At 35.2% G+C, this 72,089-nt stretch overlaps 1 protein-coding gene and 1 long non-coding RNA gene across 7 annotated transcripts; one reads left to right on the top strand and one right to left on the bottom strand.

Moving 5' to 3' along the window:
* The first annotated feature begins 23,522 nt into the window (after window positions 1–23,522).
* LOC130047120 (uncharacterized) lies at window positions 23,523–25,949 on the top strand. Its single transcript, XR_008796167.1, has 2 exons — window positions 23,523–23,749; window positions 25,637–25,949. It is a non-coding gene; the product is annotated as an uncharacterized LOC130047120 (long non-coding RNA).
* A 7,783-nt stretch (window positions 25,950–33,732) lies between these two features.
* On the bottom strand, window positions 33,733–57,020 carry LOC125645792 (muscle LIM protein 1-like). Of its 6 annotated transcripts, XM_056141491.1 has the most exons (7): window positions 56,803–57,020; window positions 37,719–37,785; window positions 36,061–36,215; window positions 35,269–35,443; window positions 35,052–35,160; window positions 34,439–34,532; window positions 33,733–34,260 (listed from the first exon to the last, which is right to left on the bottom strand). In XM_056141491.1, exons 3-7 carry the CDS (start codon window positions 36,173–36,175, stop codon window positions 34,202–34,204), a joined length of 552 nt encoding a protein of 183 aa, XP_055997466.1. In that variant the 5' UTR covers window positions 36,176–36,215; window positions 37,719–37,785; window positions 56,803–57,020; the 3' UTR covers window positions 33,733–34,201. The 6 variants fall into 6 exon arrangements, with proteins under 6 accessions (XP_055997466.1, XP_048727579.1, XP_048727578.1 ...); XM_048871622.2 differs by lacking the exons at window positions 37,719–37,785; window positions 56,803–57,020 and adding an exon at window positions 36,881–36,976; XM_048871621.2 differs by lacking the exons at window positions 37,719–37,785; window positions 56,803–57,020 and adding an exon at window positions 36,596–36,881.
* Between the last annotated feature and the right edge of the window lie 15,069 nt (window positions 57,021–72,089).

Below are 72,089 nucleotides of genomic sequence, written 5' to 3'. Positions count from 1 at the left end.
AAATGAAACTTTGATATATTGTTGGGTACCAGGTAAGGAAGACCCCTATTGATTTTGGAGAAAAACTGTCAAATGTCAAGGTCACAGTGACCGAAAATAGAATGAAAATTTCAGAAAAATTTGGTTTCCGGATGATAACTCAGAAAGTTTAAATCTGAATCAAATGAAACTTTGATATATTGTTGGGTACTAGGTAAGGAAGACCCCTATTGATTTTGGAGAAAAACTGTCAAATGTCAAGGTCACAGTGACCGAAAATAGAATGAAAATTTCAGAAAAATTTGGTTTCCGGATGATAACTCAGAAAGTTTAAATCTGAATCAAATGAAACTTTGATATATTGTTGGGTACTAGGTAAGGAAGACCCCTATTGATTTTGGAGAAAAAAAGGTCAAAGGTCAAGGTCACAGTGACCGAATATAGAATGAAAATTTCAGAAAAATTTGGTTTCCGGATGATAACTCAGAAAGTTTAAATCCGAATCAAATGAAACTTTGATATATTGTTGGGTACCAGGTAAGTAAGACCCCTATTGGTTTTGGAGAACAAAGGTCAAGGTGACAGTGACCGAATAAAGAATGAAAATTTCAGAAATATTTGGTTTCCGGATGATAACTCAGTAAGTTTAAATCCAAATCAAATGATACTTAAAGATATTGTTATGTACCAGGTAAGGAAGACCCCTATTGATTTTGGAAAAAATGGGTCAAAGGTCAAGGTCACAGTGACCGAAAATAGATTTAAAATTTTTTTTAAAAATTAGTTTCCGGAGAATAACTTGAAAATTTTTAATTTGAATCAAATGAAACTTGGTTATATTGTTGGATACCAGCAAAGCAAGGCCCCTATTGATTTTGGAGAACAAAGGTCAAGGTCACAGTGACCAAAAATAGCTTGAAAACTTCAGACAAATATGGTTTCTGGACAGTAACTTCAAAAGTTTAAAACTGAAATTAGTTCTTCACAATTATAAATATGCCACATCATTCCTGACTTTACAATGTATCCCATGCAACTCGGCTTATGCACCCCTGGGTGCATATATTGATTTTATGAATTTTTTGTGATTTTTCCCGGAATGATCAAAAAGGTGTTTTGTTTGCAAATAAGAGATTCTTGAGTCCAAATTTCGCTGTGATTTGGTGCATGATATGAATATCTAATAAAACATGCCTAAAAGATTCTGATATAAATGTTCTAGCTAATTTTTTAGAAAAAAATATTAATGAAAATTTAAATATATTATAAAAAGAAATTGAAACGAAATGACCACTATATTCAAACTGGAGGAAAAAAGTATACCGATCCCGATCAAAATTGATAGAAATGACTAAAATTATCATATTGTTGCTAATTATATGCACTGATCATCAAGAAATTAGTTTCCTTTATAAAGTTGTTTAATTTGTAAACCCTTTTACATCAAAGGAATGTAGTTTTCTGATTACAATGTTCTCAATGGCTACTTTTTTATAATTCCGATCGGGCTTGGTTCAAATTAGAAAATTCGTAATATTTCTGAATTTTGACCATTTCATTTCAATTTCGTTTTGAAATATATTTCTGTGATATATATTTTTTTAAATGACATGTTTTTTGAAGATTTTATTTGTAGATTTAAAAAATATTAGCAAATAACGTTTTCAATTTTCATAAATATTTTTTTTTATTTAAAACGTTAGAATATCTATTTGATTCTTTCTTGGATATTCATAATATGCATCAAATTATAGCGAAAGTTGGACTCTACAGTATCTTATTTGCAAACAAAACACCTTTTTTATCATTCCCAGATAAATCACAAAAAATTCATATAAAATACTTGAGATTGTATCACTTTTTCGATGGTGAAATCAGACTTCATAAGAGGTGTTTTAACGAGCCATTAATTAAAAATTTAGTGTGATGAGCTACGTTAAGGATCATGTTTGAATTTGGTTTCGGTCTGTTGATTTTTCACTAAGTTATGGCCATTGGACTTGGAAAAATAGCATGACTTATCAGTTTTCTGAACTTTTTGTTGTTGTTGTGCTTCCAGATATTCATTTGATATTTGGTACATTGCTTTTTTATAACATGTACAGATCAAGTGGTTCGAATTTCGTCTCGGTCTGTTGATTTTTCACAAAGTTATGGCCCTTGGACTTGAAAAAATAACATGAGTTATCAGTTTTATTTGTGCTTGCAGATATAAATTTGATATTTGGTACATTGCTTTGTTATAATGAGTTACAGATCAGGTTCGAATTTGGTTTCGGTCCATTGATTTTTCACTAAGTTATTGCCCTTCAGTACTTAGAAAAATAGCGTGAATTACACTTTCCGGACTTTTTTGTTGTGCTTGCAGATATTCATTTGATAATTGATACATTTTTAGTTTGCTTCTACAAAGTTGATAAGAACTAGTGAAGTCACATCCACACCAGCTTAAAGTTTACATCCAAATTTCTTATTTCTGTAGACAAAAGTACTACACTCATTAAAACTTCTAACATAGTAATTCAACAATATAGCTAAATTATTCATTGTCACCTACATTTCACAGTTCATTGACTTGGTTAAAGATATAAACCAAATAATGAATTTGTCTTCTTTCCTGGTCAAGTATGTACCTAAATAGTAGTTGATTTCCAACCATTCCTATCCTGGTTCCCCAATTATCCCTTTTACCATAACTTACATAATGAACTTTGAATATTGTTGAGGTACACTAATTTTTGCGACCGGTAGGCAATCTGATTAAAATTAGATCCTTGATCCACTCCTCTTTCTTCATCTTGTCGCTAGTGACAAGAGAAAAAAAAGATGAAGAAAGAGGAGCAGATCGAGGATCTGATTTTAATCAGATTGGACCGGTAGGGGACTATGTATTGCCATGCAATACTCTCAGAATTCATGTTATTTTTGTTGTTGATTAAATCGAGGTACATGTAAATAATGCCCCAGGGAAATATATGAAGTTTAGCATTCAACATGTTAGCTATTTCTTAATTGAAATATGTAGGCACAAATTATTAAAAAGTTTTACAAGCTTAGGTCACTTGATGAGTAATTGTCCATTGTGCGTGAAAATCTGAACACAATCAACTTCTCTGGACCCACATGGTCATGTTTCATCCCATTTTTTCCGGTCCTTCTAAACACGAATACCTTAGAGTACGCAGGTTAAATTTTACAATTCAAGAGAGGGGCGAGTTGTCCTGAAAGAGGGCGAATTGTCCCAAAGAAGGGGCGAGTTGTCCTGATACCCGTGGGTTTTATGGTTCATACAAATGAATAATTGTTTATGCATTGTATTTCATTTTGAATGAGACGATAAACGGTGCCTCATGTGGAGGATCACAACAATATTGGCACTCAAAGAGATCGTTTCGCTGGTTTTCTAAACAGCCTAGGCTCACTGGAGTTGTCGGGGAAACTAAACCCCTTAAAAAACCCTCTAAAACCGATCATATGTCATTTAGTTAACCGTCGTAAAATGACTTAAGTATTGCCAAAACGGCGTTCAACTTCCATCAATTATGATTTATTTATGAGATTATTTTATATAATTTGTTGACTCCTGGACCCCGAACAACAAACTGAGTACATGAAAAGGTGAAGATAACGAACAGTGATCAAATCATATCTCCTACAAGGAATACACAATTAAGAGTATGGCAAATACGGACCCCTGGATATACCAGAGGTGGGACCAGGTGCCTAGGAGGAGTAAGCATACCCTGTCGATCAGTCACACCCGCCGTGAGACCTAAATCTTGATCAGGTAAACGGAGGAACCAGTGTATAGGTAATTGGAATGAAACACGTTAGACAGCATTTTGCCCGGTGACATGTAGTGGTAAATGACATACAATTAATGAGACGAGAAGTCTTTCCGATTAAAGTTGTAAAAGTCATGGTTCCTGCCAGAGCCTCTGGTGCTAGAGTGAAGTCTTTACGGTTCTCAAATTGAAAATGCATTATTTCATTAAAAATCCTCGTGATTCCTGGACATCGTACACTAAAATTAAGTACATAACAAAGAATAAGAAAAGAAGACTTGCTGAAACTGGGAGCTTCGCACGCTCCCTTGTTAAGGGGTTCTGGTACCAATTTTGATGCACCAGATGCGCATTTCGACAAATAATGTTTCTTCAGTGATGCTCACGCCGAAATATTGGAAATCCGAAATAACAATAAATTTAGCTTGTAAGGACTGAAAAAACAACACAGTGAGTGCCAAAGACTGGAGTCAAATTCGTCTAAGGATCAGAGCTATGCACGAGGGAGATAATCCTTAATTTGAAATGAATTTCTAAATTTTATCACAGTAATTAAATATCGACACAGGGGTCGTAATGTAAAACTTATACAGTACCAGTTTTGATGCAACAGTTGCGCATTTCGACAAATATTGTCTCTTCAGTGATGCTCAAGCCGAAATATTGGAAATCTGAAATAACAATAAACTTGTAAAAACTAAATATAAAAAAACAACAGAGTGCCAAAGACTGGAGTCAAATTCGTTTAAGGATCAGAGCTACACGAGGGAGATAATCCTTAATTTTGAAATGAATTGAATTTCTGAATTTTATCACAGCAATTAAATATATATAAAGGCTCTTGCAATGCAAACGTGTTTCTTTCAAACTTTTCTTGCAATTGACTTCTTGACATCCACTAACCAAACTGAGTACAATAATAATGAAGTTTTACCAAAGTTATGAAGTTTATAATGACCTCTAACCTTGGTGTTATGGGATCTGGTGCTAGGACGGGGGATCAAATCCTTTAAAATATACGCAGTCTTTAAAAATCTTTACTTGGGGATATTTTGCAAAACGTTGTATATAGCCATGCCTGAGCCCTCTACCTGTGTAAATCATGACCCCTAAGTGTTACACGGTGGGAATGGTTCTATGCATCATATAACAAAATTGCATTCTTTAAAAATCTTCTTTACACACTGTATCTGTGGGGATCCGGGTTAGAATAGATCCTCAGTACACTTTGTTTGTTGTATGAGGCGACTAAATGGGGCGATCCTTCGGATGAGACCGCAAAAACCGAGGCTGTGTATCGCAGCAGGTGCGACACGTTCAAGATCCCTCCCTGCTCAAACGCCGTTTACAAGCGCCGAGCATAGGCCTAAATGTTTCAGTCCTTCACCGGCAATGGTGACATCTTCATATGAGTGAGGGCCGAGTGGTTAGAGCATCTCGCTCAACGGCCTCTCACCTCTGGTCGGCGTGGGTTCGAATCCCACCCGCGCCGGTGAGTGGGAAAGTTTCCCAGTTTACTTTCGGAAGGTCGGTGGTCTCTTTCCAGGTACATTGTATCTGGGTTCTCTCTTCCACCAATAAAAACTGGGCGCTATCAGATAACTGAAAAATTGTTGAGTGTGGCGGAAAACAGCAAAACAGTCTCCATATGAGTGACAAATTCTCGAGAGGGACGTTAAACAATATACAAGTACAATCAATTAATCAATCTTAATCCTTGTGCACCTCGAAGTGAAAATACTATAGGAAAAAAAACCCGGGGAATAGTGAAATTCCTGGACCACAGGTAAAAATGCCGTATGCTTGGTTGAATCTTGAAGGGTCAGGGGTTCAGGTTTTAGGAGGGGTCCAAATGGGTACATGGATATACATTGTAATTTAAAATGCATTTCATCTTTGATTTTTTTCTGAGTAATACCCGGTTTATTGTCAGTGATAAATAATTTATGTGTGGTTATGAAGAGCATGTTGTCTTCTGATAAATTTTAGAAAATCCCTACTCAGGGTTCGGGCCCCTCATTAGAAACAATGATGGTATGATTTGTATTACGTTACATGTTCATAATCTTCGGTACATTGGGACAAAATATTATATGTGGTTATGAGGAACGTGAAGACTAGGTCACTGTTATTATGGAATTCATGACCCATGGACCTAGACATTGGGGCTTCATGAAGGGGCAGTCATATAATGAAGATACCGTACATGACGTTTGAAGAAAAAAAATCACTGAATCTGGAAAACTAAGGAAAATCTTTTCGTCTTTCTGCATTTTTGTTTTTCTTCTAAAACACGATTTACTATTACTACATTCAAGCAATACAAGGGTTCTGGGTTCAATTTCTGATTAATTCATATATTTTTCTCTTTCTTTCTAAATGGGGCGGTCCTTCGGATGAGACCACAAAAACCGAGGTCCGATGTCTCATTAGGTGTGGCACGATAAAGATCCCTCCCTGCTCAATGACCATAAGCGCCGAGCAAAGGCCTAAATTTTGCAGTCCTCCACCGGCAATGGTGATGGCTCCATAAGAGTGAAAAACTCTCAAGAGGGACGTTAACAATAATCAATTGATCAATCAATCTGTATATACATATATATGTACAACATTTTGTAATACGTAAGAGTTAAGTACAGAGTTTACAAAGCACATGTAGAAATGAACAAAATATGCTTATTCTAAAACGGACCTGATAATATGCTCCAATATTTGTTGTAGAAACTAGAGAGGGTGCAAAAAAAACTATACCTGAAATAACAGGAGAAATTGATATATTACTGACAAACATCGGGTGTGACCTTAACGTCTTGTTTGACGAGTGGTAAGTTATTCCCATTAAAGAGTGGTGAGTTATTCGTATTAAAGAGTGAAAAGTTATTCCCATTAAAGAGTTGTAAGTTATTCCCATTAAAGAGTTGTAAGTTGTTCCTATTAAAGAGTAGTAAGTTATTCCCATTAAGAGTGGTAAGTTATTCCCATTAAAGAGTAGTAAGTTATTCCCATTAAAGAGTGGTAAGTTATTCCCATTAAAAAGTGGTGAGTTATTCGCAATAAAGAGTGAAAAGTTATTCCCATTAAAGAGTGAAAAGTTATTCCCATTAAAGAGTGGTGAGTTATTCCTTTTAAAGAGTGGTAAATTATTCCCATTAAAGAGTGGTAAGTTATTCCCATTAAAGAGTGGTAAGTTATTCCCATTAAAGAGTGAAAAGTTATTCCTATTAAAGAGTGGTGAGTTATTCCTTTTAAAGAGTGGTAAATTATTCCCATTAAAGAGTAGTAAGTTATTCCCATTAAATAGTAGTAAGTTATTCCCATTAAAGAGTGGTAAGTTGTTCCTATTAAAGAGTAGTAAGTTATTCCCATTAAAAGAGTGGCGAGTTATTCCCATTAAAGAGTGGTAAAGTATTCCCATTAAAGAGTAGTAATAAGTTATTCGGTTTACCATTAAGGTCCATAGGCCTCTTGTCTTTATATTAAAATTGAAAACAAAAATACAGTATTTCACATGTTTTCATCCTGAGAAAATTCCACAAGACGTGTTTAACATCGAGAGGGCCAGAAAAACTTAATAAAGCTTTTAGTGTGCCACTTTATAAATCGTGTCGCTGTTTTATTTCATTCAAGGTGTCCGTGCATACGTTTTAATTGAATACGGACTGCAATATTACAATTTTAATTTTTGCTTGCGGTTAGGTTCATGCACAAATAGTAAAAGTAAATGTGTTTCCTGGAGAAGCAACACCCAATGAACACGCAGTAATCACTTCATTAATATGCCGCAGATCCTTCGTGTGGTAATTCATCATTTGTAATGAATTAACGACATCTGAATTGGCATATGTGAGTTTGAATAGAATTCCAATATAATAATTTTACCACCTTAATTAATGCATTATTCTCTGAACAAAAACGTAATTGGGTTTGGTTTTTTTTCTCTCACGAAACAGACTCGAGATAACAGCAACACACAAATATTGAATTTTGAATTTAACTATGGGTCAACTGACCAGCTTGATTTGGTCTTGCCTGAGCCTCTTTGAGGCGTGATGATATTCTTTTAATTGATTTTAGAGATATTAAGAAATATTCTGTCGTTAGAGGGATATTAAAGGTAATTTTGTTCAAAAGAATAGAAATGACATGTGTCATTTCCGGTAAATAATAATGTTATGCATTTATACGCATTCCCAAGTTTAAAACAATTATAAACTTCAAATTATGCTACCTTTACAAAATTCAATCTGCTGTTTAAGTTGCCTCCTAATGCAATTTCGACGAACATGCATATGCAATCATTTCAAAGTTAATAAATATCATTTACCTATTATTTTAAAAAATAATATTAGAAAGGAATAAGATGATTTGGGGTGAGAAAAAAAGTCATCGAAATGAGCTATTTTATTTCTTATTATATTGATTACTCAACCCTACTATGATACTTTTATAATACGTATAGCTATTCTAAGAGTCACTGAAAGGTGGGCTCTGATTGGCCAGGCTATTGAAATATAGATTTTGAATTTTAAAATGAAATGTAATAATTATATAATTATTTTAATGATCTGAAGTGGATATAACCATCAGGATTGTGACACTTTTAAAACTGAAGTCTTTGAAATGGAAGACAATATTCTTGTAGGGATTTTATAAGTGAGCATGCATGTTCCTGAGTGTGTTCATGCAGCGGATAAACACATGTATATGTGTGGTTCTCTGTTTATGGTCAAATTAATTGTATAAATATGTTTGTATCCCCCCCCCCCCATACACTAATTAAGAATCCCTATACTTTTGGGACAATCGGAATCCTAATGCAGCAACAATTTGTGGAAATTCAACAAAAACTCGAAGAAGCCATTCTAGCTGATATTAGAAATGCATAAAACATCACCATGCCTGAGGTTGGCTAATTATTCATCACAGATTAACACGATCGTATCGATTCATTTATAGAAAAGTGAAGACGGTGTGAATATAAAATATCAGTCACTGTGTACAAAATTTTAGGAGGTTTTAGTCGACACATTGTATCTACCATCTTCCAGCCAGCAGAGCATGTGAATGACTAACTCGGGAGGGGGGGGGGGGGGGGGGGGCAGCAGAGCATGTGAATGACTAACTCTGGGAGGACAATGCAGCAAAATATTTGTTGATCCTTATTCAGATTCAGAGACCAATATTCCAAAGGTTGGTACGGCGGCGCCCATGAATGTTTGACACGAGAGACCTGCATATAGGGCACTCTGTGGTATTGTGGTGGAGTATGTTAATCACTGCATTATTCATTCACAAGTGTCAAAAGAAACTCTTTGAAGTTTTCGAGAGGGTCGGGGAAAACTCCGACTAAGTCGAATGTCTTTCCTCATGAATTTGAAGACATAGACTACATTTGTTCAGAGGACGCCTGGACAAAGTTTATAGAAGAATGCTTCAAACTAGCCCACTTCCGAAATCTGTCATTTGAACTAAAATATTTTACACAATCGTTTACATGTACATTCTGTCCACATGTGTGTTATAATATAACCACGCTGCTTAACGTATGAGAATAAAGTATACAGTCCATGCAATTAGAATAATAGTTTCATACCCAAACTTAATTTAACGATACTGGTTTTTGCTGAGAATTACCAGTGAGGAGAAAATTTGTGCCATTGGATTGGTAACATGGGACGGTTAGTGCAAAATCGGATTCAAGCTGATCACTCCAAAATGTAGTAAGGCGTGCGAGGTGTCACGTGAATTATCAAAGGGAAGTTACTTTAAATCAGTTGGATTCTACGCGTTTTCACATTTCACTCTTGATTTTCTCTCTTAAAACCCCAGCATAAAGATGCTGGAAATTCAGTCAGTGGATTCTGTTTTCAAGTTTGTAAGTTTGACACGATTCGAGAGAGGTTAACCAAGGTCTTTTATTTTGCAAGACAAATATCGTCACTAGCAGTAACTAGTTGGACTGCCATAAATGGACCTCTGGAAATGGCCAGTCGCACTAAATTACTTGACATAATTAGTCATTTAATCTTGATTAAAGTCAGCTGTTGAATCCACTAGCCTACTTGCTATAACGACGACGTATTGAGCTCACATTCTGGTGACCAAAGACACTGAATAATGATGAGATTGCCTTAGCCAATCATCGCGATTATCATTTCCGGACAACCATTATTATGATTGCAGCGTTTCTATTGCCTGCTGAAAAGGTCATTCTAAAGTGACCCCATACGGAATTTATATAGCGAGGTACGTCAGTAAGCCTATCAAAGGGACTACTTTAAATTGAATTGACCCAAGGATTGACTGATGAATTATAGTAGATTGTAATGGAGGCAAAATCTGCCTTCACTTTTATTTCATTGAAAATGCACGGTCTATTGTAGAGAAAATCCTACAAATGCGGAAGTCATTGTCTATCTCTTTCCCTCCAGATCCCATCTTGCCATTCAAGACATCTCTCTTAGGAAGAGCCACTGTCTGTTTCATAGTCCTGCAGGCCTAACGATCCTATAACGCGGGGAGAACTTACGTCATGAGCCAGTATAATATATGTTTGGTAGCGCGAGATTGAATTATGTTATAGAACCTACACTGTACATGTATATAAAAAAAAAAAAAACCATGAAGCTAGCAATGTCTCTTGAAATTTGATCACAATTTTCAACAAGTCATCAAAATGCAAAAAGTTAAGCAAATTTATGAAAGATTAACGAAAGTAAGTATTTTCTCTTTAGTTTCTCACATGAAAAAAGTCCTTAATCGTGGCGCACACTAATGTTAAGATGCCTTATGAAATATGATATGGTTAAGCATAAATATTAGTTTGGTTGTTGGGGATTAATGTGTTTTATACTGTTTGTTTGTTGGGGATTAACGTGTTTTATGCTGTTATTCAATTCAGTATGATAAGAACATATGCCTCTTCTGTTAGCTTGTCAAAACCCCGGAAAGTCCACGTTTATGACGTCACTGTTAACGTTAGATTATACTGTGCAATATCCTACGTTCTTTGTAAAATGGTACCATGTTTTCATTTTTATGAACGTTTGATAATACAGTGAAAAACAAGGCCAAAGAAGATTGAAAGTGTACCTGCTTCTTTGGTTTGCAAAGTATCTGACACTAAACCAGCGCGCTAGACCTCTCGACCATCTAGGCAAGATTATGATAATTAAGGGGTAATAAGGACCTATTCTAACTCGGATCCCCAATATATATATATATATATAAAGCACAAACAAACAATTATAACACCCAACCTTACGTTTACCCCTAGGATCTAAACGATACATGTGAAAATCAATCAATTAATATATAAAGCACTAAATAATCACAACTAGGTACTGAAAATTTTCGCCCCAGCCCGGGGTCGAACCAGCGACGTACGGCACCCACCGCCTAGCAAGATTGTCAAACCAGTGCGTAAGTCCACTCGGCCACAACGACTTCCCTTCAGTACCTAGTTGTGATTATTTAGTGCTTTATATATATAGTTTGTAAATAAAGAATTCGGTATTTGATACAGTAAATACATCCAATAATATATATATATATATATATATATATATATATCTGTGTGTGTGTGTATAATCTAACGTAGATGCAACATCTAGGCGAGCGGTCTAGCGCGCTGGTTTACATGCTGCTAGTTCAACCCCGGGTCTAGGGCGGAAGTGGGTATCCAAATAAAGTATATATATATATATATATATATATATATATATATATATATATATATATAAGTTTGGGGATCCGAGTTAGAATAGGTCCTCATTACCCCTTACTTGTCGTAAGAGGAGCTTAAATGGGCTAGTTCAACCCCGGGTCTAGGGCGGAAGTGGGTATCCAAATAAAGTATATATATATATATATATATATATATATATATATATATATATAAAAGTTTGGGGATCCGAGTTAGAATAGGTCCTCATTACCCCTTACTTGTCGTAAGAGGAGCTTAAATGGGGCGTTCCTTCGGATGAGACCGCAAAAACTGAGACCCTGTTTCAAAGCAGGTGTGGCACGATAAAGATCTCTCCCTGCTCAAAGACCGTAAGTGCCGAGCATAGGCCTAAATTTTGCAACCGGTGAAGGATAGTATATGTGTGCTTTTTCTCTTTTCATGAATCATGGGATCAACCAAATTAATTTGTCATAAATCACATATTCTTGGATGCAAATGGTCCAGGTTCCCCTCCATTGAAGTATGGAAGATTATTTACATATATAACGTAATAATAATCATTTTACTTCAAGGTATACAGGGGTAAAGATTGATGATTGTATCTTGTTTATTGTATTACGTCCCTCTCGAGAATCTTTCACTCATATGGAAACCACTGCCAGTGAAGGGCTGCAAAATTTAGGTCTATGCTCGGCGCTTACGGCCTTTGAGAAGGGAGGGATTTTTACCGTGCCACACCTGTTGTGACACGGGACCTCGGATTTTGCTGTCTCATCCAAAGGACCGCCCCCATTTAATCGCCTCTTACAACAAGCAATAACAATAATAAAATTTATATAGCGCCTTATATAAAACAAATTACTTTAAGGCGCTTTACAAGAGTAAGAAGAAGAATAAAACAATAAAACACAATTAAATAAAATTAAATGGCATTCGATCTTATATCTGCAAAAATCAAAATAAAACACAATTAAATAAAATTAAATGGCATTAGATCTTATATCTGCAAAAATCAAAATAAAACACAATGAAATAAAATTAAATGGCATTAAATCTTATATCTGCAAAATCAAAATAAAACACAATTAAATAAAATTAAATGGCATTAGATCTTATATCTGCAAAAATCAAAATAAAACACAATAATTAAGATTAATAGTTAAAGTTTTTTTTTAAGTCGAGCACTATGAAAACTATTAGAAATCAACGAAATGAAACATTAAGAAAATTTAGAAATTTGCATTAAAACGACCATTGAGGGGGAAAAAACCTGGTACTGAGTAAGCAATTTTTAAAAAGTCGGTTTTTAACAGGGTTTTTTTTTTTAAACATTAACGTTTTTGGCAACTTTAATATGTTGTGGAAGATCATTCCACTAATTGGCTGTGGAGATGGGAAATACACGTCAATGAGTTCTTGTAGATAATTGGGAACCTATCCCGTCAGCAAGGGGTGCTGAGGACCTATTCTAACCCGAATCCTCACGGGATGAATGATACTTAGAAGAAATGGTAAAAATAAACTGGGTATACAATATTCTTCTAATGAACATCTTGGACAGTAAAGATGACCAATTTTATGATACCTTTCATGTAAAGAAGATGCAGTTGTGTTCCCGCATTAACCCTGGGGTTTCGAATGGTGTGCATAACAGAACCACGAGAGTGTAATGTGTCAAATACATATACTATAGCATATTCATGTAGTATGTTTCAACATTGTAAACATCAATGATCCCTGAGATCCAAGCAGGACCTTAGGTAGAGTTTAAAGTGTAATATTTACATGTGCTTAGTTATGTATAAGAACTTTCTTGAAATAGTCAAATTTGCAAATATTTGTATCTAACAAAATTGTTCAGACACCCCATGACCCCAGGGTTTAGAGGGATCCCACAAGAAGGGGTTCAGGTTTTAAATAAGGGCATATATAACGTAATTTCAAGATCCACAGGGGTGCAGTAGCAAGTGTTGATTCAAGTTTGTCTACTCTGTGACCCTTAGGGTCATAAATGGGATTTCATTTTCGAGTCAAATCGAAAACTGAGACGAACCTAACTACCTCTATTTTCACACGCTGTCTTGAAAAATCCTTAAAGAACTATACCCTCCAAGAAGTTTTTTGTCCAATAAAAATTACATATATAATGATAATAAAGAAATAAAGATGCGACGAAACATAATTTCCATGTCGATAGCAAGCGTAAATAAGTAAAATTATTCACTTTTATTTTTATATTGCTAAAATACATGTAAACACTCATGATCAACAGAACACTCGCGAACTTATGTTTTCGCGATCTGACGTATATTCGAGTCATTTCGCGATATCAAGTATTCGCGTAAAATAAGGAATCCACAGTAATTACCGTAAACAGTGGAAATTCAGTCCCTGAACAAGTGAAGATAACGAACTGTGATCTACGTCATCAATACTATATAAGGAATACAAAATTAAGAGACATCTTGGACATATCAGAGGTGGGATCAGGTGCCTCAGAGGAGTATGCCCTGTTGTCAATAGGAACAAAAGTTTAATTTTTCCTACAATTTCATGTATAAGGGTTTAACTGTTAAAGCAGTTAAGAATTATACTTACTTGGGGAGTTATGTCCAAGACATGATGTAGATACGATATCGACAAACCAAACATGATATCGTAACGATATCGATAAGTACCACTCTAATAATCACATGTCTTTACTGACGATATTGTATCAATATCGAATATGATCGTTTTTGTGATGGGTGTATGACGACTAAAATAGGAGTGATTTCTCTTCCTGTCGATATCGAATGACGATCGTTTTTCTTAATGTAGTGTTAGAACTGAAATAGAAAGGATTTCTCTTCCTGTCGATATCGAATCATGATCGATTTTGTAATTGTTGTATGAGGACTAAAATAAGTTTGATTTCTCTTTCTGTCAATATCAACGATATCGTATCGATATCTAGTGACGATCGTTTTGCTTAACGTAGTATTTACATTATGCTATGTAGACGAGACTATTAATTCAAACACATTTATAATAGAAATTATCGATATCGATACGATATTATTGTGAGAATGTCGATATCGACATTGTAGGCAGACAATATGTTGTGTATACTAATACTATTAATTCAAACACGTTTAGAATAGAAATTGTCGATATTGATACGATATCGTTGTGTGAATGTCGATATCGACATCGTAAGCAGGCACGGCGACATCGACTCGATATCAATTTAATATTGTCGATATCGACGATATCGAAATCGGCTTAGACCTTGGACATGTATGATAAGGTTGTTTAACCTAGCTCTTGATTGTCAGCTAGATTTGGTTGATAAAGCTGTATTGCCTGTTTTACGCTATGATAATAGGATTACGAATACATTGAGACCTGCCGCTCAGAGGTCGTGATTTCGAGCCCCGCTCGTGCTACGGACGTAAGTATAGGTAACAATGGCTACTTAACCTCGGCATCTAGAAGTGAGAACCACGGGTCTTTCGGATACGACCTTAAAACGGAGGTTTCGAGTCGCGACAGACGTTGTCACGTTGAAGAACACTCACTACCACGCCCAGAGCTCGAGGTTTCGAGTCGCGACATGCGTTGTCACGTTGAAGAACACTCACTACCACGCCCAGAGCTCGAGGTTTCGAGTCGCGACATGCGTTGGCACGTTGAAGAACACTCACTACCACGCCCAGAGCTCGAGGTTTCGAGTCGCGACATGCGTTGTCACGTTGAAGAACACTCACTACCACGCCCAGAGCTCGAGGTTTCGAGTCGCGACATGCGTTGGCACGTTGAAGAACACTCACTACCACGCCCAGAGCTCGAGGTTTCGAGTCGCGACATGCGTTGGCACGTTGAAGAACACTCACTACCACGGCCCAGAGCTCTAAGCGTAGGGGTAAATGTATGGTACTATACCAATCATAGCTACTCGGCTATTTCCGTAACCTCATTAAACCTCGTTTGTAGATCGGCGTCATCAGAGACAGTTGCTATATGTACATAGATATAACTATGACGTCACAGATGTACGTTACAATACTTTGGAGATAAAACAAATGCATCTAAAATATCACACATTACATATCTAATGTATTCTACCACTATCGATTTCCACTTATAAGACGTTAATGATACCAAAACTAAATCTCTGGTGAAAATTAATCTTGCTTCTAAATAACGCATAATACAGGGATTCGGTTCTATCCTTTTAACTCCATACACATGCGCGCTTCCAGCAAATAAATGCATCGATTTGATGCAATCTTTGCGCCGATACACTCCTGAATCTTCTTTCCGGTTACGGAAAAGGACGAGCGTCCGATTGGGTACTTCACCTACAGCTGGTGAGGGCGGGAACGTAAACCAATCAAAAGGAACAAAAACAATGGGTGGCTGAACGTGTCCATTTCTGCTATATACAACATTTCTGCTATAAACAACATTTCTGCTATACACAACATTTCTGCTATAAACAACATTTCTGCTATATACAACATTTATGCTATACACAACATTTCTGCTATAAACAACATTTCTGCTATAAACAACATTTCTGCTATACACAACATTTCTGCTATAAACAACATTTCTGCTATATACAACATTTATGCTATACACAACATTTCTGCTATAAACAACATTTCTGCTATATACAACATTTCTGCTATACACAACATTTATGCTATATACAACATTTATGCTATACACATTGTACTACATTTATGCGATATACAACATTTCTGCTATAAACAACATTTCTGCTACATACAACATTTCTGCTATACACAGCATTTATGCTATATACAACATTTCTGCTATACACATTGTACTACATTTATGCTATATACAACATTTATACTATACACAACATTTATGCTATAAACAACATTTCTGCTACATACAACATTTCTGCTATATACAACATTTATGTTTTATACAACATTTCTGCTATATACAACATTTCTGCTATATACAACATTTATGCTATATACAACATTTATGCTATATGCAGCATATCCTTTATTTGAAAAGAAGTACTACACGTTTTCTGGGTTTGTGACAAACTGGGCTATTCTGTTATATGTAACAATTTTTACATCAATGACATCTTTTTGGGGCAAAACTAAGCAATGACAATAACACAAACTAATTAATAGCTTTAGAGCAAGGTGGTTTACAACATCTGTAAATCACAGATTTATTTATTTATTTATTTAAATGGTAATAAGATGGTTTAGATCGTCAAAGGGAATATCATATTCTAAGATTTTGTAGCACCTTTCACACCTTTCAGCTATATCTAACATTGCTATATAGAAAATTAAGAAACATATCTGTAAAATTTAGTACAACTAATCATCAGCGGAAGTGGACAAGCGGAGTACTCTAAATAGAAGTGAATAATATTACATGGTATGCAATTATAATCAAATTAGTGATGAATTCCATTACATCTAAGTAAAGAATATTGTTCTGACCCTAATACTAAAAAATTGTGACATGATGTCCTCCACTGATATTTTGTCATTAAGAAAACTTGGCATGTTCATTTGGAAGTAATATTGTCTGTTCTCTTCATTTATTTCCAAATTGACCCTTTAAGGTAAATATGCTCCAGTTTTGATGTTAGATGTTTCTGATAAACCGAAACATTTGATAGACAGGGTATACTGTGATATTTGTAACGGTTGACAGTCACCATAATGGAAAAAAAATCAATGTAATGGTTTAGTCCGATAAGAATTCGTGGTACGAAGTATCATTAGGATTTTTTTTACTTAATACTATGACATAAAGTACCTAATCATTAATGTGCTTTATTTACACAGTATCAGGCGAAGAGTGGACTCACATTACAATGTTTTGCCCACACAAACACTCAAGGGCTAAAATCCCTGCCTGTCCATCTTAACGCATGGAATTGGTAGAACCAGCTGTTTTCTTAAAACTCTCTCTCTCTCTCTCTCTCTCTCTCTCTCTCTCTCTCTCATCTAGTGCGACTACAACCACACCCAACATTAACTTCTAAACATTCTTTGATTTCTCCGAAATTCAGTACACTTGTCTTCCATACTGAAAATATTGTGAAACAAAGATAAAAATGTTGATTTAAATAGGCCACAGTAAATAACTATTTTTGTATGCAACGTTACAAATTTAGTGACGTTTTACATTTCCTCGAAAAATGTTCTCTTTTCAGACAATGCTTTTGAATGGAAAATATGACATGCATGCGTGTACATTAAACTTTTCATATCTGACATGGTATATTAATTAACCTAATCTTAATTTAATAGTGATTTACGCATGCATTCAGAAGTTTCTTTAGTCAAATAAGAGGTTTTTGGCTATTTGAAAGAAATGGTGGGAATTTTGCTTTTATGTTGACATTATAAGGTTGTTTATTGAGCAAAGGATCCGTACACACAGTGGCAAAACGGTCAAAGATTGAGGCTGTGTATGTCTAAAGTAGATCCGTGATTCCTTGATAAAAGGATAAATTTGTCTTCTACTAATATAACCAAAACACTCGTGTTGTTTAGGTACATTATAGATTAATATTACGGTCAGAATTGTGAGGCCAACAATTGTTGCTGTAAGTGAACCCAGTAAATTAAAAAATCACTTGCTTTATCTCAGAATGAAATGGGCAGTCACACCATTCACTGACTGGCCAGTGTAGATATACACCCCTTCTTTACGTAGAGTTGGATATTTATTTGTAGCTACATGTACAAATAGGAATAAAGAAGCCGAGACGCGATGCTTTAGAATTCCATGTGCACGTTCTGCAATAATATTTACACGGAATTAGCATACATAGATGTCGCATCTAAAATTAGAATAAGTTGTAGTTAACATGATCATTTGTAATATATTTCGTTTCTCTGTAATTTGGAATACTCAGGTGAACAACCTGGAGATAACTTTAAGAAGGGGGAGAATTACACGCTTCCTAAAACTAATAACTGTCAACACACATGCTAGCGGCCATTACTACATTGTATACTGTGTCTGGTAAGTGCAATAGTAGTACTTTTTAAGGCAATAACCCGAAAGATATCAGTTGAAATCTAGTACTCGAGACAATTTTGCAACATCGAATTCATCAATTAAAAAGTTAAGTCCTGCATTGTATCTAATTTCACAATTTATTACTTTTCCTGTATGATTATGATAATTGTAACTCGGCTATATATATATATATATATATATATATATATATATATATATATATATATATATATATATAATAATAATAATAATAATAATAATAATAATAAATTTAAGTGTACATTCTTGTTTCATACATACATCTACTTGATAATCAGTTTGTTTTAAAATGGTGCTAATACCGGATGTTAATGTAATTCAGACTTACATTGATTGGATTTTGGTTAACAAGAAAGTATGTCAGATGATGATATTATGAGACCGAGTAGGAATTATATTACTAGACAATGCTGCAGATGTTTGGTTTAACAAGACTAGTGTTCATTTTAGAATTACTATGTTTCAGTTTATTTAAGCTGACAGTATATCTAAATTAGCTAATTATTTTGTTATTGTTTTGTTGCTGGTTTTTTTATGTTGTGTAGTGTTGATAAGTATTTGTACAATATGTTTTTATTGTTATATCTGTGTATAGTTTCATGAGGACATTGAAACTCAAAAAGAGGGGTAAAATGTGGAGTCTGATGCCTCCAATATGCGTGTATATATATGTCATTGTCATGTTAATATATATATATATATATATATATATATATATATATATATATATATATATATATATGCAGATTATTCTATACCTATTTCTGGATTTTATATATATATATATATATATATATATATATATATATATATATAGGGTCAATTTTTATTCTTACACCAAGGTCCAAGAAAAGTGCAATCTGCTCGCGTGAAAGTAATTAACCTTGTAAAAAGGATGTGTCTTAACAAGGAAAGTCAAAGCCCATCATTTGATATGTGAAAATAAAACACTCTGGGAAATGATTAATTACATTTCTCAATCCTGACATTTCAGCATATGTGAAATTTTGCAATAAGGTTTCTTGTAAAGTGTTTAGAATGGAGAGACATTCTCGATATTCAAACAAGCCACGTTAACACGATTTATTCTAGTGCAAAATCAAATTCACCTTACAGTCATAAATTCGAAAACGATGAAACCACAAGTTAATCAACTTAATATTTTTCTAATTTTCTTTCATGACAGCACGAAAATCTATGTAAATTCCCCAAATTTATTCACATTTTAAAGCAAATCAAACAGGTAAATTCAAGAGTCACAAGTCACAAATCAAAATAAAAAAAACCTTTCTCCTGCCCTGGGGGGACTCGTCCGTTCACGCTTGGTTTGCTAACTTGTAAGAACGTTCCTCGATCCCATAACAAATACAGCATTGTTTTATGCTCGGATTTTACCGTAAATGCCCTTTTCTGAACACCAGTTTATTCAAAATTTGCAAATGATGAATACGCTTTAAAGACTCATACAATTCATTAATTCGGATTTTATCTAGCCAATGATATTATACATGTATTAAAAAGATCAGCTACACCCATGGAAACTTGTAGATTTCGGTTTTTAAGAAATGTCTCCATTTATACATCATTAACCGTCAAATCCTATAAAAATTGTCTGACACATGAACATAGGAACATGTACACACGTCTACCAGTACATGTCAATTTACAATTTATACAACTCGTTTCAACTAAAAAATAAAGTGGTGGAAATTAGTTATATACAAGTGTACATTTCCAAAGTTCAACGAAAGATTCTTTTATCTAATTTAGAAAGAGGCCATGACATTACTGTTCATATACTAACACGGATAGATAATAATAGTAAATGCGTCGCATTATAGATGATCTTGCGTAACAAAAACATAAATACTGGTATGCCCCAGGGTTCCGTCCTTGGACCATTTTTATTTCTGTTGTCTATCAATAATATTTCAGATATATTTGAAGGTATTATTTAATTACAGGTATAAGGATTATATGCTACAATAGACTACATATACATGTACTACAATGTACATTGTATTTGTACGGCAATTCATTTAGATATATGCGTGGTAGTCCCATTGAACGTATTTTAACACAATATAATTACAAAGGAGCCGGGGAAAATTATGTAAATGTAGATTATCCCCTCAATATTGCATAGTATTGACCTAAGTATTTCACAGGATGCATGAAACATTATGACAAATCTAAATATGAATTCGAAAAATTCAAGAAAACATTTAATATTTTAGTAATGAAATTTGGTATGTAATATATCTTGACACATTACTCCCAATCTGGGAATCTATATCGAACATTTTATTAACTTTTTCGTGGCATTTTTTCAGCTATTCACAATTTATGAAAATCAACCCATGTGGTTACATGAGGAATTATGATTTTAAAGAAATCGATGAAATACGAATTGTAACTGGTATCACAGTCACTATATGAATGGTTTCCCAGTCATCCTTCTATACTAATGTCAAGGCTGTAAACAACACGTGTCGTTATCGTTTTCATGCATGCGTTGATAAAAGGGTGCAACTGCCTAATTTCCTTAATTTTTAAACATACTGTATTAAATATGATCGTGTAAATTGCATCCTTGATCCAGTTTATTCTGCTGTTCATCAGGGCTTTCAGTATACTTCTTCTCAAAATATTTTAAGATTATCATTTAAAGCTTATTTAATTCAGCATAAATATGTGAAAAAAATCTTTAAAAACATCATGATTTAGAATTTCATGATAGACACGTTTAGTTACATGAGCATTTTCCCGTCAAAAGTAACTGCAGCAGAAGATATACATATCAAAATTCGGTCAAGTATGCCACACAGTAGTTTGTGACTGCAGAATATTCTATTTGAAATGAGAAACATATTCAAATATCCTTAAAATAAAACAAGGATAAACCTACATAGCATACATCACCCTAAAAAAAGGAAAAGCAATATATATATATATATATAGCACTATATATAAAGCACTATATAACACTCAACATCCAACGTGTCGGATCCGTTAGTAGGCATGAGGTCAAATAAATAAGAATATATAAAAAGCATTAAAAATGACCAACGACACCGACAATAATGAATTGTCAAATTTTCGGGACGATTTGTCCCCTCTTCAGGACGATAGAATATTTCGAAAGAAACAGAGAAATGAAATTAGATAAAAATTGTCAACACTAAAACTAAATTACAAAAATTTAGTCTTGACGCTCGTTCTAATCCGAGTTTTGCATTGCACCATATTACACTCGATCATTTCAGTATGTAGACGTTTTGTTGGTTATCGACTCTTGTTTTAGTGTTAGTTTGCATTTTTATTTAGTTTTCATTTCGAAGTAAATATTCTGTCGTCCTGAAGAAGGGACGGGTTGTGCCGAAAATTTGACAATTCAATATTTATTGTTTGTATCTTCAATGGTCATTTGAAGTGTTATATATATGTGTGTGTGTGTGTGTGTGTGTGTGTGTGTGTGTGTGTGTGTGTGTGTAATCTTTTACAGCATTGGCTTTGCTAGAAAGTCACATGTCAATCCTTTTGAGTTAATATCAGTGAGGTCCATATGCCTTTCTACTTAAAGGTTTTCCTTTTAAAGTGAAGTATATTATATCAAACAATTTGATATCATAAATTTGATACTTTCTGTGATTATTGGAAAGGGGAATCTCTCTCTCTCTCTCTCTCTTTCTCTCTCTCATTCTGTGTGTGTGTGTGTGGTGATTTTATAAATATAGCTTTCTTAATAATGAATGAAAACAAAACTCACATTTCCCGAATTCCATTCAATAGAGAATTGAAATGTCTATATTTGACTTTAGCAGAAAAACGGCTATATAATGAAATAGGGTAATCGTTGTTTTGTAAAATTTTCGACATCACTATAAAAGAATGTATATATAATCAACAGAAGCAGGAGTAATTGCAGAAATTATTTCCCATATTTTCATTCTTTTTCTTTTCCCATAATACAGACAAGCTAGACATCTCTTCACATGATGGTGTTTCTGTCATGCTGAACGGTCAGCCCCTCCTCATCTTTCTGTAAATGTTGGTGTGTATGAAATTACATTTTCTTTGATTTTCTATCATAATTTGATTGATAAATTTGTCTATCACAAGCACATCCTCTGTGGGTGGATTTTAAACGTTTGACATATACAACATGAAAGGGGAGAATTAGACAGCAATTTTGTCTAGAAATCAAGATATTCCCAAAGCCCACGTGGGGAGTATATGTGAAGTCTAGTCTAGTCTTATGTACAGATATACTAATTAAATACTTTCAATTCAGAGAGTCTCGTTTCCAGTGCAGAAACTACAAGCTTAAGATCAAATTTTTGTACCATCAGGATTCATTTAAATAATGATAAAATTGATATCTGAAAAATAATAATACATAATAACACTTCTACATGCAATAGATATGATAATTATGTTAATAACAGCATTGGTTGTTGAAGAATGATGCACTGGGCGCTCTGGATAAGAAAAAGAAAACCGTTCACACTTCCCACACTCTCTGTAAGGGGAAAAAACATACCACATGTGTGAAAATAAAATTTTCCTTTAACACTATTTTATTGAAGATTTTCAAGTAAATGAACACATGTGTAAAGTTTTCTTGAATGGCCGGGGAAACTATTCTAGTTTTAGTGACTTTATGGAAGGTCGTGCACTTCAGAACATTCAATGTATAAGACGGACAGAGCGGACGTTATATAGACGTTTTTTATCTGCAATAGGAGTGGTTTATTAAAGGCAATACAGTAATACATATTTAATACAAATACCGCTCATCCATCAAGGAGATGTCAGCAGAAATTTGCCGGCTTGTCAGCGACCGTGTCACGCCTCAGCATAGGTATTCTTCCACGTCAAACAAGTTCTAGTATGTTACGCGTGCTTCAAAACGATATTTTCCGTATATTATCATTCATTTCAAGAAAAAAATTCAAAACGATTGATTTCAAATTATACAGTCTTCATTTCTTCCGCGCATGATCAAATGATGTGCTACGTTAGTGTATTCTTACGCGTCTAACCTTTGGGATGTCACCATCTTTAATTTGGAGGACGTTTTATTAAGAATGGTGATTTTAATTACACTGTGATTAATCTATGTAAAATCGGGAAATAATTTCAGAAGTAAAAGTTAATAAATGTTGCCGAAATGCCATTGTCTATTTTCTGTCTGGTTTCAGGAATTTACCTTCAAGGGGAGTTTTCGTCCAAGGTATGTCCATATGGTTGCTTGACAAATTGATTTTTTTGCAAAGTTTCTTGTTCTAACTCTGATTAAGTCTACTATAATTTGTTTTTAACTATGTCTCTTTGTAAATTATGTTTGTGTAAACCTATTGTTAACGTTGTTTTGCTAAGAATGTTTTTTAAAAAGTGAATTTCGCATCATAATCAAAATAACAAAGTTATGAATCTAATTACACAGCTGTCCTTTATAAAACTAAATAATAAGTCAGAAAAAGCGTGTCGCTATATCAATATTTTAACAAGACAGTTTGATCTTTCATTCAAAAAGATTAGTGATGAATTAGGTGAATGCAGGGGTGATACTAACAACATGTTCCCCTGCGGCGCGAAAATCAACCGGACTGGTAAAACATATTTACTTGTTAGTTATCGTAACCTCCAATAAAAGTTATTATAAATGGCTATAATAAATACATGTCCATCTTTTCTTCAGGTTATAATTCGTACGGGCGATGTTGTTGACACGATACCCTGAAAACATGATGCTACATATATTGATAATCATAAATTATAGTTACAATTCCGCGCTTCACATCCGCCCACTTATCTAGATATTTTACGGTTGAATGAAAATGGACAATTGATATTGTTTAAGGGATCAATTATGTAAATAGGTTGTAAAATGGGTGGTCAGATCTTAAAATCTGATTGGTTATACATTTAAGGTGGTGAATCAATTAAAAACTTCCCCCATAAAAACAGAGTTTTGAGTTAATAAAATCATTGACCTTCCGCAACCTTGGCGCAAATGACACCACCTTTCCCTAACCACTAAGGTAATTTGGTATCTCTTTTCAAGAAATATTTTTTTATTATAAAAATCTAGGAAATATATTTTAATATAGAATATCAATGTTATTAATGGGAAAAAAATTGCAAAATTCATTGTAAATTTCTTTAACAGAAAATGATGCTATGTAAACTACGTGGATAATATATTTCAACTCTTGATATTCTTAATTAGTGCAAATTGTAAGCAGTACTCAAAGTTAATGAATCATTTTTCAAAGTAATAACCTTTTCTTGAAAGTCAACTCTAATGCAAATTTCTTGTATATGGCTCATATTGTTGGTGGACCGAATCACGTGACTAGCTATTGTTTTAGAATTCACCTTGTTTGCACGCCGTGGTCCCCGACAAACATTAATCTGTTCTATTAGACGTTGAACCGGTTTCGTGTAAGCGACAAGATCCTAGTTACTTTTTCACTTGATAAGACGCTCTCCACGAGTGAGGCCGAAATTTCCCAAAACATTACTGTCAGGGAGTTAGCATTTTGGGAGATAGACTAACGTTGTCCAGTGTTTAAAGATCTTCTAATCAGAGTGACTGTCTGCTCTATTAATATTTTTCTATACCTCTTGCTTAATAACCTATATATAGTCAGCTTCTTCTGCGGTTCTGTCCTTCTGCAAACCATTTCTACGGTTCTTCGGAGGTTCTTCCGGTAGATCGGATACCCTCTACTCTGTGGCTCGTGGGCAGTAAGTTGATGGGGTCCCAGGTTGTGAGAAATTCCCGGGACTACGTCAACTACTTGCTTAAGTGCCGCTCATCTCGTCAAAATATGCATTGACCACTTTTTATTAACATATTCTACCTATCTGTACACTGGAGAACTATAAACTTGCTTATAATGTGGCGCTTGCTAGTGTGCAAAATATATGAGAAACTCTAAGTTTCCACATACTGTAACACTATGTCAATAAAACGCTATTCAAAAGAATTGTCCTAAGTGTCTTCAAATTTGATAACTGTATTAAAAAAATAGATTTATAGGCAACCAAATATTATTTTTAAAGATGTAACATATTGTATGAAATATTCATTGCATTTCTCTCTTCTTTTCAGGTGTCCATATTACGATTAGATGACTGTGGCCACTAGATTTATTACTTTGTAATTGTGTTCGCGGGTCGTGGGGAGCGCCACTGTGTCAATCCTCGTGGATTTCCCAAGATCCGTGATCACAGTTACTGCTTCCTCGTCACGCCAGTCCCAGAACGCATGCGCTTAGCGCATGGTAGTTTTTCTTAACCTCGTCCGCCTAGTCTAGGACTTTTTGCCACACTCCTGGTGTTTTGAATAATATTGATGCAAAACTTTTAATATCAATAAAGAACAAGATAATAAAAAAAAAGACAAACAGTCGATCGGTTTGCTAGTTCTTGTTTGATTGTTTTGTTTGCAAGAACTTGTTAACAAGTTTTTCGAGTTGAAAATACGCGAATGAATTATCTGGTTATTTCTCTCTCTCTCTCTCTCTCTCTCTCTCTCTCTCTTAAGTTGATCAGCGTTCTACGAAATTACTTAATTGTAGTTAAATCGTGATAAATAATTATAAGATGCGTATTTTAGTTCATTCCGCTTGCCAACAAAACCTTCCATGTCGAGAAATTCTTAATGCCCCTGTACATAATTAATACACTGCAAGCAATTGAAAATTCAAGAAAGCACAAGAAAGTATAGTTGTATAATTATATGTAGAATGTCAAGATTTGTGAAGTTCCCATCAATTATCCCTAGGCACTGGGGCACCCCAGAGGGGGCAAGTCGGTATGGTATAGATGACGTCCTTCTCTGTATAAAATTAATTCAAAAGATATAGACTAAACATTTTCTTTAAAATAATGTGAAATTATTTCATAACGGATGTTGTATGAATTTTGTGGATTAACGATGATTATAAAGATACAAAATGCACGTCCCTTTCTCAAGCCTCATAGTTGACATAGGTATCTTGTCAGCAAGTGGATTGTTTCAATGGCATTGTTGGTTCAGAATTGCAAGGTACGACCGTAAAATCCTATCGACCGGAACGAAATATGTGAAGGAATAAATTTTCTCTTTTATATGCTAATAACGACAAAGGGAGCGCATTTCATATACAATTATTATACAGGAAATGATCTTTTCAAGTTCACTCACAATTTAGATTACATTACATTTTTATTCTAACACGGCTAATTTGCATGTCTGCTGAAAAAAGGCGTGTTACGACTGGAGGTTGGGGAGTTTAGAAACTGTTTTTGGTGAAATAAATTCTAAACCAGAATTTGATAGATATATTTCTAACTTTGCGTTTTACTTTTACTTTGGGTAAAAGATATTCAAATTCAAGCGGGCATCCTATGAAGGAGCAAATGATAAAAGAATCCGAACAGACCTGCTAAAGTCTGCTAATTGCCTGTTAATTGCTAACAATCACAGACAGTAAATAAATCACTTCTAAAATAAAAATGGAACCAGAGAACACGGTGCAGGTATATGGTGGGACTTTCGATTGAGAATGAAATGAACTTAAAATATGTACATCAGCTTGCATTTAGAAACCAATACGCAGTACTGTACTGCACAATACGACTCATATACATTGAACTTTTCCAAGAGTATATAGACTGCTCATCCTGCCAAAGATCCTCATGACCAGACCTTGACCAATGAGAATATATATGCAATAGAAATATACAAATATTGCTTAATCAAATACGAAGAGAATATAATTTGTTGCCAATTCGTGATCTGCAACGATGTATGGCTTCTAATGAAATTATTGTGCAAGTGTTCATTACGCTAGCCTCCATCAGCACCCGGCTAGAGAGACACAGCAAATTGTCGTACACGTGTAGAAACAATTTTATAAAAGAACTAGTTTGATTGATCATTCAGAGAATAAATTCCACCTTTTGCTGGAATTAAAAGTGAAACTCCACCTTTTCCGAACCCGTTTACAAATCCCTATTATTTCGTTCCTGAACACAATAACGCCAGATGGTGCACATAAAATTGTCACTATATACATGTAATGTCAAGATAAGCAACTTAGTATCAAACTCTAGAATTATGTTGCAAATTGTTTAGAATAAATGTGGATTCGTGTTATGAAAAAATAACTGCAATGTATTCTATGTGAACTTTTATTCACCCACGAAATTAAAAACCGAGTCTTTAAGGAGTGTTGCTGTCCAGAGACCTGACTTCCGCTGACGGATTCATCTATTGTATTACGGTAAAATGCATCCATTTCTAGTTACAACTCGCGCAAATTCAAATCTATATATATACATACACACATATATATAATCAATATAAGTAAAACGAAATCGTGTTCATTTGATGCACATCAGATTATCTTATTTGTAGTCATTTGGTTATGATCATTGAGACGACGCTGCAAATTCTTAATTTAAGCATTTTAAAAAGGTTCAATTTTGAATTCGGCGGTCAGTGTAAAGAAACCATGTTTGCTCAAGCTACGTTCAACAGCCAACCAAGTTACTGAAAAGAATGGCAACCTTCTCAAATTCAACCCGTGGATTTGTAGACGCGATCAAAAAGTATGGGTATAATTTTTTTTATTTTTGACCATCTCTTGTCAACTACTGTCGCATTCAGAACAGTTTTGCGGGGGATGGGGTGTACATCTTTGATATACTTTTCCTGCCCAAAAAGGAGAACTACAGTTCCCATTATGGGACAATGTAACTTTTTTTTAAAGATAAAGTATTTCAGCTGGAGGAGGTGATGGTGTGTCAAGCTTTATATTCTCCATATATTGCAATGTACAGAAAGATATATATACAGAACTTTTTGATGAGAGGAAAGATCCGGTAGATCCTTGTTCTTACACACACAGAGATAGTTTGTTGTGAATGAAATAAGAAACATTTCCAGAAATGCGTAGGTGTTTTACAAGCTCCAGCCCACAACGGGAGAATACCTGGAAATGTGAATGGTGATCGTTAATGATTAATTTGTTAAAGAAGTCATTGGTCACATGTTTTAAAGATGCACACGGAAAATATAAATACAGACATCTCCACTGTAATTTATCGTGACAATGAACTAAAACGTCAAGTTTATAAATATTTTAATTTTAGCATAATATCATAAAGAATATCTCATCAGAATCTACGACAAACTACATACACAGATTAATATAATGTATATCGCTTTGTCATCAATCAGATCAGTAGATACATGTAACTAGTATAGGGTTAAAATACTACATCAATATTTAACAATAATGAAAGTGCGAGGTATCTATAGTTACATATATAGATATACTTAATCTAGGTCTATGCATGAAACAATTTTAATTTAAACCCTCCTCCGCCTCAAGAAGCATTGTTGATGAATACGCACACAGAACAAACGCTATGGTTTAACAGGTGGCTTGTGTTGGAAATGAAAATGGACATGTTTCAGACAACAACTTCCGGTAAAGTTATTCATCTAGACCTGCTCTGTTGTTATCTTTAAAACAAATAATATTTTATATAATTCATTGCAAACCTTCAGTCCCATCATCATTTCTCATGATAATGATTAGAGTCAAACACTCACCTACATTTGAAAGTTCGTTCAAATCACCAATTAAAAAGCCCAGGAAAATATAGGTCATATCACAGGCATCTGAGGTTGATTGATTGAATATTGTTTTACGTCCCTCTCGAGAATATTTCACTCATATGGAGACGTCACCACTGCCGTTGAAGGGCTGCAAAATTTAGGCCTTTGCTCGGCGCTTATGGTCATTGAGCAGGGAGGGATCTTTATCGTGCCACACCTGCTGCGACACGGGACCTCGGTTTTTGCGGTGTCATCCGAAGGACCGCCCCATTTAGTCGCCTCTTATGACAGGCAAGGGGTACTGAGGACCTATTCTAACCCGGATCCCCACGCGATTGGCATCTGAGGTTTATAAAACCCTTAACTTGTGTAACTTAAAATAGCTGCATAAAAAGCGCAAAAATGGCACGAGGAATTCAACAATAGACATACAATCCAAACATTTTAAAGATTTATTTAATATCATTAGTTTTGTTTTTCACATTAAAAACTAGGGGTGGATCACCGGGAGTGTGGATCCAAACATTAAGTACCGGTACCCGTGGTCATATGTGTACCTCTTTACAACATGCAGATATCCACAATCAATGAAACCCACCACCCTTCTAAACGACAATGTCCTGTCATTATACTATTCCTTGGTCATGGTGGCTCAGTGGTTTGAGCATTAAACTTATTGACATGGAGGTCGTGGGTTCGAGTCTCGCTCGTACCTTGGTCCAAGAAATAAAATAGGTATAGGGACTGTTCCTTTGCTAAACGCTGACTATCTAGAAATGACAGTGGCTGGTCCCATGTCGCGGCGGTATTTGGCACGACCTCACTTTTAAGGTCCTTATGTCATGCATAGGTATAAAGGATACATCACCTACAGCTGGTGTCGTCTCATGGCGAGTGAAATATACGTACAACACTGCACAAACGAACAACCAATCGATAATTTCATTCATAGATGTTTTGCACACTTCAACGTCATGCTAGGTCAAAAGGTCATAGGGGGAAAAAATCTTACATCCGGGTCCTTTGTCAATGTGAAACAGCGAACGACGACGGTTGCTCACCAACATTTTCCTGGTGAGACATACTTTGTTTAAACATGTAAGATGATAAAAATATAACATTCGTAAAAAATACACTTTAAAGTTACCACTAAGAGTTGCAGATTAGAATGTTTCATTCACATTTGTTTAATTTGAGCTGGTGAAGTATAGGTTGTTTATGTCTGCTCGCTACTTTCACTTGCAATGTTTTCTATCGAATTACAGTCATTAGCTCTCTAAAATTAACCCAGTGAAGTAGTACAATGCATAGAGAAGTGATAACAGTTCAATAATTTTATTGACAATGTGTCTTTTTTCTTTTAAAATGACAAAGCGGTTTGATTTATCGGCATACCCCCCCTTCTTCTCTCTCTCTTCTGTGGTATGCAGTACTGAGTAGTAATTAAGTTTGAACCTATGAATTAAGTCACCCCTCACACAATTACGGATTTTGAAGTTTGGATTGAATTAAGTTTTACGAATTGTTTGGTTGTTTTTTAAAGTGTCTATCAGCATCGTTGTCGTGCCAATCATTTTCAATATTCGCACGACGGTCGCGCTTATATTAGAGCTCCTATCCGCACGATATTCTTTTCCCAATTATAAATTTCTTCTACTTGCCCATGAGACAGAGTGAGAGATATATTTCATTTGTATGATTTTAAATCTTATAAGCTTCTGACAATTTAAAAAAAAACAAACCGAGATGTCTACACAATTATTTAATTTATCTCTAACTTTGACAAATGACCAGTTCAAAGTTCACTTTTAGGTATAACATATGTAGGCCTATATATATTATAGCTAGAAACTTTATTGCAAATAATAAGGATACTAATTATAAACCAGGCAATTTAGGTTCACCACCCAATACCCAACTGTTAGTCTATCCATTTTCAGCAGTCTGATTTAAACAACCGACTTCTCTTTGCGAGTGTAAGGAAAAAGGGGTGTGTAAGACAAGTGTAAGGAAAAGGAGGGCTGGGGGGATTTGACGATTCTAAGAAAGGAGGGTTTGTATTATAAAGAGATGGAGGTATATTTGACGAGTGTAAGGAGAGAAGGGGGTTGGAAAAGCCCTGAATTATTCCTGACTTTCACTAACTACATGTATATAGACTACAAGTGATTTTCAAAATTTGTCGTCGTGCGTATAATCTCGCCCCCCCCCTTTTTTTTTGTAAAATTTCCTTTTTAAAAATATTATCTGTATAGATCGTAGTAGTTGTCAATATTTATATTTTGTACCCCCCCCCCCCCCCTCCCCTTGATAAGGGACGCTATGATGTGCCTGGATAATACTGCCGTGATTTGTTGTAATGCATTATAATCTATTTTCTTTGCAAAATTACCATTAATAATGAATACCCCCCTGTCCCTAAAAACATCACAATACAATGGGTCCAGTAGTCGGTAGAGGGGTAGACTCTATTATCGAAATTTTACATTTTTGTGCAATTCAGAATTAAGATTTTTAGTGTAAAAATGATTGTTTTTTATGAAATGGAATCTTCAAACATGGGTATGAAAAGCAACTTTAGTGCCAATAAATAGTTTCTCATATAAATTCTAGAAAGGAACTTTCCATAAAAGATATGCTAAAGTAAACCTTTGGTCCTCTTTATCTATTATGTAAACAAATTCTATCATAATATTATAAGAGATGAATCATTAAAAACTTTTGGGGGAAAAGCATACATCGTTGATTTGTCAAAAGGCTGCGTCCATGATTACGTCGTTTTTCCCCCTATGACCTTTGACGCGCATATATAATTAGGTAATTAAATATGGCGGCACCGAGTGTGCAAAACATCTATGGATTCAGAATATCACGTAAAACGTTTCCATTCATATTTCCGTACAACTCGGATGAAAACTTCTATCAAGAGAAGATAACGTTCACACAATAGGAACAGAGTGTGACTGAACTTTCACCGGTTTATGAAAAGACATCCACACAGCCCGGTTTCAAAATTTCTAACTGAAGTTTCTGTGAGGGTATTTACTTCCGTAACTTCTGCATTGTCAGACCCCAAAGAAAAACCGCATAACTTCTTGTATGAACTCAAAATTAAACACACGTTTCCTAAGATTTTTGAAAGTTTGATTTCGTTAGTTGCTAATTGCTATTGATAAATTGATACCATGAAATTATAATACACGAGTCTATGGTGAGACATGAACATAAACCCTCAGTTATGAGAATATGAAGACCAAAAGTTACACGATCATAGAATTTTAGGACAAGAATAACCAAACACAGCTGGATTTTTAAAGTAGGTACAGTTTCTAAAGTCATCTGGCCCAAAATATCGATGATTTCACTTGGAGCTCAAACCCTGGCATTCAAATTAGGAATAGATTAGTAAACCCAAAATTCGCTCAGTTTGATCAGCAAAATGGTTTGTGTCATATGCCGAGAGCTTGAAGTTGGCACAAAATTGCAAAAATGCCATTTTCAATGAAAATATCCACAAATTCAGGTGGTTTTCCTTTCAGAAAGCATACAGCGCATGCGTCGAGCAATTTCATATTCAAGCATGATTTTCATCTTAAAATAATACACAAAATGTATCATTTTCATTTTGCTCGACAAATGTGCACATCTTTTCCTGAGCAATAATCTGTATGACATTGACAGTTTTCAGGCTTCTTTTGAGAAAAAAGCGGGAAATGTCTTATTCATGATGTCATAATGCTATCCATTTAGGAATATCATTCTGATTTTTTTAACATAGTATACCTGGCATATATTTTACTTTCCTAAAACGCTGATTTAGGTTAATTCCAGACACAATTTAAAGAGAGAAATTTTTTGGGCCTTTTTATGTATACAATCGTACCTAGTTCTTTAAAATTACAATTCACTTTACAGTGATGTTTAAGGAGGTTCTCTACATCGCCACAATGGCTGACTTCCTTTTAAAACATGGATGAAGCAATATTTGTATATTCATTTCAAAGACCATTGCCTAGCTGAGCAGCTCAGTAGGTTAGCACGTCTACTGCTAAAGTCCAGCGGGGATTTCACTTTTTTTTCAGATTGCTTTCTAATAAATCTCCATGTTTCGGCTAAATAAAGTAAATTGGTATGTTTTTGATTTCAAAATATTGTTGCACATACCCTCCACTTTTCATACCAATCAAATTTCTCTGGTGTCACATTCCTCCATTAAGAGGAAATCTATTTATACAACCAAGGAAATCAAATTAAGCGAACATTTTGTAATTTTGTAAAATATGTATCTGTTTAATTATCTTTTTTGTTGTTGCTTATTATAAGATTAATACGCCCCCCCCCCATCCTACGTACAGGAAATAGATGTTATAAGATATATATTTCATGGAAAAATAGATACAAATAGAAATAAATTTTCTTTAGAAGAGTTGTCTTTCTTTTGAAGTTATTCATGACTGCCATCTGATTTCGATATGATACTAAGCAAACGTTATGCTTCATGAAATGCTTATGAAGATAATCCATGAATTATGCACCTGTACTAATCTTCTCCAACCATTTCCTTTAAAACATTTCTTAAAAAAGAATAAAAGACATACAATTATACATGTTTATTCACTCAAATACACAAATGTACAGTTATATTAAATTTAAATGACGTACAAAATATCGCTTTCTGAAACTTTCTGTAGATTAAATATTTATCACATTCCTATTCTAAACGCACCATATCTACATGATCCATCACAGGCTTTAGTATTCTAACAAAGACTGAAAGTTCTCAGGGACGATTTGAGGACTTTTCCCGATATACGTATATGTTAATACACGTATGTATACAAGCAAGACACGGAATTAATTGACTCTATTTCTACATGGATTTTATAGCTTCCGGTATTCTAAAACTCACGGGTAAATCTTTTAAATAATAAAAATTGGCTCAGATTTAAAAAAGACACTGGATAACTTGGTTGCTATTAACCACTAACTTAACGGGAAACTACATCAAACACAAATATTGATCCGGGTACAGGTAGAATTTGGACGTGTTCGGGAATACTTCTTTTATTTTGCCAATGATCCTACTCCGTAACCGTGGGGTCCGAAATTCTTTGCGTAACAACCTGAAATTGCATTAAACACTGATACAATACATTTCTCTAAAAAAAAGTTCCATTCATAGAAATCCCTCTAGTTGTAAACTGATGTATCATAATGGTGTTAACAAAGAAAATTCAAATGTGAAAATTTGGATATGGATACACAGACCACTTTTACAGTAAATAATAGCCAAGACTTTACCTTTACAATAAATTTCAGTTTCATGTCTACTCAATGTGCTTGCATCCAAGGGCTTCCTGCATTCCCGGCAGTTACAGCACGACTTATGCCAAGCCTACAAAAAACAGAATTTGATTTCACCTCAAAATGAGCAGACATTACCTGGGAATACTATCTTCTTATGCGAACTAAATTTAAGAAAACCGCAAAGAGTGTAAACATATAAACATTGTTGTTTTTGTACTTTTAACTTTTAAGAAATTTTGATGGGGTTGTATCTGGAAACATACTACAGACAGTAAATGGCACATCTTTATAAGCTCACCAAAGTAATGGAGACAGATGTAAGATCACACATTCTTGTGATGCTAAACACAGTGCACATTCTTAATTTTCTTTTATGTATTGGGTGTTCTGTTCAATTAAACTTTCTATGTAATGTATCATAAAGAACAAAGATTTCTTATTAATGCACTGAATTTTGATTGATTGTACAAAGGAATTCGGCCATGAGGACCCCGCGTTAGGAAAACGTCATTTTCTGTTGTTACATTATAGGGACATGGGTAGGAACTGCAACTGTGATCCTCCACCGACTGCTCCATAATCACACACACAATCACAAATATCTTACGTCGTTAAGGCCTATGGCACGCTCAGCGTCGTACACGGTACGTAAACAGCGTGGACAATGCGGTCCTGGGCCAGATTTCTCACCAATTACAGCCTCAGTGGGACGATTGCTAGATTTAAAACATGAATTGCAACATGCATGATCAACTTTAGTGAAAACATAATGATAAAAGGTGTACTGCGATTCACACCAATGGACTATTAACGTTATTACATACGACATCTCGCTTTCTTTATTGCCGAACTGACTTCCGGTTTCCATGCTGAGTGCGCCTGCGCCACCTCCAAATCCGTATCCCTTAGGACCAAACTTCTTCCCGTGACAGCCTTTGCAGTAAACAAGACCCTCGTGTTCTGCCACTGTGGTACTGTCCAGGCCCTTGTTGCACAATCCTGGAGAATTAATGACATGTTGTAGGAGGTGGTATTGACAGTTATTCGCTACATGTACAAATCTGTGTACAAGAAAGTCCTCATACATTACTTAAGAAATAAACTTCATTTTTAAAAATACACGAGGGTATGATCTTGGACGCTACACGTCAGCATGCTTTGTGAAGCGTGTTCTATAAATAGTACGCCGGCGTGAAGCGTGTTATATAAATAGTACGCCGGCGTGAAGCGTCACAGTTCATACCCTCCTGTATTTTCAACAATGAAACTTACATCTAAAGGCTACTTTCATTTCTATTGGCATTCCCAGCGGTTAGAATAGACCTACATACATGTATACTATCTTAATCAACTTGAAGTAGTTCTGTATTTATTCGCGCAATGTTTACAACTGCAGCGCGTTCATAAGAAAACGCCTGTCATTACAATATGTACATAAACCAAATGCAGAAACATTGGAAATGTAAATATATAAAGCTAGTTATGAATGCTAGGTATCGGAATGTTTCACAAATGAATCCTTAGAAATCAAACTTCATTGGGTATGACGTATGCATATAACGTAATCCGTTATCTGTGGAAATGAATTCCATCTACGATGACTTCATTATACACACCGCATTTGAAGCATTGTTTGTGCCATTTCTTCCCTGCACCTATCCTTTCTTCCGCAGCATATACTGCCTGGTTACACTTTGGGCAGAAAGCTCTCTCTGGTGGTTTGAAAGGCATCTCGTGTGTAAGATCAGATACTTTGTTGGAATAGGTTAAACTGTGAATTAGGAAAACAATATTTAAGAACACACATTTTGTAAGTATACACGTGGGAAAGCAAGAATAAAATATTTTTAAAAATATTTGTCTTCCTTTATCATTACAATTCCATAGGCAAATACATACTATAGAGAACGGTAAAAGTTTTTTATATATATAAAAATTATACAATCCATATATATCTTCATCACACTGCAATGTTTTAAACTAATAACTAAAATGCTAATAAGATGCATCAACGGCGAAACTAAACAGCAACAACAATTTGTTTTCAGTTTGCATTAAAAACAAAATCAATCCAGTAGTTATTCTTAATTTTGAAAAATGTTAGATCCCCCACTATAGATCCAGTAGAAGCGTGTTATCAGTAACAAATACCGCCAACGGTCGTGCCAAATCTCCAGTACGTTCACCTACAAGTGTTTATACCCGAGGATAAGAATGCGGCAGTCCGACCATCGACTGCTGCATCAACATTATCCACGGGTTACATTTTACTTCATACAGACCCCCAGAAAACAATATTGATACTACACTGTATTTAATCATTCAGTAAGTTTGAAATGAATTTAGGAATACACATCTTATATAAGAAATACTCCATCTCTGGATAAATAGTAATTTGGACAGATAATCTCGGGTTTGTCTGTTTGATTTACTCACCAATCTGATCTGGCTTACGAGTGAAAATCTATCACGTCTGTTCGCTTTAATATAGGTACGCCATGCATTGCTTACACATGACTCATACATGCCTTCATGCTGAGGAGGCTTTTGTTTTTCTGATATACTTATATAATTACAGTCTAACTCGGTTATAACATTAAAAGATCTTTACGGTATTTTTAAAAAAATATCTCGCTGTGCTAGGGATTAGACGGTAGTGGATAAAGAGTGCGGCTTTAGATCATAACGAGATATGCAGTGATATATTAATTTACCAACATCTGGCTTTGATGCCCACTAATTATAGGTAAACAGGAAGACGAGATGCGATCTTCTGTTGAGGAAGTGATTTGCCTTGCGGGGGCGCATATTTGATATAAACACTTAAAGAACAGGGAGAGGATAGTACTGGACGGTCATTAACAGGTTAATTAACGTCACTAATAAGTTAATTAATCCAAATACAATTAACTGCCGATTTATCCGTCGCATCGATCATTTTTCTGTACTGATTACATCAATAAACACTAGCATTGAATAAAATACAATTAAAACTATCCAACGAAGTCCATCATAGCTCGGTCATGAGTTTATTTGTTTCATCATGGGGATGACTATTTGCTAGAAAAAAATTCCAAAAAATCCTTCCCTCGAGAAAACACTTGGGAAGAGGGAACACTTTTACAATAATAAGAGATATTAAATGTACTTATATGATGAAAAAGCTTTGAATCCGCAAGAAAAGATCTCTCCATGCAGGTTGTCTCAAAACAAAACAAAAAATATAAACTGAAATGTGATTATTATAAAGTCAAAAGTACAAGAAAGAAATTACCTTGGATCCGCTGTCTGAGCCGAAAATCTGCGAAAATGTTTTGCACACGGGTACTGGTTACGTCAAACTCAAAAGAAAATGGTTAAAAAGTATAGCAAGCCATTCCTTCCCAGAGGTTTTAATGTAGAAACTTAAGTAACACACATTAGACATTGATTCTAACCTAAAGGGTTATAATAGTAACGAAGCATGGCGTTCCTTAAACACAAATGAAGGGCCATTTTACTGAGAGAAAAAAAGTTCATTTGATGCCATGGCCCATATAAAAATTAAATCGAACTTTTCATAAGACCAACCCATGGTTCAAAAGTGACCATCGAAGTCAAATATCTTGACCCATGACCCAAAATTGAATTTCTGACATAATTTTATAATCTTTTAAGATTCAGATCCCGGACGCTGGCCCCTCGCACGTTATTACTGAGAAATCAAATATTCTATTTCAGGTAACACATGTCATCTTTTATGGCCCCTTGACCCCTAATGGCACTTGACCCCGTGAGACTGTGGCAATCCTGGACTAGCTTTTATTTCTTATGGTTCCAAAGTTATAGCGATGGTAAAAAGAGAGACAAACAGACAGACAGACACAAGGACTGAAAGACAGATTTTTAAAAAAAAACTACGCTTCCCGATTATTGATACCGAGGGCATGAAAATGTTCAACTAAATAAGGTTCTGCAAGATACAACATATCAAGTTGGAAGTTTATAAACACTAATTACGATTTAGAACACAGTAGAAGCCATTATCTGTTATAAAGTAATATTTTCTGTGTGCACGTCTTTATTTGAGTGAAATATTTCCGAAGAGACGTTAAATTTAATGTAGAGACACATTTAAATCCATGGTATGGACATGCGCAAATGCATTGTGGGTTATTACGCAACGCTGTGGCACACTCCTAAGGTTTTAACATTTAAAACGGCGGAGTATAGTCAAGTTCATTGTAATATATAAAATCTGACTATCTCTTCTCATTGTATTGCCTTACAACTTATCAACTTGGGATTCGAGCTCTGAGCCTCAGTCAAAACTCGACCGGTCTACAGACATACTTTACTTATCAATGAAACTGATTGAAGACATAGAAAATATCTATATTGTGTGTTTATATTATTGGAATATCAAACGAGTTGAAATTAAAAGACGGTTCTTTACATACTTATTTTGACTATGGATTACTCCGTATGCCTGATCAAGATAGAGGGCTAATGACATGTGTGACCGGTCGAAAGGGGATGCTTACTCCTCCCTGGCACCTGATCCCACTTCTGGTATGTCCAGGGGACCGTGTCCGTCATGTTCTCATTTTTTTTAATTGTTTACAGAGTTTATGAGATAGATCACTGGTCATTGTCTTTGTCTTTCTCATGGAATGTGCATTGTATATTTGCTAATCTGCTGAGCGAATACATATTTCAGTAAGTTGGATAGAGAGAATATGAAAGTACAATATCATACAAGCACCCTACTTATCTCATAAAATAATTAAGGTAAGGTGTGGTGAATGACATTTTACCTCATTAATCAATCAAATTAACAGCATGTGTTATTATTCACAATTACGAAAAACGTCCTAGAATTACAGGATGACTTTTGATGTAAAAATATCATAATTTGTAATATCCATTAAGTTTGACGAAAAAGTTTTCACCTGCTTGTAATCAGATAGGTTTAGGGCACTAAACTAAATAGATTTAAAAAATGGATATACCAAAGTGATGCACAACAAACAAGACCGACAAGAGGTTATAGGGTACATTTTAATTAGGCTACCAGTTCTCTTTAACTAACTGCAGTAAAATATGAATGTATAAATTAATACCAAGAAATTTACAATTAATCATATCTAAGCATTACATAGGAATATATTAATAAACATATGGTATAACTAGGACTAGATGAACGTGAAAAATATTTCCGATGTGTTCATAATAAACACATTTTCCATTTTTACTGTAATCGCGCTCCATACCTTACAATCAGATATACATACAAGGCAATGTATGCACACGGCACCCTGAAATTTGCGAATGTTAACGTTGTTGAGAGAAACTGCGATTTCTCGTAAAACGTTTCATTGACAACTTATAAACACATTACTAAAACACAAATAGATAGAATAGTATACACACGAACAAATCAGCTACTTCAGAAATGATTAGTATATCAGATTTAAATTTGAGAAATATCTTAAGCTCGTGCCTGTAGTCGTTCTTGGAATTCTAATACCGCGAAACAGAATCAATGCGAAAATAGTACTAGAAAGGTGGTGTGGCATGTTTGAAGTGCTCTGGATTTTTTACCCTTTAGACATGAACGTGTGGATAAATACAGTAAATAAAAATAAGATGTTTTCCCAGTGACAAATCATGATAAATGTTGCACTAATGCTGCGGTACCGTTCAGTACAGTGATGGCGACTCTTCACAACATTACGGTCATGTAACACGAAGAATGATCAACAGTAATATTTATCTTCGAGATTGGTCGAATTTTTTTAAGAATTAATTTTTAAGAGGAATCGACCAAATATGGCTCCTTCGTTGATTTCTCTAATTCTTGAAAACTATTTTCTTTATAAACGACTACATCATTGCACATGCAAGGATATAAAATATTTCGTGCCGATAAGGAGACTGGTCACTAATTTATCTAGTACTATCATCAGCGTTTAATTTCTGAAAAGTGTAATCTTAATTAACATGCAGTTTCAAAATCTCCGAGTATCTTAAAAGTATTTTTCACAAAATCTGCGAGCTGAAATTTTATCATTCATTGCAAAAATTTAAAAAAAAAGAAGAAATATATAAAAAAGAAAGAAAAGACATGTATTAAATTTCCTATGCTGATAGCATGTCAATCATATATGATGCATACCGATTAGAATATGACGTATGTCGAGAATTTAAACTATCCATGTAGAAACCCACCTTTGCACTTTTGGCAGAGTATAAAATTCGGGCCGCCAAACAAACAAAGACGGGATTGCCGTTACGTTGAAATACAAGATTATTTTTGTGCACATACCGTATATCAGGTATAAAATATGAGAGAGAGAGAGAGAGAGAGAGAGAGAGAGAGAGAGAGAGAGAGGAGTTTTAAGAAAACAGCTGATGGACAGGCAGGGATTTTAGCCCTTGAGTGTGTGTGTGGGCAAAACATTGTAATGTGAGTATAATCTGTGTTTTTTGACAAACTTGTTAATTGGAAGTGTGTTTGGAGGGCATGTAAGAAGAATGTCGGAGGGGGATAGGCGCAGACTGTCATCTGATGGACAAACTCCAAAAACCCCTAGTAAAATGTTCAAAATGACGGATGTGAGTGACAAAGATTTTGAGACGAAAATAATAGACCAAATGACTTTAATAGCAGACGCGGTGAGCAGCCTTCAAAAGGGTCAGAAAGAAATATGTTCGTCGATTGATAGCAAATTGGATAAATTTCGTAACGATTTTATGGCAAGTATTGATGACAAATTTAAAGCAATGAAATCAGATTTTGAACTTGGAAGGCACCAGGGACAAACTGACTCGCTGTCACGGTCTGTTGATACTCTTATAGAAAGAATACAAAGGGTTGAAAATCTAGAACGTCCTGACTGGGAGTCGGAACCAGCTGATAGCACAAAGAAAAACAACTCGAACACACTCAGTGACCCAGAACGCACGATAATAGCCAGTAACATTATACAAAACCAAGACGAGGATATCCTTGAGATAGCTGAGGATCTTGTAAGACACCTATGTGATTCTGTAAATGTAGTTGCGGCGACACGATTAAAGAGCAGGGGTTCAGGGAAACCAGGTCTGGTTAAAATCAGGTTTTCATCAGTTGAGGAGAAAATTGATGTACTTCGAAAGAAACATGATTTACTTGATATCCCAACGTATAAATCCGTTTTCTTGAGATCCTCAAAATCACACACAGAAAGGTTAACCTCCAATGGACGAATCGTGAAAAAAACAACGCATGGTCTACAACAACTTCACTAAAACAACGCATGGTCTACAACAAAATGACCATCTCACTTCACTGATCAGAATCGCGAGAACCATCTATAGGAACTTTCCGGGCCAATTGACATTATAAAATTAGGTCATTTAAACGTCTGCGGTTGGACGAACGAAAATGGGGAACTCAGAAATAAAATTATAAGTGCACTCAATTGTGATATTATATCAATCAGTGAAACACATTTACAAGTCGGGAATGTAATTGACATCCCAGGTTACAAATGGTTTGGTTTTAATAGAAGAGATATCCACGTGAAAGCACCGAAACCTTCGGGTGGCGTTGGAGTGGTAATAAGAGAATGGTTAATAGAATATTTTGAAATCACAGTAATTGACAAAGTATTTAACGGTATCCTTGGAATAAAATTGAAAATACTGGATTTAACTAAATTGACAATTCTTTTTTTTAAAAAACACAAGTATTTAATTAATATGAATGTGAAGTCTTTTAATGTTACTTAAAGTAGCATTAAAAGACATAATTTTCATATTATTGAATATTATCCAGATTCAATAATTAAAATCAACAGAAGTACAATATGTATTTTAGCAACAAATATGATTACATGTAGGTACCGGTAATGTAATGATGTAGTATGACTTGCAAATGAAAATACATGTCGGTATCATTATGCGGCGCCATAGTTTGTATACAAAAGATAGAGGGATACTTGTTGAAATTTGTCACAAATGAAACAGATATAACCTTTTTAGTTTTCCTTTTATGATCAACACTTCTAATTCAAAACTTTACAGACATGTTACAAGTTATTATCTTATACTGCAATGTTGTAAAATATAAAACTTCAATTTTGAAAGGGGGGGGGGCAGCCAAAGGAGATGATGACTTATTTAATTTATAACTAAAAAGACTTGACAAGCAAATATTAATAATCAAACTAATATTGTTTTGTCTAATTATTAGGGGGACCAGTGGATTCTTATTACTTCATCACTTTCTTTTCGATGCTGGGGTGGGGGAGATTCAGCAACCGTCCTTTGGAACACGTCTTCACTTCTTGTCTTCAAACTTACAATCACTACCACTATTTTAAAAAAAAAAAGGGGGGGGGGGGTCATTCCAATAAATACTGATTGAAAAAGCGGGGACAGCCCTACCTCCTGGTTCTACGTGCCTGACTTGCGAGGGAGTATCCTCACCAGCTATAAACTACGTCTTAACGGTACAGCTGTAGGTTTACAATTTATAAAATACGATCAGGGATGATGAGGGATGCCCTATACTATTTGAAACACAAACATTCAATTCATCTGTTGTTGATGACGTAATTGTTTTGTTTTTGTTTTTTATTTCAGGAATTAAGTATTCTCGCTATATAATAAACAGATAAACATCATATTATTAAGAAACACTCACATCAGCCCATTGTGGTTTCAAGAGTTGAGGGTTGGGGCATTTTGAACTCCCGTAACTCCGGGACTTTGAACAAACGAAGAGGTACATATCTAGGCCTGGCATGCATCACTTTTAAGTCGAATCTTTGCCCCTGCAAAGCCAGTCGCCTTCTAATTCTCAGGATCTCGGTCTGCTGAAGTTCTGAAAGTGTTCCGAACACAACCGACTAATATACCCGGTATGTAGCATCAAACTTGTGTATGATCCATGCCATCCTCCGAGCGCACAGGCACTTGTTTCTGTAAAACACTTACGACCTCTGTATACTAATAACAACACAAGGTACCTAACTTCAAATGACACAGAATGACACCCCCTGAGAATGTCGGCCTGTTGAGCTTCCAGGGAATATGCTATGTAAATGTACTTACTACCGTTCTCTTGTACAATCATTCAACTAAAAAACCATGTATGGCATGACTGCATTTATTGCCTATTATCTCCGAAAACTTCAACAAATCATGGGTCTACAGCTCGATTTTCCTTTTTATACCACGAAGCGCTATGTACTGATACCGTACAGAATGAAAATTGTATATTCGTTGTGTTCAAAAATAAAGTCTCATTGTTTTATTATCACAATAAATTGATACGATGTTTATTACCAAAAAATCTTGAATATATTGCTTTGTTAACAAAATAAAAATTTTGAATTGAAGACGCTGTACGCTATTTTCAGTTACTCAAAAAAAAAAACCAAACTGTTCGTACGTTTCGGGAATTTACATGTCGTCAGAAGATAGAAGCGAAGACTTCCCGAGTGGAAATTTAAAAATATTTTCGTGTCGGAATCATTTCTGATGAAGATAATAATGAAATTATGACTTATTGTAAATACAACTTCGTTAACTAGTATGAGAAATATTTCTGCCAATTGCATGTTTCATGAAAATCTATGGAAAATCAAAGAAAATACAGATAAAAGATTATTTGGAAGTATGCAAAAATAGAGCAAGGAAAGTTTTTTAGTGATGTGTTATTGACTTTGTGGTATGTATTGATGTGACAAGTAAATGTTGTTACATTGAAGTTTTATGAAACCCACCATAAGTACCAAGAACGCTGCAGGCACAAATCAATGTTTTTCGGAGGTGACTGGCCAACCTTTTTAATTGACAATGAACATAATTTAACTGTAATTTTCATGCATGCAAATGAAGATATATTGCGAGAATGCCCCCTCCACTATTTTTGATAGTACTATGTAGTAGTGAATGAAAAGATATTAATGCATGTAAGCTTGAAAGTTATAAATTGAAGCCCTGGAGCAAAGAATGACACCCCCTCCCTCCCAGCCTGAGGGAAAAAAATTGAGACATCAATGATGAACACTATAACAACACCCACACCCACCCATGCACACACTAATTAAGGTTCTGAAGATCTTTATCATGACTATTATATTTTTATCATTGCCTGTCAGGAAATTTAAACAAGCCATGTGCAACTTCCAACTTCTCCGGCGAACCCCCCCCCCCCCCCCCCCCCGCATCCCTAATTTTACGGATCTGTGCCGATATGGAAAAATTCACAGGCATCTGAAGTATGGACACCACTACCCCCTCCCCCCTTTCTGAATTTTTGGGGCGGCGATTATTTCTCCGAAATGTGTGGATTCCATTCTAATTTCGATTTATGTAATCGTGAACATGCTTTTTGTAAGCCTTATACTGTTTATAATAAGTATATTTTATTATACCAGTCCAATAGAAGGCCAATCTCTAAAGCTTGTGAAAAGCGTGAAACGACTAAATCAGTCGAAATTGGGATGAGAGAGACAAGGAATCCACACATTTTGGAGGAATGTTACCGCAAAAAATAAAAAAAAAATCAGAAGGGGGAGGGGGGGTCTTATAGTTGTATAGGCCTATAGATCAGGTGTCTGTGGAAAAAATATGGGGGGATGGAGTCCCCTTTATTTTTTGTAGCATTTCCCCCCTAATTTTAGTAACTAAATTATAGAGAATAAGATCAATTGTGGTTAATGGTCACCATTAAAATCATCCTTTTGCCTGTTATTTTTAATTCATCTCTGACGCTCTATCTTTCTATAAATAACTCTAAAGAATTCCAAACGTAAATTTAGAAGAGCGTGCTAGCCAGTCAAAATCGCCCACGTATTCTGCGCGGTATCAGTACATAGCACTTCGTGGTATAAAACGGAAAATCGAGATGTAGACCCATGTTTTGTTGCAGTTTTCGGTGATTAGTGGCAATGAATGCACTCATGTCATACATGGTTTTTAAGTTGAATGATTGTACAATACAACGGTAGTAAATACATTTGCATCGCATATTCCCTGGAAGCTCAAAAGGCCGACATTCTCAGGGGGTGCCATTCTGTGTCATTTGAAGCTAGGTACCTTGTGTTATTATTAGTATAGAGGTCATAAGTCATTTACAGAAACAAGTGCCTGTGTCCGATCTGCATCCTTTCAGGAACTAAAATGATTAAATCGGCACCCTTTCTTCTGAATATTGGTGGAACCGTATGCCGCACAGTACACCATAGTCCATTAATTGATGAGTAAATACACAGATAATGCAGTAAAAGCAGTTTCATAGATAAATTAATAGGATTATCACCTAAATCGCCACCAGCTTACTACGTGCTTTCTCATTCTGGGACAATTGTTGCATATGACGTCACAGTAATATGGCGCGTAAATCTCCGATCGAAATATGCATATTGATGTATTTGAATTTCAACTCGCAATATCTCTGTCAATATGCTCACAACAATTTTTATTGTATTTAATATCCTTTTCAACTATAGTATAAAGAATATTTTTCATAAAATTATGCAAGTTCTAAAATTACGGGACAAGTCCTTTAAAGTCAGATATGGATGTATTATGCATGCTAATTTCAAATTATCCTCGCCAGGTTGCAAAGTATTTGTATTCTTCATTAATGCGTAGACTGTCAGTTGTTTTCAAAATTTAAGAATGTAAATTATGTGTATATGTATCAACGTCTACATACATAGGGTTTTATACTTTTCCCATTATCTCCTAAAACACACTGATGTACTGCAGGTATTTACTTACAACATGTATGTGTGTTTTCATGTTTGTTTTTCCTTTATTTCTTAACGCTGCGCTTCTTTTTTCTTTTTCTTTCTTTGTGCATTGCATTTAAGTTTTGTGTTTAAAGTGGCATATGGGCCCGATGAGCCGGGTGTTTGATTTATTTTTACATTGTCTGTTAACATAATTTACTGAAAAACAAATTGAATAAAACAGAATTTGTAGCTAAGATTCTGTTAATATAGCTTTACGCCCCCTTCCGATTGTTTTACTTATATTTAGACGTCATCAGCTGTAGGGGAAGTGACGCGACTGTTGAAATATGAACAGCGCTTACTGTCGTATCAGTGATGGTTCTTTGTCGTGCTAGATCACACCGTGACTTTGTAATGACGCTTTTATTGACAATTTTGATAAAGGAAAATAGACTTGGCGCATTGGGCCGTAGTCATGGCAGTAGTTAAATCAACTTGTCATCTCTATATAATATTAGAATCGACGCCATTGGTACCAAACTTTTCAAGTTCCATAGGTATGGTTTAATTTTTCATTATTTTCCAATATTTTCCTTTTAAACATGTATATATATGTTACCTATAGGGAGAGCTCCGCTCTCACGGCCCTTTGGGCCGTGAGAGGGCTTCGCCCTCTATCAATGGAGAATTACAACGACATGTCCGGATCAACCTCAGATAGGAATAAATGAAAATGATTAGGTATTTTGGGATTTATAAAAATATCTAGCCTGTTAGAAACAAAATTCGACATCCATATTTTTTCTTATTAAAAAGGGACAATACTCTAATAATTTATTTTTCCCCAGGCCGAAGAATTTACAGAATTAAAAAAAAATCGACTAAACCGTGGAAAAGTAGAATTAAGTAGGTATTTTAATAGGGCAATACAGCATCTAAATACACGCCCACAAACTTCTCCTATATTCTTCAAGTCGTTTTAAATTATTAAGATTCCTCTTCCGAACTGCAACAGGTTTAGGGAAAATCACGGCAGAAAAAGCAACATGTTTATTAGTTTCCGTTGGTCACCCAGTTTTTATCAACATAACAGTTTTTACACTTCAGAAAATAATTATACTGCAAACATGTAACACTATTTTTAATTCCTGGATATAGAAGCACAACTTATGCGTAAAAGCAGTTTCAATAGGAAGGCTTTCAAAGGGTTTTAGGAAGAAAAACCTCTGTTTCACGAATAATTGCCCAATGTAAAACACCTTTCAGATTCAGCGCACAAAGAAATATGACCAGATTGAAGGCAATTGGAAAAATAATATACACACGCCAAAGAAGAGCAATAAGTCGTAATTTATTAATTATAGTGACTTCGGTTTAAAATGGCAGTAACACAAAGTAGCACGCATGGTACATGTACATAACAGTCCAGGAAGCACCGCGTGTGGAGTAAAATGAGTTATACATGTATTATGTATACACCGAAAAGAGCCCATTGAAACTTACAATGGGGAATGCCTTGATGAGTATGACTTTGTATAGACATTATGAAACCTTGTAAGGGTAATTGGATAACAAGTTGATACAACCTCTATCTAAGTAAAACTATAATTGACATACGTGTAGGTCTATACTTATAAAGAATGTTTCTCGGAGTTCAGTATTTTTCCAAAATAATAAACTTCGTCTTCAACGTCCTATGAGGCACAAAAATTACATATTCTTTAGTGCAAAGCTTCACCCTGGTGGCTTCTAGTTTCTTTCCTTCGTAGTAAAATTCTATATCCATATTTTACAAACATTGACCTATGGTTTTGGTAACATTTTAGAAATATGTTTTTCTGGACATCTAAAATTAACATAGGTTCATTATTTTGGTTTTGGAACTGAGTTCACCCAAATCTGTGTATAATGATATAGAGTATTAATATCAAGAGCAGAGCGATTTAGGAAATACTGCTTCAAACCTAGATATGCTGAAAAAATTCCTTGATTTCTGAACACCGGTTACATGTATTTGCACAACTGTTATAATTCAAAGCAAAAACAAGTCTAGTCATACCTAGCCTGTAGATGGTCCAATGATAACAGTCTATTCTAAAACCGGATGTTTATCTATCTGCGGTACTAGCTTGGTATCCAACCTACGTCACCGATACTCATTCACTGGACACGTAATCAAGAACAGGTATAACGTATGAGTAAAATAGTTTGGATCCAAGATCTTTGTTATTATGGATAGTGGAAATAACTTTTTCTAATGCCCATCCAGCTCCTTTCGCGAAGATTTCTTTGATTATGGAGTGAAGTTTCAACTGTGAATGTGACACTCAAATATTTATGTAGTTCTAACATATTTCTACCAATACAAAAAACAAAATCAGTTTTCTTTATTATATTATTTCTAAAGTGAACACAATTAGATTTAGCAGTATTTTCCAGCGCTCAATCATCGATGCATTTTATCCAACATGCTTTGAAATTCATCAGGGGTATTTGCTAACGGAGCTGAATCATCTGCCTATGGCTACTTCTCTCTGCCCATTGTGCACACACACACACACACACACACACACACACACACACACACACACACACACACACACACACACACATATATATATATATATAAGAGCACGATAACCTAACAACACCCCACCCTACTTTCTTAAAGTGTCGGATCTAAGTAGATACAAGGCCAGTAAAGAAATTTATAAAAGCATTGAAAAGGCCACGACACTGTTGATCATTGGTTGTTGATGATCATAACCCAACATGGGCCGATGCAGAAAGAGCACAGAATAATCCTGGATGAAAGGTGAAGATAACGAACAGTGATTAATCTCATAACTCCTATAAGCAAGACAAAATAGATAACTGGGCAAACACGGACCCCTGGACACACCAAAGGTGGGATCTGGCGCCTAGGAGGAGTAAGCATCCCCTGTCGACCAGTCACACCCGCCGTGATCACTATATCCTGGATGCATCGTTTGAGATCATTCCGTCCAGGTGGAATGAAAAATTTGAATGATTTCAAGCGCATGAATCTAGGATAAATCATTAGTTTAATCAGTTTCCACAGCCTAATCGCCAATATTCACCCGCGACAAGATATCTTCTATTGTATGATTAATAGAAATACAATTCGTTTCCCTCGTTGCAAGGCTCTGACCTTGAATTCCTTAATTTAGCCATAATGAGGATTCCCAAAATTGCGACTATTATTTGACCTTCAATACTTCCAGATCATGTTAGAACATTATTAGAAATCATTACAATCATGAATTTACATAGTTCTCTCTCTCTCTTTCATATTTTGGTATCGACGTTGCGGCTTTAATTCTTTTTACAAGGGGGGGGGGGTGATAATAAGAAAAAAATGTATTGAATATCATTTATGATAAAACATTATTCTAAATACACATAAGTACGGATTCGCATAGCTCTTTATGATGCGATATTAGAATTTCAAGATTGCATCTTTAATTTGTTTGACCATGAAAAATATATTAGCTTGAAAAATGATACAGCATCTTTTCCTTAGACTTCTTTCCCACTCACCTTATGGATTGTTGATTTTAATGCAAGATTTTTGTGTCTATTGATTGATTTTGTTGTTTAAACGTGTTCTTGAGACAATCATATTATTTTTCGTTTTCGGCACTGTTTACCATATCCGAATCAACAATGGTACGGACTACCAAATATTGTTTTAAACTTAATCACTCCAAATCATTAACTTCCCAGAACATTTCATTTCACAATCATATTGTTTTGGAAGTTTTCCCCTCTAAATCTGCCCGATTTCTATACTTTTGAAAAATAATTCTATGTTCATCCCGACCCGACGATGGTACAAACTCTCGCCATCGTCAGTAAACACGCTTAGGTGGCAGGGGACAGTTTCTTTGGTTTTGAAACATGTGGATAGGGGGTATACACCAAAGTCAGATTATGACAGACTAATGAAAAATCACATTTCCCTTTTATGTCAATACTTGTATTTCATATTAGTGTAGTTAATAAATTATGACCCTAAATTACATGTAATTTATAAATACTGGTGCACAAAACATGCTCCGAGCAGGTTCCCCCTTTTTGCTTTGATTTTCCCTCATTTGGGCTAATCCGCACACCCCCCCCCCCCACCATCACAGTACCAAACATGGGGATTTAGACACTGTGCACAATCAAGAACCCTATCTGCCCTTCTCAAAAATCTACCTCTCATATGGGGCCATCCACCTTCCCTCACAGCTACAGACCTTTTGCTAGAACCTGCATGTTTTCACCGGAATTTCTTCAGCAACTGACCACGTGTCTTAGTTTCGTATTTGCACCCATCTATATGCTAGGAATCATGGTGACACCTACATGTTGTATATCAACATTTTTATTAAGCACTCAGCTACATTTGATATGCATCCTAAAATTATTGTATACATTTTTACACATGTAATATCACTTCAAATATGGGGTATTTCCATTTTTTGAAAAAGTTGACCGGGCCTATAGTGCGAAACTGTCCCCTGCTACCTTACAACGAAACCATTTTTCTCATTCAAACAATAGTGTATCATTCTTGTTAACAATGTAGATTATTGATACTTGTTTTTTCGTGGTGTGTGATATTTGTTGATATAATATATGTCTCTTGATAAAGACGCGGGTTGCGTCGAAAATTTGAGTTTTAAATAATCAACAGTGTCGTGGTCTTTTCAGTGTTTATATTAATCTCGGTTGAGATTCTGCTTGGTTGAATATTTGGACTGACGCCTTCACCGAATCTCGAAGCAGTCCTTCATAATTCATGTCTGGAAATTTACTTTCAGCTTCGACCGGTTCTAGCAATTAATGTGCACTTAGGTGACACTGCTGTTCACTTCAAATCAGTTAGTTGACTATTAAACCAAATCTGTATCACTATTAATGCTGTATTACTTACCGTCTAAGTATGTAAATTACATAAAATAAACCATCACTAATTTTCCCGTTCAAATGAAGACTTCTATGGTGAAATATTTTATCTCCCAAAATTGAAGAGTTTCTATAGTTTGTTTTTTTAAATTAGCGAAATGCAAGTAGGTATGTAGAGATACAATGTATCAGTAAATAGATAAAGTAGACTATAGGAACTCTTCAATTCCAGGAGATAAAATATTGTGCCGTGGAAGTCTTCATTTGAACGGAAAATTTAGTGCCTATTTTCATTTTGGGATTTTTATACCTAGACGGCAAGCAATACAAAATAGTGATAGAGTTTGATAGTCAAATAACTTATTTGAAGCGAACAACTTTGCCACCTAAGTGCACATTATTTGCTAGAACTGGCCGAAGCTGAGAGTAAATTTCCAGACATGAATTATGAAGGATTGCTCCGAGATTCGGTGAAGGCGTCAGTCCAAATATTCAGCCAAGCCGAATCTCAACCGAGTTCCAACAACAACCGGTACCTAAAAGTGTCGGATCCACAGCATGGATACAAGGTCAAATACAAACAAATTATACAAAGCATTAAAATGACCAACGACACGAACAACCAGATTGTCAAATTTTCCGAACCACCCATCCCTTCTTCAGGACAGACGAAAAGAATTACATAATGTGGCCAATATTAACAGAGAATAATAACAAAAACTACATATAAATACATTTAGCACTACAACTGCATTAATCTACAAAGGTATTTACAACGCAGACTACATGTTTTTTGGTTTTTAGGCTTGCCAATCAATATTAAAAGCGGAGCGAATTAGGACATGCCTTATTCGTCCAAAGAGCTGATCCAAAATGTTCGAAGTGATAAAAATAGACTTAAATAATCTCAAGTGGAACGAGTTAACCACATTATGTTGACAAATAGTAAAGCTAACTCGTACCCAGAGAGATTCTATTTTTAACTACGCATTAGGAATAAATAATTTATAAAAGATAATATTAATAAAAAAAATAATATTAATAAAAAAACTAATAATAAAAATCAAATATGTAAATGAATGAACACTATAAAAATAAAGTATAAAATAAGAAATGAACTAAAATTTGAAAGAAAAATAATATAGATAACAAGTTTGAATAAGTAAACAAAGTGGACCAACTCCAAACAAAAACAAATAAGCAGCCTAGGAAATTGAATCAACACCAGACATTCCCGTACTGATCATGTCTAGGGTAGACATGTAAAAAACATAGAATCACGGAAACTGATAAATGGGTTTTACATGTAAGCAATCGGTTATGAATCTCAAAGTAATTAAAGGGGGGGGGGTCTGATTGTAAACAGAATTGAAAAGAAAGAAAAAATGTGTTCAAAAATGGTCATAGTACCACTGTTAGGGACATGATCAGACGAGTAGGTCTAGATGAAGCTTAAAATCTAGTAAGGGTTTAGCTCGTATTCATCCTGGTGAAGTCAGTAGGTCTGTTGATACCATGCGGTTCGAATGATTTCAACCTGTGCATCCAGAATTTCTCCTGCTTTCTTTCGGTATCTGACCAACTTGGATTATGATCATTAACCACTACTGTCATGTCCTCCCATCGGTGGTTATTGCCATTGAAATGTGTTGCTACTGGCAAATCTTTATTGGTTCTGATAGAGGACCGGTAGTTGTTGACCTGTCTGCGAGGGTCTGTTGTTTCTCCTATGTACTGCTTCTGGTAGACATCGCAACTGATGAGATAGATGCAGTTATATATGCAGATAATTACAGTACAGATTACAGTACATCTTGTATACCATTCCTGGATGTTTCTGTTATCAAAAAGGAGGATAAAATAATTACAGATATTTTTTACAAACACACGGACACTCACCAGTATTTACACTTTTCGTCCTCGCATCCAAGACACACAAAACGTGCCATACCTTACAACCTCGCCAGAAGAATATGTACCATCGTTAGCGAAGAACCTACCAGAGAACAACGTTTAGGGGAATTAAATAGTTATTTACAAAAACAGAATTATCCAACCAAACTTATAAACGACGGAATCAAGAAAGCCAGAGAACTCAATAGAGAAAATAGAGAAAATCTTATCAATAAATCCAAAATCAATCCCACAACAAATTCACACATTTTACCGTTTGTTACAACATACAACCCAAGGAACTCTAATGTTACACCTATCGTTCGGCAACTCAACGACCTACTAAAAACAGATGAAAAAATGGGGAAAATTATGAAGAAATATACTTTTATCAACAGCAAGAGACAACCGAAAAATCTTAGGAGACTGTTATGTAAATCTAATTTTCAGGAAAAGTCCAACAAAAATTTTTTCACCGTTACCAAATGTGACGATCGGCGATGCGGAACGTGCCCATACTTAAGGGAAGGAAGTTCGTTCGAATTTAACAACAAGGAATTTACGGTAAATTCAGATATGACGTGCTCCACCAAAAATTTAATTTATGTTATAACATGTGCTGGCTGTGGAAAACATTATATCGGTGAAACTGGAACTACTCTGCGAACTCGTATACGAGTTCATAAACAACACATTTCAGCACCCGAATACAGAAAAATTAAAGTTAGTGAACATATAGATGTGTGTGGCCACGGACAATTCAGTGTATTTCCGTTTTATAAACTGTATACAGAAAATACTATTTCCCGACGAGAAAAAGAAAGACACTTTATTAAGACTTTAAAACCGGCTCTCAATAGCTTACTGTAAAATATGTTTACTGTTATTATCTATGACGTCATAATATGCTTAACGTAAAATCCTTTTCCCTTCATTCGTTTATGACGTCGTTATGTACGTGAAATGTTAGGACGCCTTTATGACGTCAAACCATTTCAAAACTATTTTTAAAATGTAACGCCTGAGGATTATAAAATGAAAGCGCTTGCGTTAAATTTTTAACTTTGTGTACTGTTTATTCTATTTCTTTTAATATTTTATACCGGACACTGTGATTTTTTTTAAAAACACAATTTGGATATATATATATATATATATATATATATATATATATATATATAATATATATATATATATATATATATATATATATATATATATATATATCCCCCCATTGGGAAGATGTTGTATATTTAAACCAGTACCAGGAACAATAACCAGTTGGGGAAAAAATTGAAAGGATATGAACTGATGTCATATTTAATCTAGCATCTGAACTTTCCCTCGTATATCTGCACTACGTATACCCGACTTCGATTTGGTCATACAACATTTCATAAAATATCCGATTTTGCCACATTTCGTACAGTTCTGATCTCTTGCGGGACATGACAAATCCTTTGCAAATTGTCCTTGTTTTCCACACTGGAAACACTTTTTATCATGTTTATCAGTTTTCAGTCTCACTTTTGTATTTTGGCTTAGCTCCAGCTCCATGACTTCTGTTCATTGACGGTGTTGTGTCTGAATCCATGTTTCGCTTGAGCTTCCGTCATTTCTACTGTAGACGCAATAATTTGCAACTGTGCGACGTTAAATCTTTTCCTCTCTCTAGCAGGTTCGCACAAATTCTATAAGAATGGCATTTTTCAATAAATTCATCCCGAATTTGTTCGTCAACATTAGCAAAGTCACAGAACAGTTGCTTGTTTTTTCAGTCTTATAATAAACTGCTCCACAGTTTCCTTGTGAGTTTGTGTAATTTTCCGGAACACGTATCGTTCATACGGCACATTTACTTTGTTCTCGAAATTCTTGTTCAACGTTTTTACCGGCACTGTGTAACCATGTTCACTATTCTACAGTTATTGACTGGGTTCGAGGACAACAGCTGTTTTGTTTGACCCGAGAACGGGTCTGTTGCCCGAAGCCGTAGTTGAACCGATCCGTTCGAGGGTCAAACAAAACAGCTGTTGTTCGAGGACCCAGTTAATAACTGTTTTGTTATACACCGAAGGTTCAAGTGAGCTTTTCTGATCAAAATTTGTCCGTTGTCTGTCGTCGTTGTTGTAAACTTTTCACAATTTTATTTTCTTCTCCAGAACCACTGGGCCAATTTCAACCAAACTTGGCCAACAGCATCCTTAGGTGAAGGGCTTTCAAGTTTGTTCAAATGAATGACCATGTCTCTTTCAAAGGGGAGATAATCACAAAAATGCAAAAATAGGGTGGGGTCATTTAAAAATCTTCTTCTCAGGAACCACTGGGCCAGAAGAGCTGAAATTTACCTGAAAGCTTCCTGACATATTGCAGATTCAAGTTTGTTCAAATCATGGCCCCCGGGGGTAGGATGGGGCCACAAGGGGGATCAAAGTTTTACATACAAATATATAGGGAAATCTTTCAAAATCTTCTTCTTAAGAACCACTGAGCCAGAAAAGCTGAGATTTACATGAAAGCTTCCTGATATAATGCAGATTCAAGTTTGTTCAAATCATGGGCCCCGGGGGTTGGATGGGGCCACAATAGGGGATCAAAGTTTTACATACAAATATATAGGAAAATCTTTCAAAATCTTCTTCTTAAGAACCACTGAGCCAGAAAAGCTGATTTTTACATGAAAACTTTCTGACATAGTGCAGATTCAAGTTTGTTCAAATCATGGCCCCGGGGGTAGGATGGAGCCACAAGGGGGATCAAAGTTTTACATACAAATATATAGTTAAAATCTTCTTCTCAATAACCACTGAGTCAGAAAAGCTGATATTTACAAGAAAACTTTCTGACATAGTGCAGATTCAAGTTTGTTCAAACCATGGTCCCCGGGGGTAGGATGGGGCCACAAGTGGGGGGGGGGTGTTCAAAGTTTTACATACAAATATAGGGAAAATCTTTAAAAATCTTCTTCTCAAGAACCATTGGGCCAAAGAAGTTGACATTTACATGAAAGCTTTCTGACGTAGTGTAGATTCAAGTTTACAAAAATCGTGGCCTCCAGGGGTAGTTGGGGCCATAATAGGGACTACGGTTTTACATGCAAATATATATGGAAAGTCTTCAGATATGGGCCAAGGTGACTCAGGTGAGCGATGTGGCCCATGGGCCTCTTGTTTAAGTTGTTTTTACTAGGTGCACATGGTTTGTTGACATTAAACAAGACAGTGTGATTGTGTACATTTATCACCGATTCCACTAGTTTAAAAGAAAACATACTTAATATCCTAAATGATAATTATATTTTTCGTGTATCTGCTCTACTTTTCATCTAATAAATTCCGTATTTCATCATCAGTCAAATCAATGAACCTCGCCATTACGTAAACAAATCAGCAGACCAAGAAGCATGTGACTTGCATTTAACAGCTTTAACACGAATAAAATAGAAATTTAAGTAAACTTCATCTTATACAATTGATTCTAGAAAATGAACAATTGTTTTAAGTTCTTACTGTCCCTACTTTGAAGAATCAATTGAATTTCATCTTCCGTTGCTGTCACAAAATATGCATCCGCCATTTCGGCATGAAAAGATAACTCGAGTTAGCGCCATATGACGTCATCGGTCAACCTTCTTTTTTTAACAGTCGATTTTAACAGTTCCCGGTCCAACAGTCGCCAGAACAGTCGAAATGTTGGACTTTTTTTGAAAGGAGTTATATAGGAACTGTTTTATAGGGGTATAACGACAACTTCTGTTAACGTGAAGTAAATGTCTTGTACGTCTGGTCCAGCACAATGTCACAACAATGCTTTCAGCTGCTCTGGGTCACTTACCCCCTTTCCAGTTGCGAAAAGTTCAAAATTCCTTTGCCACCTTGTCCATGCCTGATTTAACTGCGATGGTTCTGCATTGGGGTCGAACTTTCCCACTCCTCTGGAAATGTGTATCACCACTGTTCCTGTGTATTTTTCATCGCTCGTCGCCAATGGAAGAATTACACCGTAGAACACTTCATTGTTTATTTAACATGCCGCACACATGCACACTTCACAATATGGCACCTACACGCAAAAACTAACTTAAAATCTACCGGATGTATAAAGAGCAGTAACTCTTTACTTTACTATAAAGCAATGTTTAAACAAATAGTTATTTCCCTTTACATTATCATTCACAATACACTCCAAAGTAGACCTACGCTTAGCGTTCAGGGTCGTAGCATTGAGGGTTCTCTATCGTGCAAACGGCTGTCGCGACACGGGACCTCCGTTTTTAAGTTTATATCCGAAAGACCCGCGATTCTCACTTCTAAATGACGAGGGTTTGGCAAAGTAGCAATCACTACCTAATTTAATCTCCTAGGTTTGACGTAACCATGGCACGAGCTATGATTTTTCCGAAATCTGTGTTGATTCTTACTTGTAGGGAATTTCTCTTTGAAAAATGTATTGCCTTTCTCTTATTTTCAACCTACCTGTAGACGTCTAATAAGTAATCGGGTTTACATGGCTCTGTCCAATAAGTTGACAATTACTGTCCATTATTTTTAAGAACGGACAGTATCTGTCCTTTATTAAAAATAATGGACAGCAATTGTCAACTTATTGGACATCTACAGGTAACCTTTTAACTTCAAGTGGACTTTCTTCGATATAAAAGCCTAAAAATTAAATCCAAATAGCACATACTAAGGCGACATTGAGCTAAAATATTGGCCCAGTTTCTCCGAGGTAAGCCTCTACATGTATCTATTGTTTTTACTATAAATTTTTTTAAAAATATAATTTATTTGTTTTTTTTTTTTTACACATACAATATAATCACACAGACAAATAAACAAACGGACAATCAATCATACATACATTTCATTCTCTCCTGTGGTCACTTGCTGTACAGTATTGAAGCATAACAAAAACATGTCAAAATAAAAAAGAAATTATTCAAAAATATTTTCCCATCTCTTCCACATTTTATTAAAGCTGTGCATTCTATGTTTTTGAATTGCAGCATATTTTTCCACATGGTATTTTAACTTTAAGTGACATAATAATCTAACAAGGTTTGGTTCCTTATCCTGCATTAAACAGGTAAAGATGTATTGTTTAACATATAAAATTATAAAATTCATAACTTTGTTATTAAAAGTTAGTGGATTTTCACCTAATATAATATTGGACACATTAAAACCTACTCTTTCTGAAGTTTTTCTATATATATGAAGACTCAACTCACTCCACAATGTTTGGGTTTTATCACATGAAGCAAAAATATGTCATCGTCTCTACATTACTTGTACAAAATCTACAGCAGTCATTTGTTTTAACATTAATTTTTTTCAAATAATATCCAACAGGAAGGATTCTATGTAAAATTCTAAACTGTAGCCATTGAGCAGAAGAATCAGTTGTTGTTTTGAAACAAATTTTAAACACACCTTGTATGGAAATATCACCCACTCCATATGGAGACAGTTCAGCTTTCCACTTGACCATAGAAGTTGGGATCATATCGTTTTCGTTCAAAATATTGTAAATGATTTTGGAACATTTTCATGCATCAAAACATGTTCAAAAAATACAGGCATACAGGGATTAGTAATTTTTTTTGCTAAATGTCTATCAATAGACATATTTTTTAGGTATTTTGAAATTGCTGTGATAATGCTATTATATTGCATTACACAAACTTCATGGAGATTGTATAAGCATTGTAATTTTTCTAAGGCAAGGAAATTACAATCATTGTCAAAAAAATCTTGAACAACTTTAATCCCTTTATCATACCATTCTTTAATAAAAACAGGCTTTCCAGCTATTTTAATATTATAATTGTACCACACTGGAATACTTTGAAAATTACTTTTTAGTTTTGGAGAACTTTGACTGATCTTCAAATAAGAAAGCCAAGAAGTAAAAACAGCTTTCCAAAATGCATTATTTTCATTAAGTAAGCATTCTAAAATAAAGCTATCTCCAAAGTCATAATTTCTTTAAGATATCACTTCCATACACAGCAAAGAAGATACTCATCCAAGGTTTATGACAGTTAGACTTAGTAAGTCTCTTAATCCATGAACATTTCAGAGATGTAATAAAGTTGTTTATATCAACCATCTTTAAACCACCTGCTAGATAGTCTTGTGTTATCATAGACCTCTTGACTTTATCTATACTAGATTTCCACAAGAATTCAAAGATAATTTTGTACAAATATGTAATTGTTTCCTTTTTAGGAGTAGGAAGTGATATGAACAAATGATTCAATTTTGGGATGAGTAAGGTTTTAATGACAGTGACCCGACCAATAGGAGTAAGAATTCTTCTTTTCCACTGTTCAATAAGAGCGACAAATTTCGGGATTTGAAGTCCAAAGTTTATGTCTTCAATTTCTTTAAGATCAACAGAAAAATTAATACCAAGTAAATTAAAAGTTGTTGATATCAAGTCCAATTTCCATCTTGTATGATGAAAGACTTGATCTGATTTTATTTTTAAACAATCCATATAATCTTCGTTTTAGAAGTATTAATCCTTAAACCAGAAAAACTGGGGGGAAAATTCAATAGTACCCAAAGCTGCAAAAAGCGATTCAGCTGAACCATCAAGGGCTAGTGAAGTATCGTCTGCATATTGTGATATTTTATGTTCTTTATTTTGTATACATATGCCATTTATATTTTTGTTTTGTTTAATCAATATTGCAAGAATTTCAGCACATATGATGAATAAATATGGTGCAATAGGATCGCCTTGTCTACATCCTCTTTGTATGTCAAACTGTTTAGACTGGAATCCACTCTGCAAAATCGAGGCTCTGAAATTTGTGTTCAAAAGTTTTATCCACTGAATAAAGCATTCCCCAAAACCAAAATATTTTAAAACTTTATAAATGAAAGACCATGACATTGAATCAAAAGCCTTAAGTTTTCAAAATCAATGAGTACTAAAAGACCTGGAATATTGTTTCTCTCAGTATATGACATAATATCATAAATAAATCGAGTATTCTCTCCAATATATCTCCCTTTTAGAAAACCAGATTGTGTATCTGATATTATATAATCCAAAACGTGTTTGATTCTGAAGCTAAGACAGCCCGATATGATTTTATATAGTACATTTAAAAGTGTAATTGGTCGCCAGTTTTATAGAAGCTGTCTTGGTTTATCTCCTTTGGGTAAGCATGAAATAATTCCTAATCTTTGTGAAATAGGAAGTTCCCTCTTATGAAATATACAATTAATGGCTCTTACAACATCGTATTTAATATAATTCCAGAAAAATTCTGTCGTGTAACCATTACTACCAGGAGATTTGTTGTTTTTCATGTTTTTTAGCACATTAAGAACCTCTCCCTCTACAATATCGACCTCTAGTTTATTGGTTGTATGCACATTTAACTTAGCACAATTATAATCAGAAATGATGTTCTCTAGACCAACATTCATTATTGTTATATAAAGTTTCATAATATATCTTAACATTATCCAATATCTTTGATTGATCATGTATTATTCCGATATCCTCCAAATTATTTTTTTAATAGTTTTGTTCAAATAATTCCTAGATTCCAAATTACAAAAATATTTTGAAGGTTTTTCTCCTTCTATCCAACGAGCACGAGAAGACCTTATCATATGACCTTGCAATCTTTCTTTTCTAATACATTCAAGGGCTGCTCTCTTCTCATCAAGAGTATTAATATCAATATTTGGTTCAAACTCCAAAACCTCAATTTCATCCAAAAGTTTTTTTCTTTATTATTTTTTTCCTTTTTCTTATAAGATGAGTATGATATACTAACTCCCCTGATCTCCATCATTAGAACCTCAAGAAATAAGCTTTCATCAATGCCATTTTTGCACTGAAAATTCATACTTCCTATATTATTCAAATATTGGTTACTTACAGATTGAATAGTTTCTTTAACCTTCATAACATAGTCCTTATCTGTTAACAAATTGTTATTAAATTTCCAAAGACCACGTCCTCTAATAAAAGGCTTTTGGATTATTAATGCCACAGTAATTATGAGTATCCAAAGCGGGGTTTAATGTAAGATTGAAATCACCACATAAAATAAAATATTCATTGTCAAATTCCAAAAAAGTATTTCTGACATTTTCATAGAATTGAGGGTTATCAGTGTTAGGACCATATATGTTTATAAGAGTTACTTTATTCTCTTCAATAGTCATGTCAAGAGCAAGTAAATTACTTTCGCAATCCCTTTTTTCACCATGAATTTTAAACTCGAAGTTATTATTGAATAAGATGCACCCCCCTTTGAGTTTGACATATAAGAATTAAATACACATTTGTATCCCCACTGGGATTCAATATATGGCTCGCACCCAGAAGTAAAATGTGTATCTTGCAGACATATGATAGAATAACGTTTTTGTTTTAAAGGGACTGGTTCACGATTTTTGATAAAAATATTTTTCATTTTTGATGTTAAATATTAGAAATATAGCTCATTTAATGTTGACAGCCAGAATTTTGACCTTCTGAATGCAAGAATAAAAGTAAAAAATTTAGCCTTAAATATGTGTTATGTAAACAAAGACTCGAGTCTTTTTATGTAAACAAACAAACAAGTGAAATATTGATTTTGCAATATAATGCATCTTAATTTTGCATAGTAACAAATTTTAACTTTTAGATGACACATTTAACCCCCAAAATGCTTGAAATGTAAAAGATATAATAATACTTAGATCGATATCCATTTCTTTTGAAAATTTCATAAACAATAGCATACCGCAATCTTTGTTTACAAAACAAATAATAAACTGTCTAAAATGAGATTCTGTGATGATGTATCACCTTAATTTTCATGTGAAATCTTTCAAACACATTAGACAGTAGATTTTGATCATTAAAAGTGAAAAACAAAATTTTGGGTAAAATTGTGAGTTAGTTACTATAAATTGCTATTTGACTTTTATGGTCCTAAATCTCCCATTTACGGAAATCCTTTTCTTTAATTTGTAACTTTCTGTGAATACTAGAAATGTTATATATTTAAATACCAGTTTACTATGGTGTTCAGTTCAGGTCTTAAAGTAATAGTGTCTACAAATCACACGTAGAGTCTGTAAATTAAAATCAGTAATTCTACAGTTTTTGTAAATACCGTTATATGTATCTGTATGTTTCTAGCATGAAACTAAGTTAAACATTTGAGTGTATAGCCACCAGTGCTAAATGTCCACTGTCTATAAAGTGTGCATGGTCCGTGCATACATGTAGGTCCTCCAGTGACTAGTATCTGTGTGTTGAGCTGACCGTAACCCTTTTGTGTGGACAAGGAGACCACTGGTCCATGTATATATGTATGTTTTCGGGAAGGATTTCGAACCAAACCAGAACTGCGTGATATGGACGCGCGATGGAGGACCAACTCTTGTTATAAATAATGTCTGGAGATCATTAGCATCATATCAAATATTTGAACACAAATTTCCTCAGTCTTATTTCTGGACTGACCTCGGTGATCACGTAACAGATATAAACATCATTATTATGTTTCGTCAATCACAACATACATATGTCGCTGATGAACTCAATATTCGTTTAGAACATGCCACAAATAGAACTCCTGCCGTTAACTTCACTGCAAGTGATGGCTGCTCTCCGATCTTATGTCAGTTACATAATTTTCTGCTACCATAAATGAAATTGCATGTCATTCCGCATGAATAACATTTTACACGAGATTCCTCTTGTGGTAACCAGCTCAGCTATGCTAGGGTTTTTTTTATCCGTTTATTGCAGATATGATTACAAATGTATATTGATATATAGAAATAACGGCATTGTGCTGTACAATGATAATAAGAAAGAAACAAATCATGATATTCAGTTACAAATATGGCATTCATATGTGATATGAATAAGCATGAAAAGTAATGTACAATTGACTGAATACAGATTATTATGTTTATACCACTCTCACAATTAATATCCCAATGTAATTTTAACATTTATAAATGTGTGAGAGAAATGTTATACATATATAGTGGTAAATTTATATATACTGTAGTATGAAACTTACATATAGTAAGAAACTAACTCCAAATAGGGCCAAACGTGTACTATTTCATCCAAACTTTTAAAATAAACAAACTTTGTAGTGGCTCGATATAGACCATCTTATACTTAATCCACCTACGTGTTCTTCATCTTCTGTCAACTATAGTCCAGCTGGACATGTCATTACTGGTGATGTTGATATAGTCCAGCTGGACATGTCATTACTGGTGATGTTGATATAAAGTCCAGCTGGACATGTCATTACTGGTGATGTTGATATAAAGTCCAGCTAGACATGTCATTACTGGTGATGTTGATATAGTCCAGCTGGACATGTCGTTACTGATGATGTTGATGACGTTGAAAATGAGGACCTCAAATAACTTATTCTAAAAGGTCCTAAATACAGAGAACCTCAGTATTGCAATTGGCAACAGAACTTCATCTCTATTATGAATTCTGTCGAAGATTATGCCAGACGATGGACTAAATATGCAAAAGAAGAACTTGATACATTGTCAGAATGGATTAAAAGTCATCAATGGTAAACAGAGTACAACAACGAGAGATAAGATATTTGAATAAAACACCACATCACACTTTCACTATGCACGAAATTTCTTGTCGTTTTGCATGGTCCCTTTATTTCCCGAAAGAACTTTTTATTTCCCTGCATATAATATAAGGTCATATTTACTAGAACTACAGATTGCTAATGTAACATTTCTGCATATTTATAGAATAATAGCCCTTTAATAACGGGGGAAAACCATGATTCATGGACAGCTATTGCAGTGCTGCGAACGAAATCGGTATCGTAGTAGATGTGACCTCATGCCAGTCGTTCCACCTTGTTCAATCCATATTGAGATATGCATACAGCAAGATGCCCAAGGGCCACATCGCTCACCTCAGTCACCTTGGCCCATATTTAAAGATTTTCCCTACATATTCGCATGTCAAACTTTGATTCCTATTGTGGCCCCAACTGAACCCCGGGGGCCATGATTTTTACGAATTTAAATCTTCACTATGTCAGGAAACTTTCATGTAAATTTCAACTTTTCCGGCCCAGTGGTTCTTGGGAAGATTTTCCCTATGAAAAGTGAAGATAACGAACAGTGATCAATCTCATAAGTCCTATAAGCAATAAAAAATAGAGAGTTGGGGAAACACGGAGCCCTGGATATACCAGAGGTGGGATCAGGTGCCTAGAAGGAGTAAGTATCGATCCCTCTCGACCAGTCACACTTGCCGTGAGCCTTATATCTTGATAAGGTAAACGGAGTTATCCATAGTTAACATCAGTGTGCCAAAAACGGCTTAACAATAGGCATCAAACACGTCAGACAGCATTTGACACAATGGTAGGTTGTATTGGCAAACTAGATCGTTATAACGACCATAGAATTCGCAAAATGCTGATTTTAATCGAGTTGGAACCCCTGCACCATCAACTTACTTTTCAATAGCTTGCTTCGATTTAAAACCTGATTGAACGCAGAACAAGCTCTTGCGTATCGAATCAGTTGAAAGATGTAAACACCATATGCAGGTGATAATGGGATATTACTACATAAATATGGGAAGTTGACGATCAAGAAGTTGAAATCATCCTGTTTGTCATAAAATTGAGTTGTTAGTTTGTCGTTAATATCTACTTTCAATAAAATATCTAAGTATGAAGCAGAAGTGGACGACTCTGTGGAATCTTTTATTTCGAGTGACCTCGGATATACTGAATCGACGTATGAATGAAAATTATTGTTAATAGATAATACATTGTCGATACGAGGGTTATTCGATATATAATGTGTATTGTACGATATCTCAAAAGCATTCAACACTCAAATAGTGAAATGAACATTACATCCCTTCAAAGTATTCTCCTCGGTTTGAAATACATGATTTCAATCTCTAAATTCATTTCTGAAATGCGTCACGGTACGCTGATTTAGGTAGAGCTCTGAGGCACTGACTGATGGCTGAGCCAAGGGCTTGTCGGCACTTGTAATGACGACCAGATAAGAACTTTTTAAGTTTTGGAAAAGGAAAGAGTCGCGTGGGACTAGATCTGGAGAGTGTGGTGGGTGTGGAAAGACGGTGACCTTCTCCGACTTTAAAAATTGCATCACAAGCTCCGATGTATGTGAGGGAGCATTATCATGAAGTAGACGAACATGCCTAAATCCTGACACAGGGTGTCGTTTATGATAATATTTCTGGAGCTTTTTCAGTATAACATCTCGGTTATACCGACCTGTAACACTTTTGCCCTTCGGCACAGGAATTTGTACGGCTATACCATCACATGAGAAGAATATGTAATAAAGAACCTTCTTTGTGCTTATGGTTATTTCGGCAACTACAGGCCTTCTACCGTGTTTAGTTAGCCATATTTTGTTTCCAATTTTTCTTACTGGTTCGAAATAGTGAACCCATGTTTCGTCACCAGTAACAATGGTTGCAAATTGTCTTTGATTGAATTTGAGAAACATTTTGAGCAATTGCTTAGCGGTTTGTACTCGTACCAGTTTTGGTCATCTGTCAACATATGCGGTATCCATCTGGCAGAAATCTTTCGTACTTTCAAAATACGCTTCAAAATGAAATGCACCCGCGATAGCGATATACCAACAGCTTTGGCAATATCACGAATCGTGTATCTTCCATCACTTTCAATTATTTTCCTGACTTTTGAGACATTTGCCTTGCCTGTTACAGTCACAGGTCGGCCAGAGTTTGCTGCATTTTTGACGGACTCTGTGCCAGTCAGAAAAATTTTCCCCCACCTTATCAGACCCATAAACTTCTCCCAATTCAGTAAAAATCTGCATTACCGAATGACCGAGTTTTGTACGAACTTTTATATAAGCTCTAATTTCTTCAATATTCTCAACCCGTTTCCCAACCATTTTTACAACAGTGGTCAACGACAGGCTCTATTGAAATGACTATAAGTTTAAAACTATGTGGTGCTGAAGATTTGTGTTTATACCGTTGGAAATGTATTGAATAGAGCTATTCAAGAGTATCATCTTATCATTATCGCACTGTGATACAATACACGTTACATATTGAACAGTCTTAGTACATGTGTATCTAAATGTCGAATTGAAGGCCCCAGCAAGAGATTTTTTTATTTTCACGTAGAAGTTTTTGAATAAATTCTGCTTCATAGGAATGTAAAAACAGATCAGCTAACAAAGGAGCACAATTCGTGCCCATGGGGATTCCAACAGACTGTTGGAAGACCTGATCATTAAAGCCCACGGGGATATTGTCAATGAGGAACTTCAGCATATATTTTATTTCATCTTCAGAGTACTTGTGTGTGGAATGAGAGTGGCATTTAACAAAGTAATTTTTGAATGACTGATCACCAGATAGGAATATTTGCGTTTTCTACTTTTGTTGTCCCCCGCCGCAACACGGAGGGGACATATAAATACCAGTGTCCGTACGTCCGTCCCACTTCACTTTGTGGACGCAACTCCTCAGAAACCGGTCAATGGATTTTGTTCATATTTTGTAGGATTGTTAGTCACCATGTGTAGTTTACCATATTGTGCCACCATTTTGAGTCGACAAATTTTACAGGAGTTGTGGGACTTTGTTGAATTGTACATGCTATACTATAGGAACACTTTATGGACGCAACTTCTCAGAAACTGCTCAATGGATTTTGTTCATATTTTATAGGATTGTTAGTCACCATATGTAGTTGATCATATTATGCTGACATTTTGATTCGACAATTTTGACAGGAGTTATGGGACTTTATTGAATTTGTACATGCTACACTATATGAACACTTGTTGACGCAACTCCTCAGAAACTGCTCAATGGATTTTGTTCATATTTTGTAGGATTGTTAGTCACCATATGTAGTTGATCATATTGTGCCGGCATTTTAATTCGACATTTTTACCGGAGTTATGGGACTTTGTTGAATTTGTACATGCTGGACTATAGGAACACTTTGTCGATGTAACTCCTCAGAGACCGCTTAATGGATCTTGCAGATAGTCACAATATGTAGTTGATAATATTCCACCACAATTTAGAATTTACAAATTTTACAGGAGTTAAGGATATTTGTTCATTCATTCATAATAGAAATGAAGTTCTGTCGCCAATTGTATTTAGGGCCTTTTAGAATAAGTGATTTGAGGTCCTCATTTTCAACTATATCAACATCACCAGCTGGACTATAGTTGACAGAAGATGAAAAACAAGAACACTTAGGTGGATTAAGTACAAGATGGTCTATATCTAGGCTCTGCAAAGTTTGTTTATACATGCAATTGAAAAGTTCGGATGCAGTAGTTAAATTTTATTTGTAGGAAATGCTGGGTGTAGACTTCAACTTGAAATAAGTTGGAATACACGACTGAACTTTTTTATGACGAAGAATATTGTTTATGTTAACAGCATCTATTCCTTTGTTTGTAAATTTGAGCTAAAGGAACTGGCGGCACGATTTGGAAGGAATATCATCCATGACCCGGGGTGGTTTAAAGAGCCTGTGCGATTTGGAAGGAATATCATTCATGACCCGGTGTGGTTTAAAGAGCCTGTGGTTGGCAACATCTATAATCATAGAGTTCAGTCTATATTCAGGTGTTGAAAAATCCAAGTATAGACTAGCTGCAGCATCTTGAAATAACGTATGTAAAACTCTCAATGGAACATACATGTAGTAAAATTTTGTGCAAATATGATGTGGAGCTCATTGTCTGTTGACGTAAGATAAAAGTGAATCAAAGGTGACATCATTTATACTTGGTCTTTTATATAAACATTGTCCATGACTGCATTTCCGTCTTTCAGTATTGGGAAAGAGTCTCATCACATTCACGTTATTTCCTTATGGATTAGTCAAATTTCCCACATCATATACATTATCATTGCATCCGTATGAAAATGCAGTACCTAGGGTCTTGATGCAGTGATTTTCTCGTTGTCTACGAAAAGGGGTACTAAATGTTGGACTGTTTGTGTGATGGTAATTTCCCCCAAAACATTCTTACCTTCATGGACAGTTTACCTATATGTAAGTATGTAAAAATTCGATGCCCTATTGTGGCCCAAACTTACCCCCTGGGGCCATGACTTTTACAAACTTGAATCTGCACTAAATCAGAAAGTTTGCATGTAAATGTCAACTTTTCTGGCCCAGTGGTTATTAGTCCCCTACCGACGAAGTCGAAGGGGACTTTAAGTTTGCGCTCCGTCCGTCCGTCTGTCTGTCTGTCTGTCTATCCGTCAGTCCAGTTTTCCGCACTTTTTTTCTTGCAGATATTTATTTTATATTTGGTACATTGCTTTTTTTTCTTTCCCACATATATACATTGCTTTGCCATAACAAGTTACAGATCAAGTTCGAATTTGGTCTCGGTCCGTTGATTTGTTTACTTAGTTATGACCCTTGGACTTGATTAGAAAAATATTGTGAACTAGTGGGTATTGTTTTTTACAAAAAAAAACCCCATATGTATACCCTTCAAAGTTTGATTGTTTAATAACTGGGGCAACAATAATGTGTGCAAGCGTAAGAGGCAATAACAAGAGCTTGCATCAATATTACACCTAAGAAGGGTTAACAAGTTACTTGAGAAATGAATATATTTTTTGCCTATTTCTTGAATCATATTGACCAACACGACATCATTAGTTAGTTAGAGAGACATGATTTTGATTTGGGTCAAGATAAAAATTTCCTGCGATGCATTCAACCATGATCTCATCTCGTCTTAATGTCTGCTTTCCAAAGAATGGGTCAAGGTAAAAACAATTTGGTACAGTACATCTTGTCTTAAATCTGCCTTCCATGTAGCGGTGGCCGAGAGGTTAGAGCGTTCACCCCGCATGCGGAAGGCCGGGGTTCGAATCCCGGCCGCGACAGACCTAAGTCGTTAAAACAGGTAGTGGCAGTTCCATCGCCAACGCTCGGCATCAGGTGTAAATGTCACGGGTCCTCGGAGATGACCTTAAAAATGGATGACCCGTGTCTCAGTAGGTGTGGCACGCTAAAGAACCCTCACTGTTCAATGGCCGTAAGCGCTGAACATAGGCCTAAATTTGGAACCCTTCACTGGTCTTGGTGACGTCTCCATATGAGTGAATAATTCTCGAGCGAGACGTTAAGCAAGATACAATCAATCAATTAATCCATGTTGTAAGTTTGAAAACCTAATGTCAAAGGGTTCTCAGTTTATGGTCTGGACTATACTTTGATGTTAAAGAGTGGCCTTGACAATGTAAGTTGGTCAAGGTAAAAAATGTTGGTGATATGCACCCCCTTCTCAATATTGCCTTTCCATTTTGCAAGTTTCCAGTCTTGATGTCAAACAAATCTTAGTTATGAAATCATAATTTTTTTTAAATACATGACATTGAATGAAGAAATGGGTCAAGGTCAAAAATTTTGGTACAGTACATCATGTCTTAATGTCTGCTTTCCATGTTGTAAGTTTGAAATCCTAATGTCAAAGGGTTCTCAGGTTATAGTCTTGACTATACTTTGATGTAAAAGAGTGACCTTGAATGAAGAAATGGGTCAAGGTCAAAGATGTTAGTACAGTACATATTGTCTTAATATCTGCTTTCTAAGTTGTTCGTTTGAAATCCTAATGTCAAATAGTTCTCAGGTTAAAGTGATGTAAAAGAGTGACCTTGACACTGTAAGTGGATGAAGGTCAAAAATGTTTGTGGTGTGCACCCCTCTTCCATATAACCTCTCTGTATTCCAAGTTTAAAGTTTTAATGTCAAATGGTTGTCAAGTCAGATTTTGGCCTGGACTATATTTTAAAATAAAAAATTGACCTTGACTTTATAAATGGATCAAGGTGAAAAATTTTGGTGGAATTCCCCCTTCTCATATTTTGAAGTCTTAATGTCAAAGCAGATAAAGTTACGGTCAATTAATGTTTTTCTTAATTTGACCTTGAATGAAGAAAGGAGTCAAGGTCAAACATTTTGGTGCACTCTTCCATATCATCTCTCCATATTCCAAGTTTGAAGTTTTAATGTCAAACGGTTGTCAAGTCAGCTTTTGGTCTGAACTATATTTTGACATAATTAATTGACCTTGACTTTATAAGTGGGTCAAGGTAAAAAAAAAATTGGTGGAATTCCCCCTTCTCATATTCTAAAGGAATTCCCCCTTCTCATATTCTAAGGTTTTTTTTTCTAGGGTGGAGTAGTTAACCCAACCTCCTCTCTGGTGGACCGGGTTTTTCTTTTGGGGTTTCCTTCCCGTAGATGATTGCATTGACTGTGCTAACGGGTTGCATCTACCCGGATTTTCTGTCTGGGTTTCTTCTTTCCCATAGCCTTTGGTTAACCAAAACCTTTCTACAAGGCAGTAGAACTATTTAACCCATAGCTGGGGACTAGGTTTGCAGGCACCAGGGCATATCCACACACCGGTGAGCCATGCGTACCGTGCATTTAGGGGCCTAGTCTCCTCCAAGATCTTTTGGTTCAGCTTTGATGCCATGCCCCAAAGCCATCTGCTACCTCGGGGAGGATCCCATATCTGGGCCACATAGGTCTTAGTGTGGAGTGGCTATACCTGGCAGGTAAGACTGATGTATTTTGCTTACTTACACAGCAAGCTGCTAGCCAGGGGTGGAGCTGAAAGCGAAAGTGACAAGCACAGACACGCACACTGTACGCATCACACAGTCATTTAGCAAGTTACAGAAACGTCAACAAGCATATATAGAAGCTTGTTGGTGCCTTATGTCCCACCGGGGATGAAGAGGATAAATAAGTATATTCTAAGTTTGAAGTCTTAATGTCAAAGGGTTCTAAAGTTATTCTTAATTTGAACTTGAAGGAAGAAAGGAGTCAAGGTCAAAATTTTTAGTGCAGTGTACTTTGTATCTATGTCCTCTTGCCACTTCCAAGTTTGAAATCGTAATGTCAAAGGGTTCTCAGCTATTGGCCTGGACTACATGTTGACGTAAGATTGACCTTGACTTTATAAGTAGGTCAAGGTCAAGAGGGTTTTTTTTTTGGGGGGGGCATCCCTCCTCCATACCATTTCCTTATGTTCCAAGTTTGAAGTCTTAAAGTCAAAGGGTTCTCTAGTTAGGGCCTGGACAGATATTCAGTTGATATTTGGTGAATTGCTTTGCCATAACAAGTTACAGATCAAGTTCAAATTTCGTCTCGGTTTTTTGATTTTTCATTAAGTTATGGCCCTTGGACTTAAAAAAAAATAGCATGAATTATCAGTTTTCCGGACTTATTTTGGTTGTGCTAGCAGATATTTATTTGATATTTGGTACATTGCTTTGCCATAACGAGTTAAAGATCAAGTTCGAATTTTGTCTACGTCCGTTGATTTTTCATTAAATTATGGCTCTTGGACTTAGAAAAATAGCATGAATTATCAGTTTTCCGGAATTTTTTAGTTGTGCTTGCAGATATTCATTTGATATTTGGTACATTACTTTGCCATAACAAGATACAGATCAAGTTCAAATTTTGTCTTGATCTGTTGAGTTATGGCCCTTGAACTTAGAAAAATAGCATGAATTGTTAGTTTACATCCAAGTTTCTTATCTCTGTAGATAAGAGTACTACACTCATTAAAACTTCTAGCATAGTAATACAACAATATAGCTAAATTATTCATGATCACCTACATGTCACAATTTATTGACTAACTTAATTATAAATTTCTCTTTTTTCCCTGGTCTAGTCTCTACTCGAATAGTAGTTGATTTCCTATCCTGGTTCCCCAATTTTCCCTTTTATCATAACCTACATAATGAACTTCGAATAATGTTGTGGTACAGTAATTTTTCCAACCGGCAGGGGACTATGTATTGCCATGCAATACTCTCAGAATGCTTGTTGAGAAGATTTTTAAAGATGATCCTTATGTATTTGTATGTAAAACTTTGATCCCTTATTGTGGCCCCATCGTACCGTCGGGGGCCATGATCTATAAAACTCAAATTTACTTTATATCAGGAAGCTTTCAGGTAAATCTCTACTCTTATGGCCTTGTGGTACTTGAGAAGAAGACTTTTAAAGATTTTCCCGATATATTCGCATGTAAAAC

This window comes from Ostrea edulis, chromosome 6 (assembly GCF_947568905.1).
Source record: "Ostrea edulis chromosome 6, xbOstEdul1.1, whole genome shotgun sequence".
Classification (NCBI taxonomy): domain Eukaryota; kingdom Metazoa; phylum Mollusca; class Bivalvia; order Ostreida; family Ostreidae; genus Ostrea; species Ostrea edulis.
The sequence above is the reverse complement of the archived record's forward strand: the minus strand, read 5'-3'. Positions and strand labels throughout refer to the sequence as shown.

What these genes read in the sequence shown, in the direction of transcription:
- LOC125645792 (XM_056141488.1), bottom strand. Translation starts at nt 36,175, where the DNA reads ATGCCTTTCAAACCACCAGAGAGAGCTTTCTGCCCAAAGTGTAACCAG. An exon ending in CAAACAATGCTTCAAATGCG is followed by an intron (nt 35,444 to 36,060) that starts GTGTGTATAATG and finishes TTAATTCTCCAG; the next exon opens with GATTGTGCAACAAGGGCCTG. An exon ending in GTGCCATAGGCCTTAACGAC is followed by an intron (nt 34,533 to 35,051) that starts GTAAGATATTTG and finishes TGTTTTTTGTAG; the next exon opens with GCTTGGCATAAGTCGTGCTG.